The following is a 72,089-nucleotide window of genomic DNA, read 5'->3' as shown; positions in this document are numbered from 1 at the left end:
AACTTCTGACTGCGGTTATGCAATCTTTGAACATTGTTGGCCAGAAGTATCCTTCTCGTAAAAAAATTTGCACCCTAGCGTAACCAAATTGATGGCCCCCACATGCTCCTGAATGGCAATCATTCAGGACCTTGTCGGCTTCCTCATGGGTGAGGCACCTCCTCAGAACTGTATCGACACCACGACGGTAAAGCGTATCACCGACGATCATGTAGTCTTTTGATTGGTATCAAATACATTTTTGTTCGGAGCGGGAGGTATTAGGCCTATATTTTTGGGTTTGGAGATAGATGATTATATCTCCATACCACGGATTGCTTGAAGATATCAGAAACAAAGATTCATCCACGATTGTTTCATCTGATGTTTCATCGTTGGACGACGATGGGAGATCGCATAGTAATTCCGCGAAAACTAGGGCTTTCTTTGACTTGGATTTTACAAATTCCAGATCAAACTCTTGTAGAATTGCTATCCATTTTGAATATTTTCCCCCCAGCAACTGTCGCAACAATATATAAGTCATGGGGTTGCAATCTGACAAAATGGTAGTTTTTCGAAAGAGGAAATAATGTCGAAATCTCTGTATCGCTTGAACAGCTGTTGTGGGGAAAAGTATCCGATGCGGATGACCCTATCCCTACTCTAAAGGTGACAGTCTTTAGCAACAACTGAAAGTAAAGTTTTGATGATTTCCTTTATGAAAGTACAGAGAGAATGGAGAAAGATTAACCAACCTGGTGTCTTTCGCTTAGTCGATCCTTGTCCTCTCTCTTTGTCCCTTGTTCCCAGCTCCTTGCTTTCTTTACCGGTCCAGCTACACAAAGATCCTGCACAAAACAAGAGAGCAAACTACAAGATACATGTACTCATAACTGAAGCATGGATTAGGATGAATCAAATATACATGTAAATACAATACATCAATGCAATACAAGTATATAGGAGAACATGCAAAACTTTATTGATAGAAGTAACAGGGTTCTGAGAAGGTTACAACCAATGATGGCTCCAATCCAGCAGCACCTCCCCAGCAGCAAGAACTCTCCTCTTCACCTCTAGTAAAACAATCACCCAATAGCTCTAACTGTAAACCAACAGCACCTCCTTGCTTTACACAAAATTCCAGCCTCCTTAGACCTCATAGAAGAGCTCTATATATAGGAGAGAAGAAGAGAGGATGAGTCAGCTTGAGGCTGGCATAGAGCTGACTAGTGTCCTCTCCCTCTTCAGTTAATCTTCAGTTCTTAAGTCCACTTGGAGATCCTTGCTTACACATGGTGATCAAGTACCTCTTACTCATCACAGGGCGAATCTCATGAACCAAGTGTCAGTTTGGAAGCTTCCTGGGCAGTTGACACCTTGCAGAATGACTGTGCCACTTGGCCAATCTCGCCCAGCGCAGGTAGCCTTCATTAGATTTGACTTCCAGCGCAGGTACAAGGAGGAGCAGTTGCATTCCAGCGCAGATGCTCAGTGGAGCAGCTGACATGATCCAAAATTAGCCTGTTTTGAAGTGTTTTCAGGTGGAGAACTGATTGGAAGTGCTGTTGTTCGATGACCTTGTTCTTTTAGGGGTAAGAACAACATGTTTAGGGACTGAGGATCCCTGTAATTATTGACATTTCATGCTCCATGTTGCGAGGCACAAAAATGTCTATAACAGTTTCCCCCTAAAGTATGAGGCCGTTTATCGGGTGAAATGCTTTATCTAGAGGGTCCGAAGTTCATTCCAGTGCTGAGGATGCGCCCTGTAATACAATACAATACAATACATTATTTTTCATTCTATTTTCATGATCTAGCTGAGGCGGGCATTCCCATGCTCAGCTTTTATAAATACATTTTGGTACATATGACAGACGATCGTCTGAAGGTAGACTGATAATTTTCTGCTGAAATTATCATCCTTTGAATAGGATGATCATCTGTTGCAATGATGTACATGACAAATGCTTTTATATTTGCTGAATATATATCGCAGCCCGGATGGATGAAACTAGATCCGGGGTCTTCAAACTCGTTCGATCTTCACTCTAAGTACAAGTCGATCCATGTGAGAATTGCGCTGAAGTCGAACATGGAAAGACATCGCTTGATTACCGGTCAATAATGAAAACCGTTAACAAGCGCGAGAGGAATCACCAATAATGACGATGACCCTCAAGGTACTGCAGTACAATTCACGTGGCGTGAATAAAGGACTTGGCGTCGAACGCCACGCAAAATCTTCTGGTCGAAGGTCATTGATGTATACCTGTCGCCGGAAGTGAGAAACTTGCCATTGAGGCATGCAAGCTTCAAAGTACTGATGGGGGTGTTCCTAGATCAACTTCTTGGATAATGAGCTGAAGTCGACAAGAAGCGATCCGTCAAAGGAGGGCCTTAATGAATCCCACATCAATGACACGGAACGGAGCTAATGACTTTAGTGGAGGTGAAAACAAACTGTGACATATGATTCAGGGTGGCGATCATGAATGGATGAAGGATAATGTATGGCAGTGGATGGGACACGGTTGACACTTTCAGAATGACCCCTCTTGAACATATAACGACACTGATGCGATGGATTGGTAGCATTACCCCAAATGTGGATGGTTTGGCGAGGACCATGGTGATGAGACCGGTGAATGAGACAACCCAACCCGATGTGGTACGGAGGAAAAGTGTCATGTCCAAGAGTGACTTGCTACCATTAAACTTTGATGTTCTCCCAATTTTTCCCCAGTCATTTCTGACCAGTACCTCTTTATTTTTGTCAAGCTTGAGGAGGATAACATATGCTTGTTCTATAACCTGCCCTTCGGGCAAGCCCATCGCTATGATTTAACGAGCCTAGCGATAGGGAAACTCGTTCTCGTCTAAAGACAAGTTTGTCGCTATTTAATCATTTTAACGAGTCTAACGACAAGGAAAACTCGGTCCTTTTCATTTTTAGAGAGTCTGAAAAGGTACAGAAAGTCAACTCCATGATTCCTTTTTCGTCATCTAATCCCCTAAGTCCGAAAAAGTATAAAACAATACAGAAGGGATGGCTGTTCGGTACTTTTACGAGCCGAACAAGACAAGCGCTCGATCTTTTTGTGCAATAATCCCTCAGGTCCAAAAAGATTAAAATCTAGAGGAGGGATAGCTTTCGGTCGTTTAACGAGCTAGAAGGCCAAAAACTCGGCAAACTTTTCATATTTTACGAGTCAGTGAAAAGAGCTCAAAGAAGACTCGTCTTTTGAGGAACGAGTGATAAACAGGGATAGCAACTGATTCCAGGTACAAATTGGACTTTTCCAATCACGGTAGTGTCACAAGGATGGCTAGGTGAGATCACTTTTCGCAGCTGTTCCTCAAAATGGGTAAACAAACATATGGAGATGAACGATTGGCCAAATGAACGGATGGAGGTGAGACTGCAAGAACACGACCAAGGGCTTTAATATGGCTGTCAAAGGTTACATTTACCAAGGTTATTTACCGGTTCATTTTTTCTGGGTGAGCTTGAACTCTAAGGGAAGATTGCTCACAACTTATGTTTATTTTTTAACGAGCATGAACTATGCGCTAAAACTGCTCGGATCTTGCGTTTATTTTTTTTTAACGAGCATGAACTATGTGCTAAAACTGCTCGTTATGCCCCCAGCATAATAATGCAACTGAGGTGCATGCCCCCCAAGCTTCATTGCATTCAACTTTGTTGATTGGAATGAAGGTTTACCATTGAGATCTGGAAAGGGGATTGTTTCATTTTTTAATGAGGTTGACATAGTAAAAGAACTATCCTCATGGTTTTTCATTTTTTAACGAGGTTGACCTGAGATAGGAACTATCCTCGAAGCCGACCAAATATCTAGGAATCTTCCGAATCCAACCAGAAGATTGGATTAGATTTCATTTTGTAGGTTTCCACCGTGGCCACTCCCGCCAGATTAATTGGAGGCGGTAGGGCGAAAGTACCCATTAAGGCAGGGTCTTTTAGGAGACCTACTCCGATATTTTGAAACGAATGGTCGCTTCCATGGATCAGAGGAACGCTTCCTGTAACTTGTGAACCATTAGGGAGGAAATTTTGTTGGTCAATGATCGTAATCTCTCCTTGAAAGGGGAATGCGATTTTCCTAAAATAGGTCGACACAACAGCTTCCATGGCATAAATCCATGGTCTTCCCAGTAGGATGTTATAGTCAAGATTTCCATCGATGACTTCAACATCTATTTCTACTGTTTTGCCCCCTAGTTCAACTCTCAAGTTACTAAGGATACCGTAAGGGGTATATGTCCTTCCGTCGAATGCTTTTAATGTTGTTGATGATCGCGTCAAGGTTGGAGATCCTAAAGTTTTCCAGCAACTCATCGACATAATACATGTCGATGCCCCCTCATCAATAATTGTTCGATGAACAGTTTTGTTGAGGGCTTTCACTTGGATGAGGAAAGCTAGTTGAGCTGGTAACTGAGGATCATATCCTTTGTGATCAAAGGATACAAGATTGGAATCTTTAGGATCCACCCCACCAATTGCTGATAACAATGCCTGCCTTTGGGATGGGCAATGTTGTAGTACTTCAAGAGTCGACATAGCAGATGGCGATTGCGCCAAATCTTCCACTATATTATAATGTTGTGCCGCTCTGGCACGAGGATTAAATGTCGACTTGTGTACTACTCCCTTTGGCGGTTTTATTGTTAATTCATGTGTGATGGGGGGTACAACTTCTGCCGAAGTTGTTGTCGAACTGCTAGGTTGATCTTTACCTTTATTGTTCGACACCTGTGGATTCCCGTAATCTTTGTTCCTTGTCGAAATTAAAGCATCATCCTGTTGCTTCGATATCGATAACATAAGCACTTGCGACGGTGAAGCATTTCCACTACCAACCAGATTTTTTCCTCGATCGGGAAACGGATCAGTTAACACAGCTGGAGTTTGCGAACTCTTTAAGAATCTTTTTAGATCAGCTTTGTATGGACATTCTCTCGTCCAGTGATCCTCATCACATATCTGACACCCATAAGGTGGTTTCCTATCTCGAGGAGGGCTTGAAGAAGTTTTTCGAGGAGATGACTCTCCTTGTTTCTTCTTCTTCCCTTTGTTTTGATTCTTCTTGCTTCCTGGTTGATTGGAGTTTTTGCCTTTATCCGTAGATACAGCATTTACCTCCGAAGCAAGAATCTCTTGATTTGCTTTTTGATTCGAAGTCTTACAGGCTTTCTTATCTGAATCCCTTGTCGACTTAGCGTTTGCAGTTCCAATCACGCCATCACCGGCATGAGAGTCACTATTTGATCCGGGAGGAGGAGGGATTGAAAATTCCGGTCTGGGGGCGTCAGGTATCTTATCATAGAGCGTGCCCGACTGAGTATATACTAAGTCCAAATATTGAGCACGAGCAATAACCTGCTCCTCTGTTACGACACCTCCCTTGGCCACATCTTCTGTTATTGCCGGCAGAAGCGACTTTATAAACCACTCAGCTAATAGCTGATCTGGAACATAGGTTTTTACCATTCTGCGACGACGACGCCACTCATGTATATGATCAGATATATGTGTGGCTGTTGTCTGCTTGAAATTGGTCAAGATCTCTGTCCCAGTTTCGTACCTTATAGGTAACTGAAAGTGTGTTAAGAAAGTCGTGGCTAGGGAACTAAAATTGTCGAAAGAGGCTCTAGGTAATTCAATATACCATTTAGCCGCCGGACCAGTCAATGTCCTCTGGAAAAGACGAAGCCTTATCGAATCATCATTCAAGGTATTCGACGAACACCGCAGATGGAATGTCATCACATGATTCGACGGGTCTTCGCCCGGATTTCCATTGAATTTAGGAATGTCCGAAGGAAGTTTGTGAGGAATCGCTGGCCACCAATGGGCATAGGCGATTGGATCGTTCGTCAATCGATGTAAATCTGGTAATTCTAAGGTCGCCACGAATGGCAACTGCTGATTCAGGTTTGGCGAGGCGTACCCAGGATATGATGGAATCGCCTGAGCAGTAGGTCTTTGCACACCAGTATAATGCAACTGATGTTGATATGACTGATATGGTTGGTGGGCTTGGCCACTGTAAAGTGGTTGGTTTAACCCATTCTGAATATAGGGTTGCCCACTATTTGCAAAGATCTGTTGCTCAGACCCCTGGTACACCTGTTGAAACTGAGGTTGTTGGTATTGCACCATCCATGGTTGTGAAGCCATGTTTTGTTGTGCGACACTAACCGACGGACCAAGATGCGGGGTTATGGTTCCCGTTTGTATCTGTGTCGTCCCGGCAGTTGGCGATTGTGGTTGTGTTGCAGGGTCAATAGGCTGTTGCATTACAACTTGGGGTTGACATACAACAGGCATCGATTGAACTTGCGACACGGTTACAATTGCTGGCGTCGTCGGGATACTAGACATAGGTACACATTGTTGCATGGAATATACAACTCTTGGTTGTTGGGGTAACATAGGTACCCAACCACTCGTCGTTACTTCAGTCAAACCTGAATGTGGTTGAAAACTGCCGTATGGGTATCCCCGCGAAAGGGGAAGCGAAAGGGCATATTGCCCCCCATACGGTAACAATCCGGAGCTCAAGGGTATAGATGGCCTTTGAGGACTGGATGGCCCAAAATGATTCCCAAAGGGATCAATTTGTCTAGTTTCAACATAAGAATTACCGGGTATTATACCGGAAGAACAAACTGGAACAGACCAAGTTGTCATAATAGTCCCTGGGTGGACTCCTTCTAGCTGATGAGAGCTAGTCGGGACGGCTGGTATGCCGGCAAACATCGTTGGATTGGCAGCAGGAACTTCTGCTGTCGCTGTGTCGTTTGGCACAGTTCTAGATGTCGACGGTTGTTCAGACATTTTAAGTCTATCCAATAAACTTCCTAACGATTCTTCAGGAACTTCTGGTGGCGATAGACAAACTTCTGATGCAGAAGGAAAAAGAGGGGTACCTACTCCAAAATGAATTGGAGTATTTGCTTGCTGGTCCTCTACGATTTCCTCTATTGCAATCAGACCAGGAGGAAGAGGAAGACCGTCAGGTCCGTAAAAGATTTCTGGTGCCGAAGAAGGGGTTGCTTCGACAGCGACAGTCGTTTGAACAACAAGACTCTGTGGACCGGTTTCAGATGGAACTGGTTCAGTTATGCAAGTACTTGTCTTCAGACTAGGATCAGTACCACTGTCCTTCTGTTGCTGTTGAACTTCTTCAATAGAGGCAGGGATTCCAGAAATATTGGGAGTGACCAGAATCTCAGATGTTGTTGGAACTTCCGTTCTAACTTTAAAAGGAGATTTTGACCTGGTCAAGCGAGTTCGCTTCGTCCGTACTACTCTCGGTTCCGGAGACAAAGGCGGTTGACTCGCAAGCCTCCCTGAACGACGGGGTTTTAATTGACTTTCCTCCACGGTTGCGGATTACTTGATCAACTAAAATACAAAAAGGGGAATTATGTTTCCGTATTGAATGAATTTTATTAGACGCTTTTAGACACAACTTTGCTTTTTCATGTTTTAAGAGTCGAGAAAAAGCTAAAGATGACTCTAGTCGCCTTCGATGTATTAACGAGCCCGAAGTGACAAATGCTCGGTTGGACTTTTTCAGTTATAGAGTTTGAAAAAGGCCAAAAGAAACTGCTCTGGAGATCTAGGCAGAGGGTGTGCCAAACCTTTCGCGAAACCACAGAATACGTTTTACGGTACGGGTGGTCGATCTTCGTGAATGCTGTGTTCACTGCATCGCGATCAGTAGGGCGGTCGACACGGCTTCCTAAGGATAAAGGATAAAAGCCTATAGGGGTCTCCCAATATACGCGACGGTACGCGGGAGCTCAAGTCCGTATTAGTGCTATCGTCCCTCAGGAGGAATCACCCACCTTCGTAGAGATCGACAGTCACTACGTTTAACGACGCCGGAACACGTCTCTACCTAGACCTCTACTGTGAGCGTTATGTTACAATGCGTTTTTAGATTCATTCAATATATTTTAAGTTGATCTTGTTTATCAGTTTGTCTTTCAGGATCACCACGAGATGTATTGGTACAAATTCCTAAATGCAGCTAAAATGATAAGCAAGCTTTCACAATCTTTTTAGCTTTGAAAATCCTAACTACTGAGGGGAGAGAAAAACAATATCTTTCCACACAGAGCACAAAGCACAAACTAATGCACTTTCTCCTAGATCAGACACACAAACTTATCAAAAATGCAAATGCAAGATGCATGTATTTCTTTTCTTTTCCTTTAATGTTGATGTAGACAAAAGGAAAACTGTTGTATGACTTTCGAATTCAATTTGAAGCGTAAACAAACAAGCTTTGTCTAAATTAAAAGACGCTTTACAAGTACTTGTTTCAACACTCAAAATATATGAATTCAAACCATAAAGTGAAAAACAAACAAACTCAAACAGCCACGAACAGTAATAAAACTAGCTCATAAGATCACAAAGACACTTTTACAGTTCAGGATCTAAGAGGTCACAGCTATACTGGTTCGCTTTTCACAATGGAAACTGTAACTGAAACAAGAAATACTGAAAGAACATTCACAGTTTCATCACACAACTGAGGCGGAATAATGTCAAGGAGAAGCGGTCTACAGCAAGTACAATGACCAGCAAGCAATCAGCTAAAACTCAGTGAAAACAGGGCCAAGACACAAAGGGAAAGCTGAGCAAGACAATGGCTAACTGGACCAGCGCAGGTTCTAGTCTGCCAGTTTGACTCTCAGCGCAGTTCCCGAAGGGAGTACCTGCGCTGTAATGCAGACTGCCTGTGGACAGCCTGCACTGACTCACGAGAGTTTCGTCTACAAAGAATTCCGGGTCATAAAAAGCTCAAAAATGCACTGTTTTTGCTGAAATAAAAAGCTATAGGTCAAGTACAGGCTAAGGGATGATCAAGAGGATGAAGATCTATCACAAAGAGTAAAGAGTCTTTTGTAGATAGGCTCTTCAAATCTTGAATTTGCTCAACAAATGAGCAAGAGTAGCAGTCCCTCTACTTCGCTTTTGATATAGTCAAAAGCTTTTCGATTTGGTACTCTTTTCTTCAAGAAATGAATAGCAAAATACTACAAACACCAACAAGATACTAGGCTCCCCAGCGGAGTCGCCAGTTTGTTGTGGGGAAAAGTATCCGATGCGGATGACCCTATCCCTACTCTAAAGGTGACAGTCTTTAGCAACAACTGAAAGTAAAGTTTTGATGATTTCCTTTATGAAAGTACAGAGAGAATGGAGAAAGATTAACCAACCTGGTGTCTTTCGCTTAGTCGATCCTTGTCCTCTCTCTTTGTCCCTTGTTCCCAGCTCCTTGCTTTCTTTACCGGTCCAGCTACACACAGATCCTGCACAAAACAAGAGAGCAAACTACAAGATACATGTACTCATAACTGAAGCATGGATTAGGATGAATCAAATATACATGTAAATACAATACATCAATGCAATACAAGTATATAGGAGAACATGCAAAACTTTATTGATAGAAGTAACAGGGTTCTGAGAAGGTTACAACCAATGATGGCTCCAATCCAGCAGCACCTCCCCAGCAGCAAGAACTCTCCTCTTCACCTCTAGTAAAACAATCACCCAATAGCTCTAACTGTAAACCAACAGCACCTCCTTGCTTTACACAAAATTCCAGCCTCCTTAGACCTCATAGAAGAGCTCTATATATAGGAGAGAAGAAGAGAGGATGAGTCAGCTTGAGGCTGGCATAGAGCTGACTAGTGTCCTCTCCCTCTTCAGTTAATCTTCAGTTCTTAAGTCCACTTGGAGATCCTTGCTTACACATGGTGATCAAGTACCTCTTACTCATCACAGGGCGAATCTCATGAACCAAGTGTCAGTTTGGAAGCTTCCTGGGCAGTTGACACCTTGCAGAATGACTGTGCCACTTGGCCAATCTCGCCCAGCGCAGGTAGCCTTCATTAGATTTGACTTCCAGCGTAGGTACAAGGAGGAGCAGTTGCATTCCAGCGCAGATGCTCAGTGGAGCAGCTGACATGATCCAAAATTAGCCTGTTTTGAAGTGTTTTCAGGTGGAGAACTGATTGGAAGTGCTGTTGTTCGATGACCTTGTTCTTTTAGGGGTAAGAACAACATGTTTAGGGACTGAGGATCCCTGTAATTATTGACATTTCATGCTCCATGTTGCGAGGCACAAAAATGTCTATAACAACAGCTGTGAGCGCTAGCTTTTCAACATACGAATATTTGCTTTCTGTATCATTTAAGTTCCTACTTAAATAATATATAGGATGTTCAATTCGGTTGTCTTCTTGAACTAAAACCATTGCGATGGTTGTATCGGTTGCAGCCAGATACAGGTTAAAGTCCTTTTGATAATCAGGAGCGTACATTAATGATGCTTTCATTAGGGATTCTTTTAAAGCATCAAAGGAAGCTTGCGCAACCTGATCCCATACGAAGAGCACTTCCTTTTTCAATAGACGTGTATAACCTTTAGCAAGTTCGGCGTAATTTGGAATAAACCTCCTCAGAAAGTTTGCTTCCCTTGGAGTTTCTAAATTTGAAGCAAATTTGAAGGTGGAGGCAAATTTATGATTGCCTGAACCTTACATGGGTCAAGATGAATCCTGTCCTTTGAGACTACAAAGCCAAGTAAACGACCAGAACTGACACAGAACACACATTTGTGTGGATTGAGTCGTATCTTGTAGTGTCGGCAACGTAGAAATATCGCTCTCAAATGTTGCGGATGATCGGTCTGCTTTCGCGAATGATCCGGAAGTTCGTCGAGATATGGTTGAACGATGTTTTTGATGTCATGGAAGGCATAATTCATTGCCATCTGAAAAGTTGCCCTTGCGTTCTTTAAACCAAAGGGTAATTTGCGATATGCGAATGTGCCCCACGGAAAAATAAATGCAGTCTTTGACTGGTCCTGTGGGCGGATATTTATTTGATTATACCTGGAGAATCCATCCGTGAATGAAAAGATTTTGCATCCAGCGCATTCATCAATTATCTGGTCAATAAAGGGTGTAGGGTAGTTGTCTTTTGGACAAGCTTGATTTACATCCCTATAATCGATGCACACTCTAATCGTTCCTTGTTTTTTCATCACAACAACAATGTTCAATACCCAATCGGTTAGAGGAATTGGGTAAATGAAACCAGCATGGAGAAGCTTTTCAACTTCTGCCTTGATGGCAGCGCCTTTCTTGGGGTGCACCTGCCGTAGTCGTTGTTGTACTAGTTTGACATCAGGATACATCTTGATTTCGTGTTCCACTATACTCAAGTCAATGCCTGGCATTTCATCATATGAACAAGCAAAGACATCTCTGAATTCGCGAAAAAGAGCGTTATATATTTCCAGTTCTCAAGGAGAACAACATTTGCCAACATAAATATTCTCTACAACATTTGTTTTGGTCGAGATATTTATGGCGGTAGTCTCTTCAATATTGGACAAGTTTCGCTCAGAATCCACCATGTTTACAGTATTTGATAGGAAATCAAAAACTGAAGGATGATCAAGGTCATCAGGAGTATCTTCTTTAAAATCCGGAAGATGAGAACGATGGTGGTAATCTTCCCATGGCGCCCCTTCAATTACCATTGATTGAACAATTCCTTCGTCGGTGTAATGCACTTGTGACCAAGGATCTGAAGGGGTGTCATATTCCTTAGACCTATCTATCCAAACGCTTGATGAGCATTTATTCGGGTCTGCCTTTGATGCCGCAAACATTGATTGCTACAATATTTCTATTGGGCTTGGAGGCAATACCTGCGGATGATCCATGTTTATATCGTTTTCTGAGATCTTTTGAATCGAAGATATCATATTGCAGGTTCCTACCGTCGCCACTTCCACCAGATTGATTGGAGGCAGAAGGGCAAAAGTCCCCATTAATATAGGGTCTTTTAGTAGGCCTACTCCGATATTTTGAAGCGTATGGGGGCTTCCATGGATCATCGGAATGCTTCCCGTAACTTGGGAACTATTGGGGATAAATGTTTGTTGGTCGACGACTGTAATTCCTCCTTGAAAAGGAAATGCAATCTTCCTAAAGTAGGTCGACACAACCGCGGCCATAGCATATATCCATGGTCTTCCCAGTAGTATGTTGTAATCGAGGTTTCCGTCGATTACTTCGACATCTATTTCTACTGTTTTCCCCCCTAGTTCAACTTGCAAGTTACTTAGAATACCATATGGGGTATATGTTCGTTTGTCAAATGCTTTTAATGATGTCGATAATCGCGACAAGGTTGGCGATCCTAAAGTTTTCCAGCAACTCATCGACATAATACATGTAGATGCCCCCCCATCAATAATTGTTCGATGAACAGTTTTGTTGAGGGCTTTCACTTGAATGAGGAAAGCTAGTTGAGTTGGTAACTGAGGATCGTATCCTTTATGATTAAAGGATACAAGATTAGAATCCTTTGGGTCTATCCCACCTATAGCTGATAATAAAGCCTACTTTTGGGATGGACAATTTTGCAGTACCTCAAGTGTCGACATAGCGGATGGCGATTGGGCCAGATCTTCCACTATATTACAATGCTATGCTGCTCTGGCACGAGGATTAAATGTCGACTTGTGTACTACTCCCTTTGCTGGTTTTATTGTTAGCTCTGGAATGATGGGCAGCGCAACTTCTGTTGAAGTTGTTGTCGAACTACTAGGTTGATCTTTATCCTTGTTGTTCGATAGCTGTGGATTACCGTAATCTTTGTTCCTTGACGATATCAAAGCATCATTTTGATGTTTCGAAATCGACAACATCAGTACTTGGGACAGGGAAGCATTTTCACTAGCAACTAGATTTGTTCCTAGATTTGGAAACGGATCAGTCAATACTGCCAAGGTTTTTGAATTCTTGAAGAATATTTGAAGCTCAGCCTTATGTGGACAATTTTTTTCCAATGATCCTCATCACATATTAAGCATGGATTTTTTGGTTTCCTATCTTCAGGAGGGTTTGCAGAAGAATTTTCAGGTGATGATCCTTCCCGTTTCTTCTTCTTCCCTTTGTTTTTCTTCTTGCCTCCTCGTTGCTTGGTTTCTTTGCCTTTATCAGTCGAGACAGCATTTACTTCCGAGGCGAGAAGTTCTTCTTTTGCATTTTGACTGGAAATCTTACGGGCCTTTTTAGATGTAGCCTTTGTCGATCTCGTGTCTGTCGTACCAATCACACCATCACCGGCATGAGATTCATTGTTCGATTAGGAGGAGGAGGGACAGAAAATTATGGTCTGGCAGCGTCAGGGATTTTATTGTAGAGCGTGCCAGACTGAGTATAAATCAAGTCTAGATATTGTGCACGAGCAATAACTTGCTCTTCAGTGACGAACCCTCCTTTTGCCACATCTTCTGTAATGGAAGGTAATAATGACTTAATAAACCATTCAACTAAAAGTTGATCAGGAACATACGTTTTTACCATTCTACGACGACGTTGCCACTCATGAATATGATCGGATATGTGAGTGGTCGTTGTTTGCTTGAAATTGGTAAGAAATTCTGTTCCCGTTTCGTACCTTATCAGTAACTGAAAATGGGTTAAAAAGGTTGTGGCTAGGGTAATGAAGTTGTCAAACGAAGCTCTGGGTAACTTGATATACCATTTTGCTGCCGAACCAGTTAACGTCCTCTGGAAAAGGTGAAGCCTAATCGAATCATCGTTTAAGGTGTTTGATGAACACCACAGATGAAAAGTCATCACATGATTCGAAGGGTCTTCACCTGGATTTCCACTAAATTTAGGAATATCTGACGGAAGTTTATGCGGAATCGCTGGCCACCAAGGGGCGTAAGCGATTGGATCGTTTGTTAACCTATTTAGATTCGGTAACTCCAAAGTTGCCACAAAGGGTAACTGTTGATTCAGGTTTGGCGAAGCATACCCAGGATAAGATGGGATTGCCTGAGCAGTTGGTCTCTACATACCAGCATAATGCATTTGATGCTAGTAACTTTGGTAAGGTTGATGGGCATAACCATTGTAGAATGGTTGATTTTGACCGTTTTGAATATACGGCTGCCCACTATTTGCAAAGATTTGTTGCTCAGATCCTTGGTATACTTGCTGGAATTGCGGTTGTTTGTATTGCACCATCCATGGTTGCGAAGCCATGTGCTGTTGTCCAATACTGACTGTTTGACCAAGATGAGGGGTAATTGTACCCGTTTGGGCCTGTGTCATTCCACTAGTTGGCGATTGTGGTTGAATCGCAGGGACAAGAGGTTGTTGCATTACAACTTGAGAAACCTGAGGTTGGCATACAACAAGCAGCGCTTGTACTTCTGACACTGTCACAATAGCTGTCGTAGTTGGTATATTTGACATAGGTAAGCATTGTTGCATCGAATATAGAACTCTTGGTTGTTGAGGCAGTATCGGCACCCAACCGCTAGATGTAATTCCAGCATAACCTAAATTTTGTTGTGAACTCCTGTATGGTTGTCCTCCCGGAGGAGACAATGAAAGGGTATACTGCCCCCCATACGGCGGTAATCCTGTACTTAAAGGAATTGTTTGCCCTTGACGACCAGACTACCCAAATTGACACCCTGAAGGATCAATTTGCTGAGACTCAACATAAGAGTTCCCGGATACTATTACGGATGAAAAAACAGGAACAGACCATACTATCGAAATAGCCCCTGAGTGGGCCCCGTCCAGCGATTGAGAGCTAGTTGGGACAGATGGTATGCCGGCGAACATTGTTGGAGTGACAGCAGGAAGTTCTTCCATCGCTGTGTCGGATGACACAGTCCTGGATGTCGACGGTTGTTCAGACATTTCTAGTCTATCCAAAAGATTGCCTAGCGATTCTATAGGAGCTTCCGATGGCGATAGACTAATTTCTGATGAAGAAGGATATAGAGTGATCCCAACTCCAAATCGCGATGGAGTACTAGATGGAGGATCCTCCACAATCTCTTCTATAGCAATCAGACTAGGTGGAAGAGGTAGACCGTCAGGTCCGTAAAATATTTCTGGTGCCGAAGAAGGTATATAATCTGCAGCGACAGATGTTTGGGGAATAACACCTTCTGAATCAACTGTAGACGGAGCTGGCTCAGTAACACAAGTGCTTACCTTCACACTAGGATCAGTTCTACTGTCCTTTGGTGGCTGCTAAACTTCTTCTGTAAAGGCAAGAATACCAGAAATGTTTGGAGTAACCGGTGTCTCCGATGATGTTGGAACACTTGTTCTAACTTTACCAGGGGATTTGGAACCGGTTAAATGAGTTTGCTTTGTCCGTAACAGTTTCGACTTTGGAGACAAAGACGGTTGACTCGTAAGCCTCCGCGAACGAAGGGGTTTCAATTGACTTTCTTCCACGATTGCAGATTACTCGATCAACTAAAAATCAAGGGGAAGTATGTTTCCGAATTAGATGAATTTTAGATGCTTTGATACAACTTGTTTTTTCAATTTTTAAGAGTCGAGAAAAAACAAAATATGACTCTAGTCGCCTTCGATTTTTAATGAGCCTGAAGTGACAAGTGCTCAAATGGACCTTTTCCGTTAAGGATTCAGAAAAGGAACAAAAGGGACTGCTCTGGAAATCTAGATAGAGGGATTACCAAACCATTCGCAAAACTGCAGAATACTTTTTACGGTACAGCAGTCAATCTTCCCGAATGCTGTGTTCAGTGCATTGCGATCGATAGGGCGGCAGACACGGCTTCCTATGGATAAAGGATTAAGCCTATTGTGGTCTCCCAAAATATACTCGACGGTACGTGGGAGCACAAGTACGTACTGGCACTTGTCGTCTCAAAGTGGAGGAATCACCCAACCAACAATGAAAACAACAGTTACCAGGCTTTACGACGTCGGAATACGTCTCTAGCCTAGACTTCTAGATGTTGTGCGTTAGGTTCCAAAGCGTTTTTAGATTCATTAAATTTATTTTATAGTTTATCTTGCTTAAGAAGTTTGCTTTTCAGGTTCACCGCGTGATGTAGATGTACAATTCCTAAAATGCAATCTAAGATGATAAACAATCGTTTAATCTTCTTTTTGCAATGAAAATCCTAACTACTAAGGAAAGAGAGATGATTTTCTTTCAACAAAGAGCAGAGAGCACACACTATATGCACTGTCCTAAATCAAACCAACAAACAGTCTAAATGCAAATGCACATGCATGTATTTGTTTTCAGCCTTCTTAATGTGTGAATGATAAAAATAAAGCTAAGCGCAAATCTGAATTATTTTTCAAAGCGACAATTACTAACAAGTTTCTTTTCAAAACAAAATGAGGACAATGACGACACTTTGTTATTTGGAATTGAAAACTTGCTTTCGACACTTGAAAAACTACTAACTCAAATCAAATACAAGAGTAACAGTGTAATCGACTATCAAGAACAATCAGATTCTCTTCTATGACTGAAAACGACACTTTCAAATCAAGAAACGACAGTACAATTACGCTACTTCTTTGTAAAGGAGAACTGAAAATGACTCAAAAATACATAAAAACATTTACAGTTCTTTTCACAATGGAGGCGGAATAACAGCAAGGAAATGGGTTTCAAACATAAGTGTACTGACTACAGGCAGCAAAATTCTTGAATAGAGATGAAATGAGTGAACACAAAAACCAAAATTTAGGAACAAGGCCTTGTCTGATCAGCACATTTGTAGCACAGTGAAACTAAAATGCAACGCTCCTACTACACTCGAGAAGTGTGATGCATTTGAGTTCACAGAACAGAAAGTGCGTTGGACCAGGGACGAGACTTTGACTGGGTTCTGGATCACAGTTTGCAGTTCAGTTCAGGGATTTAGGCCGAGCAAGTGGTAATCAGTAAATCAATCACAGGGGTAGATCTAAGGAGGTTACTAGAGCCACCACAAGGGCAATTAGAGAACTTGTAAATCAATTGTTTAATTCATAAACAAAACCCGGAGATAGACTGAAGCAGCATTGATCTACTTTGCACTTACATAGAAAATGCAGTTCAAAGGCTAGTTGGCTTGACTTCAGGCTCTGTCTGTAAGTTTATAAAGTAAACAAATGTAGATAAAAAAAATCTATTCACTCCCCAGCGGAGTCGCCATTTTGTTATCGGGAAAACTAGTGTCTATGCAGAGCTGCTATTCCCACTAAGGCTGGTAGCTACCTTAGAAACAAACAAACTAAAAACTACTTTCATTTTCCTTTATGAGAAATAGATAAGAGAAGAATAAGGAGACCAACCTTTGTCTTGCGCTTGGTTCCTTGCTCGATTCCTCTCTCTTCTGGTAGGTCTTTGCCACGCGTTTCCTTGTCTAGCCAGCTTCAAAGAGTACCTATAGAATCAAAGCAGCATAACACTATCCAAGAACATAAATCTATTATCATAAACAATATAGGACCAGATGTATATTGACCACACAAATGCATAATTCATCAATCATACAAGAATGTGGAGGAAAAATTGAATAGCTTTATTGATAATCAAGAAAGAGCAAAGAGGATTACAACCAATTGTTCTGACCCAGCATCATCCTCTTAGCAAGAAAGCCCTTATTCAACTCATGAAAAGCTTAGATCACCCAACACTATGATATTGCACCAAGAAATCAACAGCACTTCCTTACAAGATACAAAATTCCAGCCTCTGGATCTCTGGGATGAGGGATCCATATATAGATGTTTGCAAGGGGAATGAGTCAACTTTTGAGATTTGATTAGTGTCCTCTCTCTAATAGTTCTTGATTCCACTTGGATATTGATGATCTCTTACTCATCCCTGGTCGAATGCAGAGAGGCAAGTGTCACAGGAGAAGTTTCTGGAAGATTCCATGCTTCTCCACCTTGCAGATTGACCCTGCCATTTGTCCACTCTCGCCCATCGCACCCCATAGAAGGGTTTTTCAACATGCATCGCACCTACTGTGTGTATTCAGGTGGGATGCAACGCACTTTGACCATGGAGCAAGTGAAATGGTCTAGTTTTGACCAGTTCTGAGTAGTTTTTCATGGAGAACTTCTGGGAGACGCTGTAATTAGTTGACCTTGTTCTTTTAGGGGTTGGAACAACACCTTTAGGGACTTAGGAGCCCTTAGTTTATGGACATTTATGATTGGGGTTGCAGTGCCCAAAAATGTCTATAACACATTACAAGAATCTCAACTTCAACTTGCAATGGAAGTTCAAATCTATTACTAAAGATCAGCTCAAAATAATGATAAAATTCCTCTTTGCATCCTATCCTCTTTCAATGTTGTGCAGATCTATTTATTTTATAACATCATAGAGTAGAGGAAGTGATGATCAAAGAGGATCATATTGACTTCCATGAAATCTAATGCCATACTAAAGTAAAATAACAAATATGATTTTAAATAAATTCGTTATGATTTAAGATCATATTGAATCTTTCATTGAAGATGCAAACGATGCCACTTGGAATTAGTTTTACTTTATTCTAAGTTTAAACATAACTACAAATCTTGGACATAAATTCCTATAGCTATTCATTCTTAGGTGAATATTAAGGTACCGAAATGTTGAACTAAGTATCGAACTACCAAATTGAATTGAACTGGTATCAAGCTAAGTACCAAATTACCAAACTGGACTGAACTGGTACCAAACTGATATAGAGATAAAAAATTTCATAATTGGACATCGTCCTTGGAAAAATAACCACATTAGTAACCCATGATTGATAAAACCATATTAAAGACATGTTTAATCATTAAAACAATAAGAAATTCATCATAATTAACGACATGTTAGAATAGGTTCATTTAGAGGAAGTTGATGGTATAATGGCTATGAAAAGTATCATATATGCGGGAATATGGGTCATGAATAGAGACTTTATATATTGAATAATATGACATATTTAGATCCCAACAAGCATCATCCCTAAATTTATCAGCACCAACTAAAAAGACGCATCAACTCCCTAGCGTGCAAGCTCCAACTTGCTTGAACTTCTTGACTTGATTTGTCTTTCATACAATTTTAAAAATCGAATCATGAAGGCCTCACTTTCACAAAAATAAATAAATCCCCGCTCATAAAATTACCATAAAACACCTTTATCATTGATACAATATACTTCTTTGATCCTTGGTTCATTGATAATCTTTTTGACACAATTATGCTTATAAGGAATATGAGTTGATATTTTTAGAATTAAAACTCTAGTTATCCTCAGCTCTTAATTTTCATTTAACTAATTGTTTGATATTGTTTTATTCTTGTTTTCCACTTCTATTAACTCATCTTGATGTGTATAATTTTTATTCAACCTCTATTCTTCTGTTTTGTGATAAAAAAATGAGTTTAATTGCTAATTTTGGAAATTTTGAAAAGTTACATGTTTTTGCAGAGGTTTTCTAACTTTAGTTAACTGCTAGTTTGGTGGGTTTGCCAAATATACTTCTAAATATAGTACAAGTTTTAGATAAAGTTTTCTAACTTTACTTAACTATTAGTTTAACAAATTTTCTAGATATACCGCCAAATATAATATAGGTTATAGTGAAGGTTTTCTAACTTTATTTGACTACTAGTTTGGTTGAATTGCCAAATATACCACCAAATTCAATTACATGCTCTGGAACACTAACATATTTTCAGACTAAAATTACACTTGATTCCCTTGACAATTTTCAGACTTCCATACACTGTTGGAAAGCATTTTTGGAGATATATCCATATGAGCAATTTTTAGGAACAATCGAGCTTATCTTCTATACCAAAAAATGCTCCAAAGATTATGTTTCTGAAACCACTTTATGATCGATTAAAACACCTTTGAAATCAATTACAACATTTTCTAACATATTATTCATAATTATTAATATGTAGGTCTAAATGTTTGTTTATAACGTTAGTGCATGAACATAAATCTTTTATCGAGTATCCTTTTTCTTTCTCTTGTAGATAGGGTAATGTAAATTATTATTATCCACCTTTAAATAACATTCCCATCACTTTCCAACTTGCCTTAAGATCGCTTTACATAAAAGGAAAGTACTAAGAAACTTATTTTAGTCATTTTTATTTGTCTATCAACCTAAATGAACTCATGTTATTCATTTATGTTAAAATAAATGATATATTTTATTTAATTTTCAATTTATTAAACGGAAGATACATCAATAAACTCATATTCCAATGATATGATAATTTTGTTTTCTATTTATTACCTTCATATTTTCCGATTAACAAAAAATACAAATGAATATCACTTTAAGAATGACAACGTGGAATGAAGAAAATTGAGGATACATAATTATCACTCATTAGCTTTGATTTTCAACATAAAATTTTTAAAAATACATTTAAGGGGATAAAGATGTATTTTTAAATAAGAAATTTTAAAAATAAATATTTATCTTTAATATTTTATTTTTGTAATATTATTTAAAATTAATAAATATTTTATTTATTCTTGGATTCAGGGTTATGTGAATCATATTTGAATAATTGAGAAATTTTTTTGGCAATAATCACATAAAATAAACGATCAACCACACTAGATGGTTTGAAACACATCAAAAAAACTTCTTCTATTTGATTATTGTTGAAAGTTTTTCTCAATTATTTTGTTTATTCAATTTTAATTTTTTTCTAAATAGGGTGACTAAGGTGGGAAAAGGACAGGGAGGAGGGGAGCATGTTTCCACCACCTTATTAGCCCATGTGTTAGTGAGATGTGGAGAAATGCCTCCCTCCTTAGAAAAACATTCAAGTAATGTATAACATGTCAATTATCGTTATAGGACACCATCGAGTGGGCTTGCCCTACATTCATGACCATAACTAGAAACCCATGTGAACAAAATTTTGGGAGATATAAAATAGTATGCAATTGGTTACTGTACAACTCCTATGAACTAGTTAGATCACGGTAGTCCTATTAACCCATCCACATTAAATGATGGTCCATCAATGGATGCCTCATTGGATTCTACATGTGACCTAACTTTTTTCTCAGCAAACACGGAGGAAAATTTCATTATCTTTGGGGAGACTCAGTGGTTCCTTTCCTTACCTCTTTCGTTGGGTCTCCACTTGCACTTAATCAACTACACTAAATTTTCGATGTTACTATCCATGATGGGCATATTGACAGTTTCCATTTCCTAGATTTGTTGCTAACTCTGCAACTAGGAAGGAAGGGTAGGAACAACCATATTTTCCCTCTTCCCAGATCAAGGAAGGTACCAACTTACATGGAGATATGAGTCTTTTAAGGTTCACTCCTATGTTGAGTCACAAAAGGATTCACTATGATAATTAGATTGTGTTAGTGGAGTAATGAAACCCTCCACACGAGCCCCCTTCAAAGCTCGATGGTGTATGCAATCTTATGTATGTCAATTGTTATGGAGTTTGTAGTTAAAACAATAATTTTTGGCTTGGTTTCACTCATTACTCTATAGATAGCTCTACCATTTCTTGAAATCTATCCTTAGGAAGCTCAGATAGAGGTTTAAGGTGAATTTTGGCCATCACTCTTGCTTCGTCCAATGTGTTTACTCTCCATATTTCACTCCACTTGCTAGCAACCATGCCTAGGATCTCATATAAGAGATCACTCAGTTCAAGCAAGAGATCTCTAGTGAGAGGCAAATCCTCATAGACATTGAGGTGCTTTCTAAGGTGGTAGATTGGGTTTTTTATTCTATTTATACAAGAGGCAGACACAATCAGTACATGTATGATGAGCCTCAGTATTGCAACAAGAACGTTGCAACTCGCAAGGGTACCAACTTAAATTATCAACATGGGGTTCATACAAATTTAAGAGGTATCGACACCATATGTGAAGCATACAATGTGTCCTTTTTTTTTGATATGATGTAATGGAGTGAATGTCATGACATCAAAGCCCAAACTAATTGCAAAAATGGAAATGTTACTCTATTTGCAAGAAATAGAAATGCTACTTGCTCAAAAGTAAACACTAGTCCTAATTGCAAGAAGGTAAAGGTTATGTTACTTGCAGGAATGAAACATACTTGTTTATATGCAGAATGTAAACCTTGTTCTACTTACAACAATGTGAATGTGAAAAGTTTCCTTAAAAGGAAACTAATCCTATGCGAGGACAAGAAGTTGTAATTGAAATCCTAAGAGCATAAATTCAAAGAAATAGGCCTAATCTACTTGGTAAATAGGCAAGTCGTAAGTGGTTTTTATTCTTCCGCAGTCATTTATTTAGATCCATGAGGTAATTATTCAAGCCTAAGAGAAAAAAACAAGCTTTTGGATTAGATATGGTCAAGTTTACACATGCTATAGGAGTGCTACAGGAGGTGCTAGAGGAGGCCCTGTTTTGCTACAGGAGGTGCTACAGGAGTCCCTGTTTTGCTACATGAGGAGATAACTTTCAGAATGACCAAGTAAATCAAATGAAAATGGGATGGAATTTTTTTATTTATTAATTAGGATATCTTAAGACTACATTCCAAGTGGAATCACTTCAAAATACCCCTATTAACATGTGCTAAAAAAGAGCAGAAAATTACTGCTCGAAAAAATGGAAATTCACTAGTGAGCTAGTTAACCTACCAAATGCCTAACCTAATCAAGTGAAAATGATATGGGGTAAAAAAATTTTATTAACTTAGATGTTTTTATGACACAATATAAGTTGAATCAACTCAAGTGGAGCTCATTAACATGTTCTAAAAAATAGTAGAAAATTACTAATATTTTTCTACAAGGGATTTCCATAAATTCTAGATTTGTGAACTGGTAGACCAATACAAGTAGCTCAATGATGAATTTAAATTTTAAAAGTTTTTATAAGGATGCATCATGCTTGTTAATTTTTAAATAACTTTCAAAACAACTCACTTCATTCATTTAAAAAATGTAACCTACAACAAAAGAAACATGAATAGTAAATATAGAAATAAGAGATGCGAGTGAAAAAGACATTCAAGGGATATAAATAAAATGTACAAGAGGGCTTTGAGGCTCCTGGGATGGCTAAGCCCAAGGAAAATCAGAGTTCTATGAAGGAAACCAAGCTTTAGAAGCTAAAAATGGCACCAAACTTCTTTATTTGAATCAATTCAAACACATTCGTGATAGATAACAAGTTTTCTCCACAAGAAGACTAATAACTACATGCCCCTAGAGGCCAATTTGAATTGGTACATATACAAAATGTTGAGGAAACATTATTCTTAAAAGGAGGAATATTTCACCTCCAAAATCCCTCAAATAGGGGATCTAGTTCTCAACATTAGGAATCTGTATTAAATGAGAGGGAGCACATTCCTAGATTTTCTCAGTCACTAGAGCCCCATAATCTGTGTAATAATTTCATAATATCTTGTTCATTTATTATCCAATATTGATCCTCCTATAGCAGGGAGAAAATAACCATAGTATCTCCTCCTCCAAATCTTCATAATCAGCCCAATATTCTCACAATATTCTACAAAATAAATAGTATTAGGTATAAATATATAATGATCCTTAAACCTTCCTAATAGATATATTAAAGTTAAAAATATGTCATCTAATGCAAAAACAGGGGTTTAATTTGCTAAAGGATGGTCAAATGGGCCTTAATTTATGTCTAATGTGGAGGGACATCAATGTATACAATGGATATCTAATGGCATATCAAATTCTCCCTAGGCAAAGTCTTGGTAGACTACAATGAGTTCAAGAATGTTATTCTGTCTCTAAATTAGATTCAAAGTTTCCTGAGAGCAATGGACTATAGGCTCACAAGAATTGAACGAAAATTGCGACCTCCTATTGATCCTAGAGCCTTCTTTGGCAGTAACAAGGATGTCATACATGTTGAGGCCATGCACTCTAGAAAATAGATATCCATGCGTAACTACCCTTTTAATTTTAATTTTCCTTTATGTCCTCTTGTTTTGGCACCATGCTAGAGAAAGGCTATGATGACCAACTAGACTATTGAACTATTTTTGTATTTTATAGTTAAAAACTTTCTTCTCGCTTTTACAAAATAAAAGTTTTATGTATGGTGTGGTTTCCCCAGTAACATACCAACACAACACATACTTCCTATGCTTAAAATGTAAATCTCCGTTAAAAAAAAAAATAAACCTTTACTTGAAAAACAATATTAAAAGTTATTATTTCCTTAAAATAAATATTTAAATTTAAATTTTTAATTGAAAAAATTAAATATAATTTAAATTCTTCTAACATTCAAATAATTTTAAATCCCTAATTTATTTAAAAACAAAATATTAGTTATCAAAATTAGGTATTACTCTTCCATGCCACAAAAATATTTACTACTAAATTCAAAAGTGATTGATGTAAGTAAACACAACATAATAAACACAATAGCATAAAACCATTAAAAGCATAACCTATAAAATTAAAATCACAATAACATAAAACCATCATCAGCATAAGCTTTACTTATGACTCCTAAGTTTTAACTACATGGTATTATTATTTACCTATTAAAATTAGGAATATAAAATATTGAATTTAAATATATATAAATTTATATGTGAATAAATATAATATATTATTTTTATTATATTTTTTTAGTTATATAGTTCTCATATTTTTAGTACTATTTTTATAAAACGAATAATACACATTATGTTTTAAAAACGAAAAATATTGACTTTAAAGGTATTAATTAACCATCACTACAAGCATTGCATAGCCACCGAGAATATAAGGGAAAATTGTGAGGATATTACCATGGCTACCCATATTGCATGGCCTCCAATAATATGAGGGAAAACAGTGAACGTCAAAAGGAATAACTCTAATAAAAACATTTTATAAATTAAAAAAAAAAAAGGTGAAAAAAGAGATTGATTTATGTAAAACCAGTGTTTGAGGCAGTTGCTCGAGTTAATGTTAAATTAATAATAATTAATACGAAAATCAAATCATATAGTTTTGTTTCGGGAAAAATTAATAAATTGAGATGTAAAGTAGATAAATTAATTATTTGCTTAGGCACAATGATTTGTATAAATGTTGGTAGGTAATATCCATTAGTAACTTTAGACATTTATAATTTTACTCTTGTATAAGTCTAAACATACATAATTATGGGAAGTAGCTCATGGTAAGTATATTCATTTACATCTTATTCCAATCTATTTTTTAGGCAAAGACTTTTTAAATTATAGTGGGAAGTAATTGAAAGGAAATATATTATTTGCCTAACTATGAGCTTGTAACACCCTTGAATCTATCAATTACCACAGTAATTTCTTCTTTTAATTACTTTTAAATATTTGAATTATGAACTATATTTATACTTGGACATAAGACTCGCGAAGGGTCTAGGAAAAATACATTACTGATATGTAAAAATTTAAAGAATAAAAGTTGTGTGAACAAACTAATCATATGAAGGATCGTGAAACAAATTCCAAGAACCTCCAAACATTTAGATATAGTTGGACAAAACAGTTATGGCTCCTTTTCCTTTTCCTGGGGAAAAGAGAGGACGGATTTAGTTTTTTTTCCTTTGTTGTTTTGATTTTCTGCTCTTGAGCAACAACGATCTCTACAGAAGGTAAAGTACTGTTGGGCACAAGGGAGTTATTGAGATGGATACAAGGCTAATGGAACCTTTTAAACTATTGAATTGAAAGATTGATCAGTCTTGAGGTTCGGAGGAGTTGTCTTGATATCATAAACTAAAGAGCTATTTGGAGCAAAGAGCTCTGGGGAGAGTCTGGACGTTATTGTCTGAATCATGGTTGGGAGGATAGTCTTTTGAGAAATTTATATCAAAAAAACAGATAAGTGACCTTGGATTTTATTTCGAGTTCTTATTTAAGTCTTGAAAAAATTTATAAATATTTTATGTAGGACAATTTGATTGATAGGTAATGATTAATTTAAATTGTTTATTCATATCTCTCTCTGGGTGAGATTGTAAAGTTTCTGTGAGGAAATGCTTACTGTGCTAAAGAACCAATCATGAAAATAAAAGTTAGGATTTATGTGCAAAAGGTCATAATACATGAACATACAAGATTACGTTTATTATATTAAAAATTTGGAGATTGTGAAGGGCCTGCTAAGGTGATTTCGTTTAAAAAAATAGAAAGTTACTTATTTGGTATAGGACTATGTACTAGCTGAGGGAATGTTGGTTAGTCTTGAGGCCAGGAGTCTATGACTCTACCTAAGACAGTCAAACATCCAGGCATTAGCTTAACCCTGAAGACTGATGGACTGGTCCCAGAGATACCAGGACCTGTTTCAATAGGGTATTGGTAATTATTGATTAATGGAAAAATTATTGAAATGAAGGAAAAACCACTTGAAAATCAAAATAAACACATACTTCTAGAGAGACAAATAATGCATGTTGCAAGTAATAAAAAATATTTATTTTCCATAAGCATAAATTAGAATGCCAATAATAATGCCAAGAGTAGTAGTTTAAATTAGCAGAAGACCTCGGCCAATATATTGTAGAAAAATAATAGTACTCTAGTCATAACTTACTAAAATATGACTGCCATGAAATGATTGAAACAGAGACCCATTACTTCATAAAATAACAGTAAACAAATGATTTAGCTTCTAGTGGTATTAGTAATGTTAATAGTCAATAGGGTTAGAACCCGAAAAACCTTTATAATATACTTGCAAGAACTGCATCCAATAAACCCAGAACTTAAAAATAAGTCAACAATATAAGGATGGGATTATCATGTGCTCAGAAATTCCAAATGCTAAACATTACTTCTTAAGTATATACATATATATAATCAAATTACTAGGACAAAATTACGAGTATAACAGAAGAAAAACTATCAAATATTGTATTCATTGAGAACCAAAAATTCCATTTGAATTGGAAGATTATTTCAAACTTCAGGTCATAAGGCTATCCTCCAATGGCCATCAATTCTGGGAAATATAACTCAAGTTTTATAAACATTACACACACCTTATCAAAATGTAAATAGAGTAATTGTTATGCAACCATCTCACAAGATAAAAGAAGAGATAGATCAACGACTTCAAAATTAGCCTTTTCGAGGGGGAAACCTCCTTTACATTACAAAAATGAACAATTCTTGGATGATACAAATGACAAGACCTCCTTTATATATATATCACTTTTTCCCTTTTTGTGGTAAAACTTCATAAAAATAAATGGAGTTGGAATGTTTACTCTTAAATTTACAAAATCATCAAAAACTAGGTGGTGGTAAAAGAAGACGAAACATGTCAATTTAAATTCAATTTCATGTCATATTTTTTCTAAAATTTAATATATAATTTTTATCTAATTTATTCATTTTCTTTAAAAGGTATCATTAATATTTTACATAAATTTTTAAGTAGTGACAAAACCGCGACCCCCCATTTCTCTATTGATTTATGTTTTTTAATTCCACTTTCTTTAAGAGATGTGTTGTAAACATTCTAAAGATTGCTAAACAAATTTAAAAATAAAAAGTAAGCATATTTTTTAATTATTATTAAAATACTAATAAAAATGATCATATTTTAGTATGTATAAAACCGCGACCCAAGAAACTACCCTTTCAAGTTTATAAAATCAATTTTTTTTAATAGAAATTTAAAAATAACATACAACAACATGTTAAAATTATTTTTTGAAAAATTTTAAAATATATTTTATATTTTTTATAATAAAATTTTTAATTATGATTATAATAACGTATTTTATATTATTCAAAATATAGTATATAAAATTATTTGTTTAGAAACTCTACTTTATTTCTATATATATTTTTAAAAAGTTTTAGCATTTCATTTAACTTTACATCAAGTTATTTATATTTTTTGAGTGATTAACCATAGTTTTTACCAATATTTACTATCAGTTGACTTATTTGCAAATTTAGTATTTATTTTTTATAACATTATTTATATTTTCTAAACCCATTAAATAGGTTCACTATAGCTTTTACAAAATTTATTGTGAGTTAGCTTTGTTACAAATTTAGCATTTATTTTTTATAATTAACAAGTATGAAACTCAACTCATTTAATTGATATTTTTATATTATTTTTTTTTATCTTTTTTTTTTTTATTTTAGTATTTTTTTGATTTTGCCATATAATGAGACACATTAACATGCTTTTATATAACAATAATATTTTAAGGGCACAACAATAACAATAGTGGGCTTCTATGGGGCACAATAATAACAATATGGGGACAACATGGGCACAACAATACAATAAGCGGGTTGCACTAATAACAATAAAGGGATACACTAGTAGTATAGGGACCTAACATGCCCCTTTCCTTAAAAATGTGTTGTCCTCAATTCTTGAGTAGTTCTAGATGCTTTTGCATAAAATTCTCATCCTCCCATGTGAAATATTTGGCGGGTAAGTTCTTCCACTTGATGAGATACTCTGAAATTGATCAATTTCGTAGCTGTCAGGTTCTTGTTTCTGTGACTGCTTCAAGTTCCACTATGATTTTTCCTTCCTCATCAAGTTTTGAAAATATTGTTTGAACTAGGAGCTTGTCACTTATAACCTTCTTTAAGCATGAAACATGGAAAACTGGGTCCACTTGGGAAGATGCAGGAAGCTCCCATTTGTATTCCACAGTACCAATCATTTGCAGGACCTTATAAGGACCATAATACTTTGGTGATAATTTATTATCTTTCTTAGCTTGCTTGAAGGACATTTGTTTGTATGGTTTTAGCCGTAAAAATACCCAATCGCCTACATAAAAAATTCTTTCGCTATGAAGTTGATCTGTCTGTTGTTTCATTTGATTCCGCGCCAAAGCGAGGTTATCGTTTAAGAGTTGGAGAACTTGTTGTTGATGCTTGATTTGATCTTCCATTGCTTGAACCTTAAAATTTTCTCTTAAAGATGATGTGATGGATGGTGTATGATATCCATAAAGTGCCATAAATGGGGTCATTTTTTATGAAGTGTTATACCACCATTCAACCAGAGGTAACCACTTGACCCAATGTGTTTGTTTATCAGATACAAAGAAATTAATATATCCTTCCAAACATTTGTTTACTATCTTCGTTTTTCCATCTATCTTAAGAGTTTGAGGAGTGGTAATTCCTGCCAATGCACTACAAGATATGGTCAAGTTCATTTCTTCTTTCTATGGGGTTGGTTCTTAGTGCATATCCTCTTCTTTTAACGTTTCTTGATCCTTTTCTTCCTCCTCTTCACAATCTATGTAAAATCATTTCTTCTCAGCACATTTATGACCTTTAGTGTATTTTCTATCACAACTATAACAAATCCCTTTTTCTCTTTTTTCTTCCAATTTTTGTGGTGTCAACCTTGTATGTTGTGTAAAGCTAGGAGAAACAACACTTCCATCTTTATAGTTGTGAGTGATAGGATTTCTTGTTGCCATAATTTTTCTTTCAATTTCTCTTGCCAACCTAGATGTCTTCTCCAATGAATCAAGTTCCCAAAGATGAACCTCATGTTGAATGTTATCCTTTAAAGTCCCTATGAAAACATCAATCTTCTGCTTCTCTGGAATATCATTTACCCTTATATTCAATTTTTGGTAGTCCTCAATGTTCTCTTCCATTGAACCCTTTTGTTTGAGATTTATAAATTGGTTGAAGAAGGTGTTTCTCTTTGTATCCTCATAATGTGTTATCATTTCCTCCTGAAAATTGACAACGTGACAAGTGGTTTACAAGAAAAAATCCCTTTATACCATAGAAACTAATTTGGTTTTAAATATAAAGATGCAATACGTAGCTTTTGTAACAGTTGCACATCAGATAGATCAAAATATTGCTCCATCTGTAGTATCCAAGTTACTAGATCCTTGCCATCAACCTTCCTCTTATCTCTTTTTCTTTCTTTAGGGTCTCGATTTTGAAATGACTGTAACTTTGTAATTTTGGATATCTAAGTTCTGAAATTTAGTCCTGTAGTAGCTTGTTGTGTCCTCTTTCCAACCCTATAGGTCTGATCGATATTCGATTCTTCAAGGAAGAGTTATTCCCAATCTCCAACGATGACCTGATTAGAGACTGGTTCAGTAGAGAGAACTTGTACGAAGAGCCACGTGTGAGTGTTTCAACCTTCGACCCTAAAAATGATACCCAACAAATTAAATTATGTCCTCTGTCTGTTACTTTTTACGAAATTTGAATTTGATGATCAGAGAGAAATTTATGATGCGTTTCCCAAGGTCACCTATTTGCAATGGAATTTGGGAACTTGTAAAAACCCTAACTTCCCTGGATCATATCTCCGAAAATATAGAGAGAAAATATCTGAAATTCAGACACGAGGTTCATATAGATTTCGGATCAAATAGGTTTTAGTTTCAGCTTCTGAAACTTCATAGAAAATATGTTATAGTGAAAATTCCATGATGACCTATTTGAAGTAGCGAAACCCTAGAATCCAATGCTCTGATACCAAATATTATGCAACCAGCTCACAAAATCAAATAAGAGATAGATCAACGACTTCAAAATTAGCCTCTTCGAGGGGGAAAGATCCTTTACATTACACAAATGAAAAATTCTTGGATGATACAAATGACAAGGTCTCCTTTCTATATAGGAGTCTAAGGGATCACAATATAATCAGAGATGACATAACACTAATATTGTAAGGGCACAAAAATCACAATAGTGGGCTACTATGGGGCATAATAATAACAATATGGGGACTACATGGGCACAACAATATAATAAGGAGGTTTCACTAATAATAATAAGGGGCTACACTAGTAGTATAGGTGTCTGCCCTTAAAACCAAATTCAAGTCTATAGTCGAGAAACCCTCAGAGGGTATTTAAATCAGAGAAAACCCTAACTATAAAATTGTTGTTGTTGAGTTTGTAGCACCAGATGACTTAAACAAGTAGGAGACAAAAGAATGGATAAGAATCTATGTAAAAGGAGCCTATTAGTGGTGTTGAAGTAATAAGCATGGGTAATGCAATGTTGGGGACACAATCGCCCGAATAGAAGTGCTTACCTACAAAAATGCACAAGGAGAGCATTGTAAGAAACCTTTCCTTAGAACTACAGAACTCGTAACCATGATATGATACTAACCCAGAAATTACTAAAAACAATAATTAACTACCTGTAGATGGCCTGTGTAGAGATGAGCCTGTGTTGGACTCTCACAAAACACAAATGTTTCAGGAGAGTGAGATATTTACCATTCGGGAATATAAACATAAGTAGGAAATTAACAATGAGATTAATTGAACCTGCCATGCTGGAGTAATCAACTAGGAGAACTAGAAGAACCCTATAAAAGAGGTTCCGTAAATCCCACATAACCCTACGGGGACGAGGATTTCTAAGGAGGAAAACAAAAATTAACCATGGGAAAAGAAAATTGTAAATACAAACATAGATTAGGAGGAATAGAACATCACTGTAAGGCAAGAAACAACTTACTAAGCAGGTTGTACGCCCAAAATAGAATATTTCCTAAGGATTCTGGAGCAGGGCTTGGGTCGTAGGAGGAGAAAAATGACGAACAATGCATCTGGAGAAAAGTGGCTTGTTGCTAAACCAATCAAAAATGAATTGGAACCGTTCGATCAAACCCTAAAAGATCAAGGGATAAATTGACTCCACTTGTCCCCTTGATAATACAATTCTAGATAGCTCGATGAAAAAGTCAGCATGCATGCATGAGTAATCAAACCTTAGCATTGACTTTGGTTATTGCAGTTAAAAAGAATCATATTAATTCCAACGTGCAGTTATATAGTACACTATGTGTGTGTGTGTGTTGTGTTATGATGATGATCCTTTGCTTGGTAAAAGAACCTTTCCAAAATTTCATTATTCGTTTTAAAGTTTTTTTTTATATATTGACATTATATGTCACCTAGGGTATGGATAAGTGTTGCAAGTGGCATCAAAGCCAAGTTTCGGTACTATGGCCAATCATGGGAAACTAAGTAAAACAAGGAGAAAGATGCAGAGACGAGTTGGACCCCTAACTTGGTTGGAGGCATCATATGGCGAGGCCAACCCGAAAATGTGGATATAGCTAGGAGAAGGGTCCTGTCAAGAAAATGTTGCACTACTAGAAATTGTTCAACAGCTGTGAGCTGAAATGAGTAATTTGAGGGTTGATAATGAAAAATTAAGATAGGAATAAGAAATAATTTTGAAAAGATTATTTGATAAACAAATCAAGGGAGCCCAACCCAAGTTCTAGTGATGGGAAGATAACTTTAGATAGAATTAAGGTCATGCAGAGCCTGAGGGAAGTTATGATAATGTTTCTGAAGGAAAGGAAAATAATAGGAATAAAATTGAACTTCAAGGGGAATTAAAAAACAAAAAACCTCCAAAATTTGATAGTAAGGATGAGGAAGTAGCTGAAGCCTAGTTTATTAATATGAATAAATGCTTCCAAATCTACAAGTACGGTGAAAATATTAAAGCTCGATTGACAATATACCAATTACAGGGTAAAGCCACCTTGTGGTGGGAAGAGATTAAAACTGTCTAGAAAATAGAGGAGCAAGAAGTGACTTGGATGGAATTCCAAAAACATTTTAAAGACAAGTATCTTACAGAACAATTCTATGATGAAAAGGCAAGGGAATTTCATGATTTAAGGTTGGGTCAGTTAACAATGGATGAGTTCATAACCCGATTCACCTCTCTTATGAGATATGTTCCATATATCCAGGAAGAGAAGGCGAAGGTGCAGTGTTTCACTAGTAGTTTACCTACTTTTATGAGAGAAAAGTTGGAGTTTGATAACCCAAAGACAATGGATGAGGCAATTTGAAAGGCTAGAATCTGTTATTAGCAAATGAAACGAAAAGGAGAAGGCACACAAACTGGGTCCTTTAAAAAGGACATAAAGGCCTTCCGAACAAAAGAAATGTGAAAACCATAGGTGGAAGGAATATACACCGGAGACCACAGACCAAGTTTGTTGGGAGGAACCCATAGAAAATTGGAATTCAAACTGAGAACATAAGAACATAGGTAGTAAGCAAACGAGAAAAAAACCAATAGAAGAAACCCCTTCTGCAATGCTGGGGATGTGGAGAGCCCCATTACTATAAAAATTGTCCTCATTGTACATGAGCTGAGAAGGTTGCTAACATGCAGGAATCCTCTACAGTGGGTGAAGTAGCTAGAAGCATACCTAGAATAAATGTAGCTTTGGATGATAATCAAGTGGAATATCGTCCCACCATGGTAGATCTGGAAGGTAATATTTTTAGCAATTATGTTTCTATTTTGGTAGATCCAGGTGCAAGTCTGAGTTACATTGGTCCAATATTTACAAGTGGTTAAGTTTAGAAATCCATGGTTGGTGCAATTATCTACAAGAGCTAAGCAAATAGTGAACATGAAGATTAAAGATTGTTCTATTAAAATAGGAGATCATCATATTCAAATGGACCTGAATATATCACCTTTAGGCTCATATGATGTACTGATCAGAATGGACTAGTTAGAAAAACATTGGCCTTTAGTGGATTGCAAAGAAAAAACTATTAACTTCCTTGATGAATAGGGAACTAGACGAGAAGTTCATGGAATAAAAAAAAGTTGTTAAACTATGACCAATTACAGCCAACCAGTTAGGAAAATGCATTTGGAAAGGTTGTCAAATTTATGTTGTTCAAGTGGGTTACACCAATCCTAATAATAAGACTCCTTCCTTGGAAAATATTCCAATAATAAAAGAATTGATTGATGTGTTTATAGAGGAAATACTTGGGCTGCCTCCTAAACGTGATATTGATTTTACCATTGAATTAGCTCCAAGAGTAGCCCCTATGTCCAAAACCCCTTATCATATGAGTATATCTCAATTAACAAAACTCAAGATGGACCTGTAAGAGATTCTAGATAAATGGTATATTCGACCCAGTGTGTCATTGTGGGGAGTGCCTATACTTTGTGTAAGGAAAAAGGATAGTATGTTGTGGTCATGTATTGATTATAGACAATTAAACAAGCTCACCATTAAGAACAAATACCCCCTACCCCGTATTGATGATCTATTTGATCAAGTCAAGGGAGTTAGTGTGTTCTAAAAAATAGATCTACATTTCGGATATCATCAGATTCATATTAAAGATGAAGACATCTTCAAAACAATGTTTCGAACTCACTATGGTCATTAAGAGTTTGTGGTATTGCCCGTTGGGCTTACCAACACCCCTACTACTTTCATGAGTCTCATGAATGGTATATTTCATCTATATTTAGACAAGTTTGTCTTGATTTTTATTGATGATATTCTGATTTACTCAAAGAACATGGAAGACCATAAGAAAAAATTGAGAATAGTATTACAAACCTTGTGTGACAACCAAATTTATGCTAAATAAAAAAAAATGTGCTTTTCACAAAGACCAAATTCAATATTTAGGACATATTATTTCGTCAGAAGGCATAGTAGTAGATCCTGAAAATATCTGAACCATCATGGAGTGGTATGTTCCTAAAAATGTTGTTGATATTCAGTCTTTGGTGGGGCTGGAAGGTTATTACCATCGTTTTATAGAAGGGTTCTCTAGGATTGTGTATCCTATAAATTCACTTCAAAAAAAGGGAAAATTTTTTAATTGGACAACCAAGTGCCAACAAAGCTTTGAGCAATTGAAGCATGTATTAACCACCGACCCCATATTAAAGGTAGTAGATCCGGAAAAAGAGTACACATTGTGCACTGATGCGAGTCTAGAAGGAGTTGGAGGAGTGTTGATGCATGAAGGAAAGGTGATAGCTTATGAATCTCATAAGTTAAAAGAACATGAACAACGATACTCTACTTATGACTTGGAATTAACTACAGTAGTTCACGCATTAAAGGTTTAGCGACATTACTTGCTGAGAAAGAAATTTCTTTTAATGAATGATCATAATAGTTTAACAAGTCTTTTTCACTAGCCTAATTTGAATGCTCGTCAAGCTAGGTGGACTTCTTTTCTGAGCGAATTTGAGTTTGATATTAGACACCTAAAATGTAAGGAAAATTGAGTGGTTGATGCGCTAAGTATAAAGACACATTTTATATACGATATTTCTTATAGTCAAATGAGAATTGATTTTGCTGCAAAAATTAAGTCACTCGGCGAGACTTTGAATATAAATTCCTTTGGTAGCAAGAAATTCAGGCACATAACTCTAATCAGTTGATTGATTATAGTATAAAGAATTAAACCATTTTAGTCTTTAAAGGTAGGATATATGTTCCTAACCAAACGGTTATCAAATAATTCATGTAAGATGAGTTTCATAAGAACCCATATGCAGCCCACCCAAGCTATCAAAAATTATTCTCTGCAATTAAGAAAGAATACTTCTAGCTAGGAATGAGAAAAGAAATTACATAATATTTGGCAAAATGTTTCGAATTACAATGATTAAAGGCGGAGCATCAACATCCTGTTGGACTACTCCATCCTCTACCCATACCTGAGTGGAAATGGGACACAATTACTTTGGACTTTGTTACCAGTTTACCAAAAACTAAGAAACAAAATGATTCTATCTTAGTAGTAGTATATAAAATGAGAAAAAAAACTCATTTTATACTGGTTAAATCCACATTTAAAGTTGTTGAAATTGCATATATATTCATGAAAGAATTATTCCCACTACATGGGATACCTTGGGTGGTGATCTCAGACAGAGATGTAAAATTTACATCAGCATTTTGGAAGGCCCTTTTCACAGGTTTGGGTACACAAATTCAATTCAATACTTCTTATCACCCTCAGACTGATGGAAATACTAAGCATGTTAATCAGGTAATGGAAGATATGTTGCGGATGTATGTAATGCAGCAACTAACCAAGTGGGAAGAATACCTCCACCTAGTTGAGTTTGCTTATAATAATAGCTACCATGAATCCTTGAAGATGAGTCCTTTTGAGGTATTATATGGAAGGAAATGTAGGGTGCCTATCAATTGGTATAACCCTGAGGATAAATTGGTATTGGGGCCTGACGTGTTAGCAGAAATGGAGTAGGAAGTAAGGAAGATTCGCAAGAATTTAAAGGTTACCTAAGAAAGGAAAAAAAACATACGTAGATAAAAAGAGGACTTATAAAGAGTATCAAGTGGGAAATCATGTCTACATGAGAGTTAAACCAAGAAGAAGTACTTTGCCAAGGGTTAGTTGTACTAAACTGACACCTAGATATTGTGGACCTTTCCAAATCTTGGAAAGAATTGGGCTATTTCCCTACCGGTTGGCATTACCTAGTCACCTCCAAGTTAATAATTTGTTCCATGTTCCTCTATTAAGACAATATATGTATGATCCTAGACATATGATTAGCTGGAAGGAAGTGTAGGTAATTAATAAAAAGAATTTCTTACTTCAGTATTCAATGCATACGATGGATATAATCTAATGCTAAATTATAAATGTGGTACAGGTGGAGCCGGACAATGAATTCCTGGTAGAGCCTCTACGTATCCTCGAGTGGAGAGAAATAATATTACAGAGGTGAGCTATCACCTAGGTTAAGGTGCTATGAAATAACTTTAGCCTGGAGGAAGCTACCTGGGAAGACAAAGACTTTATGCTTAAAGCTTATCCTAAACTATTCCAAAGGGCTGAAAACAACACCAAGGACAATGTTTTGTTAGAGAAAGGGAAGATGTAACACTCTTGAATGCATAAATTACAACTATAATTTCTTGTTTTACTTACTTTTAAATATTTGAACTATGAACTGTGTTTGTACTTGGACATAAAACTTAGGAAGGGTCTAGGAAAAATACATAATTGATATGTAAATATTTCAAGAATAAAAATTGTGTGAATAAACTAATCATATGAAGAACTATGAAACGAATCCCAAGAACCTCCAAACAATTATATACAGTTGGAAGAAACAGTTATAGCTCCCTTTCATTTTCCTGGGAGGAAAAGAGAGTGTTAGGCCCCTATACTACTACTGTAACCCCTTCTTGTTATTAGTACAACCCCCTTATTAGATTGATGTACCCATGTAGTGCCCATATTGTTACTATTGTGCCCCATAGAAGCCCATTATTGTTATTATTGTGCCCTTACATTATTATTGTTATGTCAGCTCTAATTATATTATGACCCCTTAGACTCCTATATATAGAGAGGAGGTCTTTTCATTTGTATCATCCAAGAATTTTTCATTTATGTAATCTAAAGGAGGTTGCTGCCTTGAAGGGGCTGAATTCTAAGGCATTGATCTATCTTTTCTATCTCTTTGTGAGCTGGTTTCATAACATTTGGTATCAAAGCTTTGGATTCTAGGGTTTCGCTGCTCCAAATAGGTCATTGTGGCATTTTCGCTATAGCTTTTTTTCTGCGACGTTTCAGAAGCTAAAAACAAAACCCATTTGATAGAAAATCGCACTGAACCTCAGATTCAAATTTCGAAGCTTTTCGTACTATATTTGTGGAGATATGATCTGAGGATGTTGGTATTTTTGCAGACCCTGAATTACATTCCAAACAGGTGACCTGGGGAAAATAGTCATAACTTTTTTTTTGAGCATCAGATTTAAATTTCATAAGAATTTACAGAAAGAGGATGGACTGTAGCTTCCTGTACATATATTTCAGATCCTAAGGTCGAAACAGTGACACATGGCACTTCCTACAAGTTCGCTCTTCTTAAAAGGTATATAATCAGGTCATCTTGGGAGATTGTGCATAACTCTTTCTTGGAGAATCTAAATTTGATGAGACTGGTGGCATTGGAAAGAGGACACAGAGGGCTACTATAGGTCACAATTTACCAGTATCCAATTTACCAATTTACAAAGGCGATATGAGGAAGTTTGATGGCAAGGATTTGGTAAATTGGATACTTCAAATGGAGCAATATTTTGATCTTCATGGTGTACCACTATTACAAAAGGTATGTATTACATCTTCATATTTAGAACCAGATCAATTTTTATGGTATAAAAGGGTTTTGTTCTCGTAAACAACTTGTTACGTGGTCAATTTTCATGAAGGAAATGATAGCACATTATGAGGATACAAAGAGAAACACCTTCATTAGAGCAACACCACAACAATTGGAAAGAATAAAAGAGCTTTGTTACATAGTGGAAAGTAAAATTATGGCAACAAGGAAGTCTACCCCTCACAACTATAAAAATGGAAGTGTTGTTTCTCCTAACCTTCCACAACCTACAAGGGTTACACCACAACAATTGGAAGAAAAAAGAGAAAAAGAGCTTTGTTAAAATTGTGATATCAAATGCACTAAAGGTCATAAGTGTGCTGAGAAGAAATTATTTTACATAGAGTATGAAGAGGAGGAAGAAAATGATCAAGAAACATCAAAAGAAGAGGATATACGCCAGGACCCAACCCCAGAGAAAGAAGAAATGAATCAGAGCATATCTTGTAAAGCATTGGCAAGAATTACCACTCCTCAAAATCTCAAGATAGAAGGACATATCAAAAAGAAAAAGGTGCAGGAAGTGAAAGATTACATCGAGAAAGAAGAAATGAATCCAACCATATATTGTAATTCATTGGTCAGAATTACCACTCCTCAAACTATCAAGATAGAAGGACATATCAAGAAGAAAAATGTTCAAGAATTGAAAGATCACATCGAGCATCAAGAAATGAATCTGACCATATCTTGTAAAGGATTGGAAGAAATTACCACTCCTCAAACTCTAAAGATAGAAGGACATATCAAAAAGAAAAAGGTTCAAGAAGTGAAAGATCACATCGAGCATCAACAACAAGTTGTCCAAATTTTAAAGGATAATACCACTTTGCTGTAAAATCGAATGAAACAACAGGTAGATCAACATCGTAGTGAAAAATGTTTTGATGTAGGTGATTGCATATTTTTACTGCTACATCTCAAGCAAGCTATTTATGAGAAGGAAATGTTGGCAATACTACATGCACTTAAGAAATGGAAACCTTATTGAATGGGAAGACACTTCAAGGTAAAAATGGATCATGATAGTCTTAAATACTTTTTAGAACAACTATTATCTTCAGAAGAACAGAAAAAATGTGTAACAAATATGTTGGGTTATGACTTTGACATCATCTATAGAAAATGGAAGCAAAATTTTGTTGCAAATGCACTCTCAAGAAAGGATGAGGATGTGGAAGCATTGTTTTGTGCTATTTCTATTATCCAACCAGATTGGATAAATGAAGCAAGGGATGAATGGAAGAATGATGAAGAAGTATGGCCACTTATTCAAAAGTTGCAAAAGATCCCAGTTCAAACAATATTGCCAGAAATTGAAGAGGAAGGAAAAATCATATTGGAACCTGAAGCAGTCACAGAAACAAGAACTTGACAGCTACGAAATCGATCAATTTTAGAGTATCTCATCAAGTGGAAGAACTTACCCGCTGAAGATTCCACATGGGAGGACAAGAATTTTATACAGAAGCATCAAGAACTACTCAAGCGTTGATGACAACACTTTTTGAAGGAGAGGGGCATGTTAGGCTCCTATACTACTAGTGTAACCCCTTATTGTTATTAGTACAACCCCCTTATTATATTGATGGACCCATGTAGTGCCCATATTGTTACTATTGTGCCCCACAGAAGCCCACTATCGTTATTATTATGCCCTTACATTATTATTGTTATGTTGGCTCTGATTATATTATGACCCCTTAGACTCCTATATATAGAAAGGAGGTCTTCTCATTTGTATCGTCCAAGAATTGTTCATTTATGTAATGTAAAGGAGGTTTCCCCCTCGAAGAGGTTGAATTCTAAGGCATTGATCTATCTTTTCTATCTCTTTGTGAGTTGGTTTCATAACAGAGAGGAGGGAGTTAGTTGTTTTTCCTTTGTTGCTTTGATTTTCTTCTATGGAGTAGCAGCAATATCTATAGACTACTATTGGGCAAAAGGGAGTTCTTGAGTTGGATACAAGGCCAGTGGAACCTCTTAAGTTGTTGAATTGAAAACATTAACCTTGAACTGAATCAATCAGTCTTGAGGTTCGGAGGAGTTATCTTGATATCATAAACTAAAGAATTGTTTAAAGTAAGGAGCTTGGGGGAGATTCTGGAAGTTATTTCCTGACTCGTGGTTGGGAGGATGGCCTTATGAGAAATTTATATCAGAAAAAATAGATAAGTGACTTGGTGTTTTATTTAAAGTTCTTATTTAAGTCTTGCAAAAATTTATGAATATTTTATGTAGGACAATTTGCTTGATAGACAATGGTTAATTTAAATTGTTGGTTTATATCTCTCTCTGGGTAAGATTGTAAAGTTTCTGTGAGGAAATGCTTAATGTGCTAAAGAGTCAGTCATGAAAATGAAAGATAGGATTTATGTGCAAAAGGTCGTAATACATGAACATATAAGATTAAACTTATTATATTAAGAATTTGGAGAATGTGAATGGTTTTCTGAGGTGATTTCTTTTTAAGAAAACAAAAAGTTACTTATTTTCTATAGGACTTATGTACTAGTTGAGGGAAAGTTGGTTAGTCTTGAGGCCAGGATTTTATGACTCTACCTAAGATAGTCCAACATCTAGGTAGTAGTTTAAACCTAAAGATCGATGGACTCGTCCTGAAGATACTGCGACGAATTTTGGCAAGATATTTGTAATTATTGATTAATGGAAAAATTATTGAAATGAAGGAAAAACTACTTGAAACTCAAAGTAAACATATACTTATAGAGAGACAAATAATGCATGTTGCAAGTAATAAAACATATTTATTTTCCAAAAGCATAAATTAGAATGCCAATAATGATGCCAAGAGCAGTACTTCAAATGAATCGAAGACCTTGGCCAATATATTGTAGAAAAATAATAGTACTCTAGTCATAACTTAATAAAAGATGACTACCATGAAAGGCTCGAAACAAAGACCCATTACTTCAGAAAATAACAATAAACAAATTATTTAGCTTCTGGTGGTATCAATAATGTTAACAGTCAATAGGGTTAGAACCCGGAAAACCTTCATAATATAATTGCAAGAAATACATGCAGTCAACCAAGAACTTAAAAGGAAGTCAACAATGTAAGGATGGGATTATCGCATTTTCAGAAATTTCAACTGCTAAACATTACTTCCCGAGTATATACATATATATAATCAAATTAATAGGAAAAAATTATGAGTATAATAGAAGCACAACTATGCAATATTGTATTCATTGAGAACTAGACATTGCATTTGAATTGGAAGGATAATTTAAACTTCGGGTCATAGCCTATCCTCTAGTGGTCAACAATTCTGGGACATATAACTCAAATTCTATAAACATTACATGCACACCTTGTCAAAATTAAAACTGAGTAACCCTCTTTTCTTAAAACCAAATTCAAGTCTACAACCGAGAAACCCTTAGAGGTATTTAAATCAGAGAAAACCCTAAGTATAAAACGATTGTTGTTGATTTCGTAACAATGGATGACTTAAACAAGCAAGAGACAGAAGAATGAAGAAGAACTTGTGTAACAAGGAGCCCATTAGTGGTGTCAAAGTAATAAACGTGGGTAATGCACTGTAGGGGACACAGCTACCTGAATAGAAGTGGTTACCTGCAAAAGCGCCCAGGGATAACACTGTAAGCAACCTTTCCTTAGGACTACAGAACTGTTAACCATGATATGATACTAACCCATAAATTACTAAAAACAATAATTAACTACCTGTAGATGGCCTGTGTAGAGATGAGCTTGTGTCGGACTCTCGCAAAACACAAATGTTGCAGGAGAATGGGATATTTACCCTTTGGGAATATAAACGTAAGTAGGAAATTAACAATGATATTAATTGAATCTGCCATGATGGAGTAATCAACTAGGAGAACGAGAGGAGCATTGCAGACGAGGTGCCAGAGAGACCACATAACCCTGTGGGGATGAGGGTTTCCAAGGAGGAAAAAAAAAATTAAACAAGGAAAAAGAAAATTGTAAATACAAATGGAGATTAGGAAGAATGGAACATCATTATAAGGCTAGAAAACAACTTGCCAAGCAGGCAGTATGCCCAAAAGAAAATATTTCCCGAGGAGTCTGGAGCAGATCTCGGGTCGTAGGATGAGAAAAATGACGAAGAATGCGCCAGGAGAAAAGTGGTTCGTTGCTAAACCAATCGAAAATGAAGCAGAACCGTCCAATCAAACCCTAGAATATCAAGGGATAGATTGAATCCACATGTCCTCTTGACAGTACAGTTCTAGATAGTTCGATGAAAGAGTTGGCATGCACGCAGGCGTAATCAAACCTTAGTGTTGAATTTGGTTATTGTGGTATGATGATGATCTTGTGCTTGATAAAAGAACCTTTCCCAAATTTCATTATTCATTTTAAAGTTGTTTGTTTGCTTTTTTTTTTCTTCTTCGTATATTCACATTATATGTTACCTAGGGTATGGATAATTGTTACAGAGTTGTTTCCAAGAATTTTGGGAAGAAATTGATGGTAAATATGTTATTTACCTAACTATGAGCTATTTTCAAGAATTTTGGGAGGTTTTAAAATCATAGCATGAATATTGCAACTATTTCCAAAGACTATGGGAGAAAACATGTGAGGCATCGTATTATGCAAATGCTACAATAAGATTTCAAGTTATGGTCCAATAGAAGTCTAAAAAAATATTTTCTTAATAATATAAAAAAATAAATATTTATATTTCAAAGTTAAACATTATAAGTTGCATTGGTCAATGCTAAACTAATAGTGGTCAACAAGCAAATTGATTGCTAGAGCCTTGCCTTGGCATGGAATAATAACTTTCTTGAGTATGTGAGAGAGAATTCACGGTGGTCTATCCAAAGTTACCTGATTTGTGTTTATATTCAAAATTCAATGACTTTAAAGTTTCATAAAAAAAAATGACAATTAAAATTGAAATTAAAATTAAGTATTAAATTCCAAATATTAAAAAAATTGAAAATAATATCTATATATGTATATAGCTATTAAATTGGACATTCTAAAAAAAATTGAAAATCATATATATTATGCTAAAATTGTTGTAATGCTAAGAATTGTTGTAACTCTCTCTTTATATATATATATATATATATATATATATATATATATATATATATATATATATACCAAAATATTACATTTTAACCATAATGGTTTATAAAAATATAAATTTATATAATTTAAGTGCATATTCTATAAATAAAAAATTAATACACACACATATATATATCCAAAAGTAATAAATATAATAAATAACAATAAAATTTAAAAATGATTAAAATATTTTTTTTAATTCATATATGTTTCTTTCATAAATTTAACTTTTATATTTTATTGAAATATTACATTTTTATTATAATATATTTAGAGTTGTTATGATTTAATATGCAACATAATCTCTGTCTCCACTGCTATTTAATTGACTAAAGGTTGTGTGGAGTACAGAAAAAACTCAACACAATGAAACTCTACACACGAAGCTCCCAACTCATTGAAACATAACTCATCTTTGTGTGGGAGTTCCATAACACAATATTTGTGAGGGAGTTCCATAATTCACCTCTGCACTCCACAAATGGGCTCCAGCGCACTCCGCACACAACATTTTGTGACATTTAATCTTGGAAAAACTAGTCCACTCATTTCATGAGGGACCTTCAAGCACAATGCCTTCAACTCTTCAGTTCTCCACTCAACCAATTTTCAAATGTTAAATTGCTGCGAAACCAAACCACAACCCTAGTAGAGCATTTCCCCGTGGCTAAAGTTGATATATTAAAATGATTTTTTATATTAATGTATGTTATTGAAAGAAATTTAAAATACTTCAACAAAATTAATAGATTAATCCATCATATCTGGCATGATTATCCATCGATCAATGGTGCAGATAGTTTTGTATTGTTTACTCTCTATTTAATTGTGCGGAGATTCCACACACCATTAATTTCATTATGATTAAAGATTATTTCCTAATGAAGCACATGCATTTGAGGCCATCGTGCTTGCAATTTCTGGCATACATTTATGACCATGTCTACAATGTTTATTTTTTGTACACATTTCTTATGCTATGAGACTATTAGTAACTCGACAAAGCTGACCATCCTCGACATATTTGTCAGCATCTTTATTTTGTTGATTGTCGATATATGAATACAAAACCACATGCATAAAACAACCTAAGTTATTTTTTGATACACATTTCTTATGGAAATCCCTCCAAGTGGAAATCAAATCATATACATATAAAACAACAATAAGAATCTTATTGTCATTCTCTTTGATGTATAGAGTAGGCTCACCATCACATTTGTCAAAGCAATTATCCAACAAGTATGCACCTATCCTATTGTACCATGTATGTGGTGGTTGCTTCAACCCATAAAGAGATTTCTTTAGAGTATACACTTTGTCTTCTTGGCATTGCATCTCATAACTCAAGGGATGCTCCACATATACTTCTTCTTTCAACACTCCATTCAAGAATGTTGACTTCACATCCATTTGGTACACCTTCCATCTATGTTGTGCAGTTATTGACAACACTATGTGCACTGTCTCCATTCTTGCAATTGGTGCAAATGTCTTTGCATAATTTGTTTCGTGTTGTTGCTTGTATTATTTGACAACCAATATTTCTTTATGTCTTTCTATCTTTCCTACAACATTTTTTTTGGTCTTATAGACCCACTTGATACCTATGACTTATTTTCATTTTGTAAGGTCCACTAACACCCATGTGTCATTCCTTTCTATTACTTCCATTTCTTTATTCATTTCTGCAACCCATTTTTTCTTCTGTAAAAACTTCTTCAAAATGAATTGGATCATCTACATGACAAAATAATGCAAATAAAGAATTCATGCCTTCACTACTTTCAACTTCATTTTTCTCATAAATTTCACCTAAATTTTTGAATTTTTTCTTCTCATGTTTGCAGAAGGACTTGACATGTTACTTGACGTTGCGCTTGGGGAAGATGATGTTGTGGGTCTTTGTTGTGCACTTGGTTTAGTATTCACTTGACTACCTGACACTGTCTTATTGCTTTTTGATGGTTTCATTTGATGACTATATTGATGTGCTTGAATAGGTGTAGGAGGAGTCACCAATGAGAAATTACTTGCTTCTATGAATTCCTCTTTTTCTTCTTGTGGAATGCTTGTTGTTACATTTATTGTCTTCTCCAAACTTCCATCCCATGCTTCCTCTTCTATGAACTGCACATATCTGTTGATTATGACCTTCTTGGTTAATGTATTATAGAACTTGTATTCTTTGGATTCATCACTATATCCAACCAATATGCATTTCTCCCATTTTCTGTCCAACTTCTTCCTTAGTTCATCTGGGACATGTGCATAAGCCACACATCCAAACACTCTCATGTGAGTGACAGTATGCTTTCTTCCACTCCATGCTTCTTCAAGAATCTTATTCTTGACACTTTTGGTTGGAGACCTATTTATAATATATGTTGCGCAAGTGACAACTTTAGCCCAATAGTTATTGGAAAATTCTTTGCCTTCAACATAGTCCTTTCCATTTCAATAATGGTCCTATTTTTCCTTTCTACAACACCATTCTATTGAGGTGTATACGTTGTAAATTTTTAATGAATGTCATGCTCCATGTAGAGACGAAGGAAGTCATTTGAGATGTATTCACCACCTATGTGAGTCCTCAAAACTTTTATGTATTTTCCACTTTGATTTTAAACAAGTGCTTTGTATTGACAGAAGTTCTCAAACACTTCACTTTTTTTCTTTAAGAAGTAGACCCATGTCTTCCTTTTATAATCATCTATGAATTTCAATAAATAAAAGTTTCCAGCAATTATGGTGTTCGCATTGGTCCACATAAATATGAATGAACAATATGCAAGGGCGTGTTTTCCTTTATCAACTTTCATGTTGTAAATTATTCTCTATGTTGTTTTCTCAAGATGCATCCTTCACATAAGTTGTCTCATTTTTCTATGAGTTCTAATCAACAAATTTAAGCCTCCAAAATTAAGATGACCAAATATTAGATGCCACAACCAGTTTTCATCCTTGACCTCTGCTTGAAAAATTCTTTGTGTAACAACAACTAACCTTATTTCATTTTGTGAATCCATTGAAAATTTTGTGTGTGCCCCTTCTTCATTCAAATATGGTGGTATCTTCAAGGGAAACATTATGTTGCTTGTTATTTGCACTTTTTCAATCAACTGCTTGCTTGGAATTTTATCCAAGATTGTGCATTTAGAATTTTTGAAGAAGACATTGTAGCCCTTTTGCGTGAGTTGTCCAATGCTTATGAGATTGTGCTTTAATCCTGGAACAAAATATACATCTAGAATATATTTCTTATCCCCTTTATTTGCTAGAATATTGAATCTTCCTTTGTCCATCATTGACACTTTATTATTAGTTCTTAATGTCACTTCAGATTTCACACTTTCATCTAGATTGGAAAACATTTCTATATTCCCTGTCATATGATTGTTGCACCCTGAATCTAAAAAGCATACATCATTTTGTTTCTCTTGTGCTTGTAAAAGGAAACCTCGTTATATAAAAATCTTAAAAGTGTGAAATGTAGAAGCTTGTGTTCCTTATTCCACACACATCCTCTTACACGCTACTATGACTTTTAGTCAACACGTGTTAGCTCCAATTCCTTTATCGATATGTGCACCACGCTTTGGAATCTATATTGTGTTACTTTTTGCAAACCAAATCTTATTATTGATACTATTATTTAACTGTGTGGAGATTTGGTAGAATTGTGCGGAGCTTTTACTTGCAGGGATTGAGTAGTTGGGTCCGAATAGAGGGGTTAGATTGACTCGTCATCGATGTCATAATCAAAATAGAAATTTGAATCCATATAAAGTAATGATTCTTTTGTTATGTCCACGTCTAACCTAGTAATCTGAAATGACAGAGATGCAGAGACTTTATTATGAATTGTGATGTTTTGGGTACCGTCTTGTAATGTAATGATCTCAAAAAAAACAATAAACCCCTTATTCAGACTTCATATATTTCATGCTTCACGTATTGTCAGATTCAGGCTTCCATATTATTAGGGAAGGAATGTTTTAACCTTTATTCATACTCCACATATTCCATGCTTCACTATTGTTAGATTTACGTCTTTATATTATTATACATGTTTAGGCATGGTATTACTTATTTAATTTTTTTTTATGGTTTAGTAATTTGTCTTTGACCAAAAACATAGGCTAACAATAAGAATTTATTTTTTTTGGTTATTTTTTATTATTATATAAATTTATTTATTTATAAAATGATTAGTTAAAGTCTTATTATATGTTGTTTAATAACTTCTATTTTTATTATTCTAACTTCTATTTCTATTAGTTACTAATTTTTTGTTTTTAATTTAATTTCCATTTAATTTAATTTTTTAACTTTTTTATCATTTCCATTTTCATAAATTCTAATTTTTTCTCCATATTTTCAATTTAAAAGACAAATTTTAAAGAGGAAAAAATAAAAAATAAAATAAAACTTTTTCCAATAATTTTTTTTAGTTTGATTACTTTTTAATTTGACTTATATTTTTTTCTTTTGTGGTTCATGTATTTTTTTTAAGATGAAAATTTGCAAGAGGAAAAAAAAATTAAAAAAATATTTTCCCAATATTTTTTTTTTAATTTTATTATTTTTAATTTGACTTTTTTTGTTTTTTGTTTTTTTTTTTTCTATTTTCAATTCTAATTACATTAACCATAATATTTTTTTCTTGTTTACACATAACTTTTATTATTAATAACTATTATGATAATTAGTTATTAGTTTTTAGAATTTTGTGAAAATTTCTTTCCAAATGAAAGTTTTATTGATGTATAGTTACTATTTTTTAGGATCTAGTGAGCATTTTTTCCCAACTTTGTTGAATTTGTTTTATTTAAGCATGGTTTTTATAATTTATGACTCCAAGTATATAAAAAATTCAAGAAATTGATGTTATAACAAGAAATTGAATTCAAGAAGAATTGAGGAAACTAATCTTCTTGAATTCATGAAGTTTTTTTTTTATTCCTTTCATGTGTCAATGATTAGTGTATGTTGTTCTACCAGGTCAAAGGATTTGAAACTCCAGCTAGAGAATTATCAAGATCCCACTTTGCAGTTCCATATTCTATTTCAATTAGTTGGAGATGGTTGGACATTTATTGGGAGGTTAGTCTTCATTTTCTCATATCTTTCATCTGGTTTGTTAAATTTGTTTTATCTTCTTTCCCCGAACCAAACATAAAATATTGGTCTCAGTTACCATGCAAAAAGTTAACGTGTGAATTTTGTTAAAGCCATCTAATCTATTGCAGCTTTATTCCTAGTTTTATTCAAAGTGACTGTGTCAAATTTAACCAATTTAATACTAAATCAAAAATCATAGACAAACTTATATTATTTAAATTTTTTTTCAAAAAGGCTAATGATATATTTTAATATTTAAAATTTTTAATGATTTTTTTTTATTTTCACCATACCAAATGTTTTATGAACTAAGTATTTTAATTAGGAACTAAGTGTTTTGATATCCATCTATATTTACTAGTGATTTAATTTATATAACTGTGCTAGTTATAATTTAGTTGTTAAATTAATAGTAAAACAATTCTTATTATGAATTATTCATAAATATTAATTAACTTATATTTACAATTTGATTTAAAAATCAATTTAACACTAAATCACAAATTATAGAGCATCCTAACTCAATTTTGGTCTTCTAAAGAAAGAGATGTCATTTGAGAGATAATAATAAAAGTTTTGTTTCATATTCCCATCTCTTCATTGCCATAAACACAATTGCATTCAACTTTATATCAATCATGTTCAATTCTCATGAACTTTGTAGGGGACAATTGGTTGTGCAAAACAAGTTTCATGGAATTGACATCTCATTGAGTTGAAACTAAGTGTCCCTATATCAATTTGAACCAAACATTGCCAAAAAACTAGAGTTATAAAGCTTCATTACAACCAAAGTTGAAACTAAGTGTCTCCATATCAATTTGAACCAAACATTAGCAAAAAACTAAAGTTATAAGGCTTCATTACAACCAATAAGATAGAGCACTTACCAGAAAAGAACATGACAACATTTTCACTTTCATTTCTAACTTTTTTTTAATGAAAACTTAATTAATCATCTCAGACATTGCGAATTATTCATACTTCAATTAACTATATTTAAAATAAAATATTTTATTTATATTCATTGCGAAAAGCTTTTCTATATTAGTACTCGTTTGGGATTTGTCGGTGCAAATAATTCTAAACAGAAAAGTTTTATATTCATTCTAGAAAGCTTTTCTATATTAGTATTTTCTTTTTCGGTCACAATGAGATTCTTTTCTATTTTTAGACTCCGCTTTAACGTCTAGGGGATTCTAAGTGCTATCTATATGTCTCACTCACCCCACAAGGATTCGTCTTACCCACCCAAGGATTCGAAGTGCGGTCTGAGATGGGGATTCAAAGTGCGATTTCCTCATCAAATGTTTTATATTTGTCATGTCGTCTGTGCCAACCAGGAGTTTCCAAGTGCGGTCTCACCCACGGATCCAGATCGCAATGGAATGGAATCGAGTTTGGATTTCGAAGTGTGTGTGAAATAAATCAAATGTTTTATATTTGTTCACGCTACATTCATATTTCCAAACCCTGTACAATAACGTTATTGATACCGCTAACAGCTAACATGTAACTGCTTGTCAGCCCTACTCGTTGACCTATTCACTCAAACAAACTCAATTAAATGGTCACGCGGTCTAACATCTAGCAGATGCACCTAATTAGTGAAGTATAACCAGTGCATGGTCCGGCTATAGCTGAATTATAGCGAAGAATGTGTTAGAATGTGTTATTGTAGGGGTTGACAGTAAGTTGTTTTTTTTTGTGATTTTTTGGAAGTTTTTATGTGGATTTTTTGGGTTTAATTTCTCTAAATTCAGGTGGAATGTTATTGAAATCACAAGTTTTATGGGTAATCCCTGCACAATAAAAGTGCTCTAGATTTTTCAGGATGTTGAATCCATATATACAGTCAAAAAAAACTAGTTTAAATAACACAAATCAAAATTTCACCTCAAATTTTTGCAGAAACTCTAAAAAAATCACACTAAAAACAACTCTTTTCTTTAATTGTGTAGTGTAAAAAATGGGTTAGGTGTTATTAATATAACGATGAAACCAAAGGAAGGTATAATGCATGTTGTGTGTCCCGCCTGCAGGGAGGTTGTTTTGCCACCCACAGATCGCAGTGAGTGAATACTGATGTTGCTGAACAAAGTGAAGGCATCTATCCGACCTTTATGAAAAAGAAAAGGCTCAACAAATATAGGTCTTTGAACCTGTACGCAAATATCAGATACTCAGTACACCCTCTTGGGTTTATTATGATGGTGAGAACTCTAATTAAAAGTGCAAATGAGACTACTGTGTAGTCCAATATCCCCATTCAACAATTGATTCAATCCCCTGAATTATAGGAGGTCTTTTGGAAGCCTACTCACCGTTAATTTGTCGTGTTTTTCTTTATATCCTCGAAGGGATGGGTGTCATGAAAGGAAATGAGCCCAGGCCCCATTGATCTCTGACTCGATATCACAAACCTTGACGACCTCGACTTCTGCATGGTCACGTGAATATCGAACCAGTGACTGCTTTTTACACACCCACGCTGCTAAGCTGGTTGTAAATGTCCCTCATATAACGAATTTCACAACTGAGCACTATTGAAAATATAGCCAGGAAATGAGAGGGAAGAGAAGGAATCAACGACGCTCAGTTAGCACCTACTTCATCAGTTAGATCGAGCGTGCCAGTTGCTTGTTGAGATTGTAGCGCCCGACACTGTCCAAGTCTCCGGGCTCCGTCGCCCGAACTTGTGCGGAGGATTTAGCCGATAGTTCTGTGGAAATTGGTTGAATTGTTCTTATTGTATATACTCGCTAACCGTCATGAGGCAATACAACATCCCATACAAACACCTCCTCCGCACAAATAACTCTTTGCGTAAAACATCCCATATAAACAACTTGTTCGCACAAGGGAATAGCTGCAATGCAAAATTAAGTAGCATGAACACGTTAAAACTCCACAATTTCTTTTTGATTTACTACATTATCTTGATTTATAGCGAACATTTTCGGATTAAAAAGAATTCCCCACTTACTCGCCCACATAACAACATAACAGACCTATACCTATAACACTAAGCAAAGCAGTAGTAGTGTCAAGCAGCGTTAGAGCACTGACCTCTCACAATTCTTTTTTTTGAATGAATTGTATTCACAAATACTAAAAATAAAATGCAGGCTACCAAGAGAATTATTTTCCTTTAGAGTTCTCTAAGTCAATCTAAAATTAGAAATAAGATTTTCAAGAAATTAGAAGATTAATTTGAAGAAATATGCACCATTTTCACGAAATTTTGGTTAAAATTATAAAAAAATAGTGAAATAATGCAGAGTCAACACATCTTGACTGGGAGGTGAATGCTATAGTCCCTAATGAGGTGGTGACAAATAATGACTTATAAATATATAAATTTATATGTAATTTAAATATGTATAGTATAAATAAAAAATTAGCACACACATAATAAAATTTAAAGATCTTAATACACATATTCTTTTATGTATTTAATTTTATATTTCATTGAAAAATTAAGCTTCTACTATTATTGGAGGTCAAACTCTACTTGGGTCAAGGGTTTTTAGGGTTTTACAGACTTAGCAGAACCACGAAAACAAGAGGTGGATTCAGGCACAGATTTGGCTGAGGCTGATGTGATAGGGGTCATGGGGCCAGTCATGGTGACCAAATCATGGAGGATATGAAGCTTCTTCTTGCATAGAAGTAGACAAGGGTCAAGCAGAGGACTTGATCCAAATCAAGCATTGTTGTGGTGGATGGCAATGACTACATAGGGGTTGGGGTCAGGAGCAACTAGGAGGTGGCCACAACCATCCTATCCATCCTCGAGGAAACGCAGGTGGATGGTTGCATGCTCTGTAAATGGAGAAGAGGAGTATCCAAAATTTAAGCCCTAGTCGATTTTGGAGATGGCGAAAATTTATTTAATGTAAATGTCAAGGATTTATCCCCTAAGATATCCCAACATGAAATTGTAGCTTTAGATCTCTTGCACTTTCTACATGTTAATATTTGGTGAAATGCTTTGTGTTGACATGAAAGTAGCAAATCTAGTATTCGCGTTTGCTTCCTAAATCCAAGAATGGACAAGAATCCTTGTCAAATTTATGTGGCTACTCCACGATAGATGAAAGCTTTAGGAGGGACATTTACTTAGGGGTTATGGTGGTACTAAGGATGCTCCAATCTCTCTTGTGGCTAGCTTAAATGGTGGCTCCATAAGTGGGGGAGGGGCAGAACTTTCTTCTAAGCCCATGTCCTTTAAGGATGCCCTCAAGCTAGGGTCTACTCCTCTAACACTTAAAGAAATCTTAGGACATGCATTCATTGCAGATCAGACAAAACATATCCTAACTATTAAAATAGATCACCTTATCTCCTATTAATCTAACATGGATTTTGGGTTGCATGTTGTTGTTTTTTTATTCAATGTGTTTTGGCCATCGACAACTACGCTTTGGAATTGGGTACATCAGACTTGGACACCGAATGTAGATATGTTCTTTTGCTCAAAAGTTTTCTGTATGGTGAAATTTAAGAATTTATATTATCATGATATGGTTTTAATGAAGGACCCTAGTTTTGGGGTTGAGATGGGCTTTGCATGAAACCATATTTTAACTATTTTTACCCTCTTTATATGACATCTTTGCCCATGCTCATTTGCGTTAGGATCCCAGATATGCCCATTGATTTACTTCGTTTATATATTTTAGCCAATGTGGGTAACTCAATGGACCACTTCATTAAGGCAAACACAAATAGGTTAGAGAAGGGCATTGTTACATTCACTCATGTATGTGTTAAATTAAATCTCACTAATTGCTAGATAAAATCCTTCTTCAGTGGAAGGACCTGACTTTTATGCGATCATTGGATTACGAAAATACGACTTTCCATTGTAGATTGTGTGAATAACTAGGTTATCTGTAGAATGTCTTCCCCATTTCTCAAGAGCACTACCATCCTTTGGACTCAAAGAATAAAGCTTGAGGATGGAATGACCCAAAATCTTCGTAGGATTCTAAGAAATCTTTAGTGAACCGGTCATATAACCCTCACCACCAAAAACCTCTATAGATAAATTGAGTCCTTTAATGTCATCTTAGCCACATAAAACACCATCACATCCTTTAAAAGAAGCCAGAAGAGACATAACTATGGGTTTAGCCTCGTTAATGAGAAAACACAAACGCTTGCATTAATCAAATCACTTAGATAGTGATAAGGAAGTAGCTACAAATGTCGACCCCCTAGAATTGGATTTGACTAAGGAGAACACAATTACTGTACCATATTCATTTGTTCTTGAAAGCTCCTTAGGGTGGATAGATGTCCACATGAAAAGAGGAAAAAATGATCCCTGGAGAGATCCATGATCATGAATTCACCATTTTATTAGACATTGATTCTTTTTTGAAATTTTTGGTAAGTATTATTGCAGGTGACCACATAGAAGAGAGAGTGGCAAAATAGAGAAGTATTCGACGCGTAGTAGTGAAGAATGACATAAAAGAGAGAGGCACAGTCTAGGGAGGTACGATGCGTAGGAGGTAATAACATCTAGTAGGCAGGAAACATGCAAATAAATCAGGTAGTTATGATTTTGTAGATGACGGCGAAGGAGAGGAAGGATATCGTGGTAGGAGAATCTAGAGATATTTCCAGAAGGGAGGAAGTTGGCAGAGTGGTGACATGTTGGTGGTAGACATTTTCAACAGGTCTAACCAAAATGATTAAGTGGTGTGAGATAGCTAGAGAGAAGGTTTTAGAAAATATCCCAAACAATTAGCTAGCATGGAGGATAAATCGACAAATGGGAAGCTAGCCAAAGAAGATCGAGAATATATGAGGAATTAGAGGGAGGATTCATTTGAGATGGTTCAAGGAATTTTGGATAGGATAAGGAGGAAGAGTGACTGAGTCTGTGTTCGTTTTTGGCTACAGTAATTCTAGATGTTATTTGTATGTCTTTGTAGTTATTGTGCAACATAGGTGACAAGGAAACAATGTATAGTGGAGTTTATTACGTCTCTATGTTGTAATGGTTAAAGTTGTGTTCCCTAAACAAATACTAAAGGTTGGTGAGCCAAGTTCTAAATGACCTCTACTGTAGCGCATTGTATATTTTTGTTTTACTATGGATTAATGAAAGGAGCTATGCATTTTCCCCTCTATATTGGTTCATAAATGTTCTAGGTAGTTTCTATTATTTTCTATTCACTTATTGTATGTGTAGTGATATCATATAGAATGGAATGTCTTTTAATGTCTCAAATGGCTAATAAGATTGATAGTTATGTGTGACAAGCCTCATCATTGGGTAACTATATGGACCTTAATACACCTCCTAGCTTATTCAAATCAACTCTTCTCATAATTTCTTACATATTTTGATTATATTTTTCTTAATGAGATGCATCAAAGTGAGATATTATGCCTAGTGGACTAATGTGCATTGATTGTAGGTTTTTGAGAGAAAATCATGGAAATTTTGGCTAATTGAGGGTTGAAACTCGAATTAGACAAAGAGGAGAGATTGTAGGAGATAGATCCTCCTCATTCACTCCTCACTCATTTGAATATTCCTCCATCAAATCACACTAGCTCGGAGTTACAAGTAGCCAAGTCATGAAGATCAAAAGGCAGTCGAGCCAGTGATAGTTAAAGAGCTAGTTCATCTTGAGTTTGAGAGCCGAGCCTCCCTAGATTTAAGAAAGTAATTCGAGACATCAGTTGTATAAATAAGGAGGCCTAGAGCCTCATTAGGATTCAATTTTTCGATGTAAAAACACTAGGCATTTTCGAGTTCAAGACTTGTGGAAGACATTGTTGTGTAATTTTTTGATTTGATAATGAGAATGAGCATTTTCTTGGTCCAACAATGAGTTGACTCAGAGGGCTAAAGCTCTTGGGTTGGGGTCCAAACCTAGCAACAAAGGCTCCTCTTCTTGTATTTGTATCCTTAGTTTATTTCATAGGTTAATGATTGAATTGTCTTTAGCATTATTCCATTGCAAGTAGTTGTGGATTTGATAAGTTTACTTCAATTTGTGCATTACTTTAGTAGTAACTTACGAAGATAAAGGAATATCAAACAATTGCCAGTAGGTGGATTTGGCCTCACTCCTCCCTTCAAGGATCATGGTTTGAGGAGATATGATCTGAGGAAGTTGGTATTTTTGCAGACTCTCGAATTACATTCCAAACAGGTGACCTGGGGAAAATAGTCATAACTTTTGTTTTGAGCATCAGATTGAAATTTCATAAGAAGTTATAGAAAGAAGATGGAATGTAGTTTCCTGTACATATTTTTCAGATCCTAAGGTCGAAACAGTGACACGTGGCACTTCCTACAAGTTTGCTCTTCTAAAAAGGTATATAATCAGGTCATCTTGAGAGATTGTGCATAACTCTTTCTTGGAGAATCTACATTCGATCAGACTGGTGGCATTGGAAAATGGACACAAAGCGCTATTGCATGTCACAATTTTAGAACTAGATAATCCGAAATTACAAAGATACATCAGATTCAACATCGAGCTCCTAAAATTAAGAAAAGGCAATATGAGGAAGTTTGATGGCAAGGATCGGGTAAATTGGATACTTCAAATGGAACAATATTTTGATCTACATGGTGTACCACTGTTACAAAAGGTATGTATTACATCTTCATATTTAGAACCAGATCAAATTTTATGGTATAAAGGGCTTTGTTCTCGTAAACAACTTGTTACGTGGTCAATTTTCATGGAGGAAATGATAGCACATTATGAGGATAAAAAGAAAAACACCTTCATTAGAGCAATACCACAACAATTGGAAAGAGTAAAAGGGCTTTGTTACATAGTGGAAAGTAAAATTATGGCAACCTACAAGGGTTACACCACAACAATTGGAAGAAAAAAGAGAAAAAGGGCTTTGTTAAAATTATGATATCAAATGCACTAAAGGTCATAAGTGTGCTGAGAAGAAATTATTTTACATAGAGTATGAAGAGGTGGAAGAAAATGATCAAGAAACATCAAAAGAAGAGGATATATGCCAGGACCCAACCCTAGAGAAAGAAGAAATGAATCAGACCATATCTTGTAAAGCATTGGCAAGAATTACCACTCCTCAAACTCTCAAGATAGAAAGACATATCAAAAAGAAAAAGGTGCAAGGAGTGAAAGATTACATCGATAAAGAAGAAATGAATCCAACCATATCTTGTAATTCATTGGTCGAAATTACCACTCCTCAAACTTTCAAGATAGAAGGACATATCAAGGAGAAAAATGTTCAAGAAGTGAAAGATCACATCGAGCATCAAGAAATGAATCCGACCAAATCTTGTAAAGGATTGGAAGAAATTACCACTCCTCAAACTCTAAAGATAGAAGGACATATCAAGAAGAAAAAGGTTCAAGCAGTGAAAGATCACATCGAGCATCAACAACAAGTTCTCCAACTTTTAAAGGATAATGCCACTTTGGTGCAAAATGAATGAAACAACAGGTAGATCAACATCGTAGTGAAAAATGTTTTGATGTAGGTGATTGGGTATTTTTACTGCTACATCTCAATCAAGCTATTTATGAGAAGGAAATGTTGGCAATACTACATGCACTTAAGAAATGGCGACCTTACCGAATGGGAAGACACTTCAAGGTAAAAATGGATCATGATAGTCTTAAATAATTTTTAGAACAACTATTATCATCAGAAGAACAGAAAAAATGTGTCACAAATATGTTGGGTTATGAATTTGACATCATCTATAGAAAATGGAAGCAAAATTTTGTTGCAGATGCACTCTCAAGAAAGGATGAGGATGTGGAAGCATTGTTTTGTGCTATTTCTATTATCCAACTAGATTGGATAAATGAAGCAAGGGATGAATGGAAGAAGGATGAAGAAGTATGGCCACTTATTCAAAAGTTGCAAAAGATCCCAATTCAAGCAATATTGCCAGAAATTGAAGACGAAGGAAAAATCATATTGGAACCTGGAGCAGTCACAGAAACAAGAACCCGACAGCTACAAAATCAATCAATTTCAGAGTATCTCATCAAGTGGAAGAACTTACCCGCTGAAGATTCCACATGGGAGGACAAGAATTTTATACAGAAGCATCAAGAACTACTCAAGCATTGAGGACAACACTTTTTGAAGGAGAGGGGCATGTTAGGCTCCTATACTACTAGTGTAACCCCTTATTGTTATTAGTACAACCCCCTTATTATATTGATGCACCCATGTAGTGCCCATATTGTTACTATTGTGCCCCATAGAAGCCCACTATTGTTCTTATTGTGCCCTTACATTATTATTGTTATGTCGACTTTGATTATATTACGACCCCTTAGACTCCTATATATAGAAAGGAGGTCTTCTCATTTGTATCGTCCAAGAATTGTTCATTTATGTAATGTAAAGGAGGTTGCCCCCTCGAAGAGGCTGAATTCTAAGGCATTGATCTATCTTTTCTATCTCTTTATGAGCTGGTTTCATAACAGAGAGGATGGAGTTAGTTGTTTTTCTTTTGTTGCTTTGATTTTCTTCTATGGAGTAGCAGCAATATCTATAGAGTACTATTGGACACAAGGGAGTTCTTGAGTTGGATACAAGGCCAGTGGAACCTCTTAAGTTGTTGAATTGAAAACATTAACCTTGAAATGAATCGATCACTCTTGAGGTTCGGAGGAGTTATCTTGATATCATAAACTAAAGAATTGTTTAAAGTAAGGAGCTTGGGGGAGATTCTGGAAGTTATTTCCTGACTCGTGGTTGGGAGGACAATCTTATGAGAAATTTATATCAGAAAAAATAGATAAGTGACTTGGTGTTTTATTTAAAGTTCTTATTTAAGTCTTGCAAAAATTTCTGAATATTTTATGTAGGACAATTTGCTTGATAGACTATGGTTAATTTAAATTGTTGGTTCATATCTCTCTCTAGGTGAGATTGTAAAGTTTCTGTGAGGAAATGCTTAGTGTGCTAAAGAGTCAGTCATGAAAATGAAAGATAGGATTTATGTGCAAAAGCTCGTAATACATGAACATATAAGATTAAATTTATTATATTAAGAATTTGGAGAATGTGAATGGTTTGCTGAGGCGATTTCTTTTTAAGAAAACAGAAAGTTACTTATTTTCTATAGGACTTATGTACTAGTTGAGGGAAAGTTGGTTAGTCTTGAGGCCAGGATTTTATGACTCTACCTAAGATAGTCCAACATCTAGGTAGTAGTTTAAACCTAAAGATCGATGGATTGGTCCCGAAGATACTGGGACGAATTTTGGCAAGGTATTTGTAATTATTGATTAATGGAAAAATTATTGAAATGAAGGAAAAACTACTTGAAACTCAAAGTAAACATATACTTCTAGAGAGACAAATAATGCCTGTTGCAAGTAATAAAACATATTTATTTTCCAAAAGCATAAATTAGAATGCCAATAATGATGCCAAGAGCAGTAGTTCCAATGAATCGAAGACCTTGGCAAATATATTGTAGAAAAATAATAGTACTCTAGTCATAACTTAATAAAAGATGACTACCATGAAAGGCTCGAAACAGAGACCCATTACTTCAGAAAATAACAATAAACAAATTATTTAGCTTCTGGTGGTATCAATAATGTTAACAGTCAATAGGGTTAGAACCTGGAAAACCTTCATAATATAATTGTAAGAAATACATGCAGTCAACCAAGAACTTAAAAGGAAGTCAACAATGTAAGGATGGGATTATCGCATTTTCAGAAATTCCAACTACTAAACATTACTTCCCGAATATATTTATATATATAATCAAATTACTAGGACAAAATTATGAGTATAATAGAAGCACAACTATGCAATATTGTATTCATTGAGAACTAGGCATTGCATTTGAACTGGAAGGATAATTTAAACTTCGGGTCATAGCCTATCCTCTGGTGGCCAACAATTCTGGGAAATATAACTCAAATTCTATAAACATTACATGCACACCTTGTCAAAATGAAAATTGAGTAACCCTCTTTTCTTAAAACCAAATTCAAGTCTACAACCGAGAAACCCTTAGAGGGTATTTAAATCAAAGAAAACTCTAAGTATAAAATGATTGTTGTTGATTTCGTAACAACGAATGACTTAAACAAGCAAGAGACAGAATAATGAAGAAGAACTTGTGTAATAAGGAGCCCATTAGTGGTGTCAAAGTAATAAACATGGGTAATGCAATGTAGGGGACACAGCTACCTAAATAGAAGTGGTTACCTGCAAAAGCGCCCAAGGATAACATTGTAAGCAACCTTTCCTTAGGACTACAGAACTGTTAACCATGATATGATACTAACCCATAAATTACTAGAAACAATAATTAACTACCTGTAGACGGCCTGTGTAGAGATGAGCCTGTGTCGGACTCTCGCAAAACACAAATGTTGCAGGAGAATGGGATATTTACCCTTTGGGAATATAAAGGTAAGTAGGAAATTAACAATGATATCAATTGAATCTGCCATGATGGAGTAATCAACTGGGAGAACGAGAGGAGAATTGCAGAAGAGGTGCCAGAGAGACCACATAACCCTGTGGGGATGAGGGTTTCCAAGGAGGAAAAAAAACTTAAACAAGGAAAACGAAGATTGTAAATACAAACGGAGATTAGGAAGAATGGAACATCATTATAAGGCTAGAAAACAACTTGCCAAGCAGGCAGTATGCCCAAAAGAAAATATTTCCCGAGGAGTCTGGAGTAGATCTCGGGTCGTAGGATGAGAAAAATGACGAAGAATGCACCAAGAGAAAAGTGGTTCGTTGCTAAACCAATAAAAAATGAAGCAGAACCGTCCAATCAAACCCTAGAATATCAAGGGATAGATTGAATCCGTATGTCCTCTTGACAGTACAATTCTAGATAGTTCGATGAAAGAGTTGGCATGCACGCATGCGTAATCAAACCTTAGTGGTGAATTTGGTTATTGTGGTATGATGATGATCTTGTGCTTGATAAAAGAACCTTTCCCAAATTTCATTATTCATTTTAAAGTTGTTTGTTTGTTTTTTTCTTTTCTCTTCTTCGTATATTCACATTATATGTTACCTAGGGTATGGATAATTGTTACAAAGTTGTTTCCAAGAATTTTGAGAAGAAATCGATGGTAAATATGTTATTTCCCTAACTATGAGCTATTTTCAAGAATTTTGGGAGGTTTTAAAATCATAGCATGAATATTGCAACTACTTCCAAAGATTATGGGAAAAAACATGTGAGGCATCGTATTATGCAAAGGCTACAATAATATTTCAAGTTATGGTCCAATAGAAGTCTAAAAAAATATTTTCTTAATAATATTAAAAAATAAATATTAATATTTCAAAGTTAAACATTATAAGTTGCATTGGTCAATGCTAAACTAATAGTGGTCAGCAAGCAAATTGATTGCTAGAGCCTTGCCTTGGCATGGAATAATAACTTTCTTGAGTATGTGAGAGAGAATTCACGGTGTTCTATCCAAAGTTACCTGATTTGTGTTTATATTCAAAGTTCAATGACTTTAAAGTTTCATAAAAAAAATGACAATTAAAATATTGAAATTAAAATTAAACTATTAAATTCCAAATGTTAAAAAAATTGAAAATAATATATATATATATATATATATATATATATATATATATATGCTATTAAATTCGACATTCTAAAAAAAATTGAAAATCATATATATTATGCTAAAATTGTTCTAATGCTAAGAATTGTTGTAACTCTCTCTCTCTCTCTCTCTCTCTCTCTCTCTCTCTCTCTCTCTCTCTCTCTATATATATATATATATATATATATATACATTTTAACCATAATGGTTTATAAAAATATAAATTTATATAATTTAAGTGCATATTCTATAAATAAAAAATTAATACACACACACACACACACATATATATATACAAAATTAATAAATATAATAAATAACAATAAAATTTAAAAATGATTAAAATAATTTTTTTAATTCATATATGTTTCTTTCATAAATTTAACTTTTATATTTTATTGAAATATTACATTTTTATTATAACAATATTTAGAGTTGTTATGATTTAATATGCAACATAATCTCTGTCTCCACTGCTATTTAATTGACTAAAGGTTGTGTGGAGTACAGAAAAACTCGACACAATGAAACTCTACACACAAAGCTCCCAGCTCATTGAAACATAACTCATCTTTGTGTGGGAGTTCCATAACACAATATTTGTGAGGGAGTTCCACAATTCACCTCTGCACTCCACAAATGGGCTCCTGCGCACTCCGCACACAACATTTTGTGACCTTTAATCTTGGAAAAACTAGTCCACTCATTTCATGAGGGACCTTCAAGCACAATGCCTTCAACTCTTCACTTCTCCACTCAACTAATTTTCAAATGTTAAATTGTTGTGAAACCAAACCACAACCCTAGTAGAGCATTTCCTCGTGGCTAAAGTTGATATATTAAAATGATTTTTTATATTAATGTATGTTATTGAAAGAAATTTAAAATACTTCAACAAAATTAATAGATTAATCCATCATATTTGGCATGATTATCCATCGATCAATGGTGAAGATAGCTTTGTATTGTTTACTCTCTAGTTAATTGTGCGGAGATTCCACACACCACTAATTTCATTATTATTAAAGATTATTTCCTAACGAAGCACATGCATTTGAGGCCATCGTGCTTGCAATTTCTGGCATACATTTATGACCATGTCTACAATGTTTATTTTTTGTACACATTTCTTATGCTATGAGACTATTAGTAACTCGACAAAGCTGACAATCCTCGACATATTTGTTGGCATCTTTATTTTGTTTATTGTCGATATATGAATACAAAACCACATGCATAAAAAAACCTAAGTTATTTTTTGGTACACATTTCTTATGGAAATCCCTCCAAGTGGAAATCAAATCATATACATATAAAACAACAATAAGAAGCTTATTGTCATTCTCTTTGATGTATAGAGTAGGCTCACCATCACATTTGTCAAAGCAATTATCCAACAAGTATGCACCTATCCTATTGTACCATGTATGTGGTGGTTGCTTCAAACCATAAAGAGATTTCTTTAGAGTATACACTTTGTCTTCTTGGCATTGCACCTCATAACTCAAGGGCTGCTCCACATATACTTCTTCTTTCAACACTCCATTCAAGAATGTTGACTTCACATCCATTTGGTACACCTTCCATCTATGTTGTGCAGTTATTGACAACACTATGTGCACTGTCTCCATTCTTGCAATTGGTGTAAATGTCTTTGCATAATTTGTTTCATGTTGTTGCTTGTATTATTTGACAACCAATATTTCTTTATGTCTTTCTATCTTTCCTACAACATTTTTTTTGGTCTTATAGACCCACTTGATACCTATGACTTATTTTCATTTTGTAAGGTCCACTAACACCCATGTGTCATTCCTTTCTATTACTTCCATTTCTTTATTCATTTCTGCAACCCATTTTTTCTTCTGTAAAAACTTCTTCAAAATGAATTGGATCATCTACATGAAAAAATAATGCAAATAAAGAATTCATGCCTTCACTACTTTCAACTTCATTTGTCTCATAAATTTCACCTAAATTTTTGAATTTTTGTCTTCTCATGTTTGCAGAAGAAGGACTTGACATGTTACTTGACGTTGCGCTTGGGGAAGATGATGTTGTGGGTCTTTGTTGTGCACTTGGATTAGTATTCACTTGACTACCTGACACTGTCTTATTGATTTTTTATGGTTTCATTTGATGACTATATTGATGTGCTTGAATAGGTGTAGGAGGAGTCACCAATGAGAAATTACTTGCTTCTATGAATTCCTCTTTTTCTTCTTGTGGAATGCTTGTTGTTACATTTATTGTCTTCTCCAAACTTCCATCCCATGCTTCCTCTTCTATGAACTGCACATATCTGTTGATTATGACCTTCTTGGTTAATGTATTATAGAACTTGTATTCTTTGGATTCATCACTATATCCAACCAATATGCATTTCTCCCATTTTTTGTCCAACTTCTTCCTTAGTTCATCTGGGACATGTATATAAGCCACACATCCAAACACTCTCATGTGAGTGACACTATGCTTTCTTCCACTCCATGCTTCTTCAAGAATCTTATTCTTGACACTTTTGGTTGGAGACCTATTTATAATATATGTTGCGCAAGTGACAACTTTAGCCCAATAGTTATTTGGAAAATTCTTTGCCTTCAACATAGTCCTTTCCATTTCAATAATGGTCCTATTTTTGCTTTCTACAACACCATACTATTGAGGTGTATACGTTGTAAATTTTTAATGAATGTCATGCTCCATGTAGAGACGAAGGAAGTCATTTGAGATGTATTCACCACCTATGTGAGTCCTCAAAACTTTTACGTATTTTCCACTTTTCTTTTAAACAAGTGCTTTGTATTGACAGAAGTTCTCAAACACTTCACTTTTTTTCTTTAAGAAGTAGACCCATGTCTTCCTTTTATAATCATCTATGAATGTCAATAAATAAAGGTTTCCACCAATTATGGTGTTTGCATTGGTCCACATAAATATGAATGAACAATATGCATCCTTCACATAAGTTGTGTCGTTTTTCTATGAGTTCCAATCAACAAATTTAAGCCTCTAAAATTAAGATGACCAAATATTAGATGCCACAACCAGTGTTCATCCTTGACCTCTGCTTGAAAAATTCTGTGTAACAACAACTAACTTTATTTCATTTTGTGAATCCATTAAAAATTCTGTGTGTGCACCTTCTTCATTCAAATATGGTGGTATCTTCAAGGGAAACATTATGTTGTTTGTTATTTGCTCTTTTTCAATCAACTGCTTGCTTGGAATTTTATCCAAGATTGTGGATTTAGAATTTTTGAAGAAGACATTGTAGCCATTTTGCATGAGTTGTCCAATGCTTATGAGATTGTGCTTTAATCCTGGAACAAAATATACATCTAGAATATATTTCTTATCCCCTTTATTTGCTAGAATATTGAATCTTCCTTTGTCCATCACTGACACTTTATTATTAGTTCTTAATGTCACTTCAGATTTCACACTTTCATCTAGATTGGAAAACATTTCTATGTTCCTTGTCATGTGGTTGTTGCACCCTGAATCTAAAAAGCATACATCATTTTGTTTCTCTTGTGCTACATTGCAAGCTAAAAACATTGTGTCTTGGTTATGATTTTATTGTGAAATTTTCATTTGGTTTGTTACTAAGATCATGTTGTTTCTTCCTACATTCATTTTCATAATGTCCATACTTCTTACATTAATGACCCTGAACTTGAGATTTATCGTACCTTTGACCTTGTGCTTGATTTTGGCTTGGACCTTGACTTGGATTTTGATTGATGTCTCTTCCGCTTGAGCTTCAAGGGCTACCTCTTCCACCCTTATGTGGAATTCTTCCTCTTCCTCTAGCATTTGATCTTCCTCTACCTCTACCTTGACCAATGGAAAATTGTGCCTTGAAGGCATGCTCCAATGAAGTATTTGATGCTTTGTTCAGCCTATGCTGATGAGAAATTAGTGATGCTTGAAGCTCACCCATTGAAAATTGTGAGAGATCCTTCGTCTATTCTATGGCCACAACAATAGGGTCAAATTTTGATGGAAAACTTCTTAAAATTGTCTCAACTATCCTCCTATAGTGTCTCCCCATGAGACTTGATTTGGTTAACTAATCCAATTACTTTTATGAGAATTGAGTCTATATTCTCATACTATTTCATACAAATTGTCTCAAAATATCTCCTTAGCATTTGTATCTTTGTTGTCTTCACTTTTGCCATGCCTTGATAGATTTCTAGGAGAATATACCATGCTTGTTTGGACTATTTTGCTCCTACAATCCTTGGAAAAATGCTCTTATGAACTATTCGAAAAATGTAGAAGAGGGATTTAGAGTCCTTCCTATTGTATCTCAATAAATCTCTTTTTGCTTGTGACAAAGCATTGTATGCCATTTCATCTGCTGGTTCTGGGAAACCATTCTCCACGAAATCCCAAATATCTTGTGAAAAAAAACAAAGCCTTCATTTTAATAGCCCAATAGTCATAATTTTTTCGGTTGAACTGGTGTATTTGTGGATTGGTCAACCTTGTGCTTGATATTACTATCATCTTTAAATGTTAAAAATAAAAAACTTCTTGAACTTGCTCTGATACCACTATTTGGTTTTGTGGCAGTGGCTAAAAAACCAAAAAAATTATGTGTGGTAACAACATATAGTAACAACACAAACAATAATAGTTGAGTAAAATAAAGTAACATCATGATCTAAAACATAGTAAAAACTCAGTATTGTGAAAACAAAATACTTTATATTAAAATCTGATGCAAAAACAATTACAAGGATAAAATTGATACTTCATCTCATTCACTCCTATAAAAGGAAAAAATTTTACACATTGTAATTGCTTTCTATTTTGGGTTGTAATAGATTGTATCAGAGTGTAAAATTGCTCTCTGCTAGTTTTCTCTTTTCATCTACAAAACTTTGATCCTCGTAGAAGACTTCACTACCCACAACTAAAACTCAAAATACTCATGTGATTATATTAATTCAAAAATCTAGAAACTTCACATGACTTGTGCGATTTGGTAGAATTGTGCGGAGGGTCCGAATACAGGGGGTAGATTGACTCGTCATCGATGTCATAATCAAATAGAAATTTGAATCCATATGAAGTAATGATTCTTTTGTTATGTCCACGTCTAACTTAGTAATCTGAAATGACAGAGATGTAGAGACTTTATTATGAATTGTGATGTTTTGGGTACCGTCTTGTATTGTAATGATCTCAAAAAAAACAATAAACCCCTTATTCAGACTTCATATATTTCATGCTTCACGTATTGTCAGCTTCAGGCTTCCATATTATTAGGGAAGGAATGTTTTAACCTTTATTCATACTTTACATATTTCATGCTTCCATATTATCATAGCTATGGTATTACTTATTCAATTTTTTTGATTGTTTAGTAATTTGTCTTTGACTAAAAACTAATATTTTTTATTTATAATTTAACAATAAGAATTCATTTTTTGTTATTTTTTATTATTATTTAAATTTATTTATTTATAAAGTGATTAGTTAAAGTCTTATTATATGTTGTTTAATAACTTCTATTTATATTGTTCTAACTTCCATTTCTATTAGTTACTAATTTTTTGTTTTTAATTTAATTCCCATTTTATTTAATTTTTTAATCTTTTTATCATTTCCATTTTCAAAAATTCTATTTTTTTCTCCATATTTTCAATTTAAAATGACAAATTTTAAAAAGGAAAATAAATAAATAAAACTTTTTCCAATAAATTTTTTTAGTTTGATTACTTTTTAATTTGACTTATATATATTTTTTTTGTGGTTCATGTATTTTTTTTAAGATGAAAATTTGTAAGAGAAAAAAAAAATTAAAAAAATATTTTCCTAATAATTTTTTTTTTTTAATTTTATTACTTTTTAATTTCACATTTTTTTGTTTTTGTTTTTGTTTTTTTTTTCTATTTTCAATTCCAATTACATTAACCATAATATTTTTTCTTGTTTACACATAACTTTTATAATTAATAACTATTATGATAATTAGTTATTAGTTTTTAGAATTTTGTGAGAATTTCTTTCCAAATGAAAGTTTTATTGATGTATGGTTAATATTTTTTAGGATCTAGTGAGCATTTTTTCCTAACTTTGTTGAATTTGTTATATTTAAGCATGGCTTTTATAATTTATGACTCCAAGTATCTAAAAAAATTCAAGAAATTGATGTTATAACAAGAAATTGAATTCAAGAATTGTAGAAACTAATCTTCTTGAATTCAAGAAGTTCTTTTTTTATTCCTTTCATGTGTCAATGATTAGTGTATGTTGTTCTAGTAGGTCAAAGGATTTGAAACTCTAGCTAGAGTATTATCAAGATCCCACTTTGAAGTTCCATATTCTATTTCAATTAGTTGGAGATTGTTGGACATTTATTGGGAGGTTAGTCTTCAATTTCTCATATGTTTCAATTGGTTTGTTAAAGTTGTTTTATCTTCTTTCCTCGAACCAAACATAAAAGATTGGTCTCAGTTACCATGCAAAAAGTTAATGTGTGAATTTTGTTAAAGCGATTTAATCTATTGCAACTTTATTCCTAGTTTTATTCAAAGTGACTGTGTCAAATTCAACCAATTTAATACTAAATAAAAAATCATAGACAAACTTATAATATTTAGAATTTTTTTCAAAAAGGCTAATGATATATTTTAATATTTAAAATTTTTTAATGACTTTTTTTTATTTTCACCATACCAAATGTTTTATGAACTAAGTATTTTAATTAGAAACTAAGTGTTTTGATATCCATCTATAGTTACTAGTGATTTAATTTATATAACTATGCTAGTTATAATTTAGTTGTTAAATTAATAGTAAAACAATTGTTATTATGAATTATTCATAAATAGTAATTAATTTATATTTACAATTTAATTTAAAATTAATTTAACACTAAATCACAAATTATAGAGCATCCTAACTCAATTTTGGTTTTCTAAAGAAAGAGATGCCATTTGAGATATAATAATAAAATTTTTGTTTCATATTCCCATCTCTTCACTGCCATAAACACAATTGCATTCAACTTTATATCAATCATGTTCAATTCTCATGAACTTTGTAGGAGACAATTTGTAAGGACCTGCGGTTCGAGGCACGCACACCCGATGTGCGACCGAGCTTGGTGTTGAACAAGCAAAGGTGGAAATGGAAAAGTGCGAGCTCTACGACTAAGTGCACGAGAGAACATGGTTATAATGCACATAAGAAGTGGAGGGCGAGCATGTTTATATGGTGGATAACGTGGGCATTCACTTATCAAGTCGACAATGGAAGGATAGTTGCGTTTGGGGTGTTGGCAATCGGCTGACCGAATGGTGAAGCAAACGAAGGGCGTTGGTTGGGAGAATAACACAGGTCGGCCATGGAGATGGCTCACTATGCGTGTAGTGTATATATTGGCATGTTGGAGATTCATTTGGACATCAACGAAATCGCTCAAGGCACTCAAGCGAGAAGGAGAAGTGCGTAGTTCTAAGGTGTAGCCGCAGCGAAGAAAGGTGAGGCGCAGTTCTATGCACCCAGCCTTGGGCAAGGCCGCACGGAGGTGAAAACGCACAGTCTTAAGTCTTGGGTGAGAGCGCGGGTAGGAGCGCCTGACGTTCAAATGAAGGAGCATGGGTGAAGGCACCAGAACACAGGTGAAGGCGCCAGGTGCCGGTTAACACGGGTTCTTGGGTGGCTCGGGTGAGCGCCCGCTCGTCGTGTAAAACATAACATGTTGGAGTTTGGTGAGACCGCCGTGCGAAGGATTCAAGTGTGTCTTGTTGAATTGGTGGAGTCGCCCGCCGGTCGACACAAGGTTCGATTGTGAAGTTTGGTTGGCAGCTCATGTGAGGACGCGCCAGCCCGACTTGGGCAAAGAATCTTGGTTATCACACGGAGGTGTGACAAGTTGTAATTTTGGCTAAGTATGAAACTTGGTATTTCCCAAGTATACTTGTAAGCTCTGTAACACTGAAAGATTGTATAATATATTATTCGGGCAAACTCATTGTTCAGGGAGTTTCCTCTCCTTTACACTATGCAATTGTGTTCTCTTGTATACTGCTGATGATAATGAATGTGTATGGGTGTTCATTGGTATAAAGGAAACATAATAATTACTTGGTTGAGAAACACAAACTAAGTATGACATATGGTTAGGCGTAGTCCATGAACATAAGTATTGGTGAAAAGAAAGTGTTCGGTGGTGTCGCACCTCGCCAAGAGTGGTTGGAAGACTACTGCCAGCCTAGCGCCGTGACAGTTGGTATCAGAGCAAGGTTGTTGGTGACGAAGTGCAGGTGACCAAGGAGCTAGTGAACAGGTTCAAGTGTTGAAGCATTGAAGCTGATACACATTGACAGGTGATATTGAAGCTCATGGTTGAAGCTTGGAAGTTGATGACAGTGGAAGCAGGTTCTTGCAGGTGAAGGAAGTTGTTTCACATACAAGTGGAACAAGGGCTGGTTCATGGTTGCAGGCAACTTGGTGAAGCTGTTGGATGGTTGAAACTAGATCGCAAAAGAAGAAGTTGTTAGCAATGGCAGGTGAATCTCAGGTTGGATCTAGTCATGGTGCGAAGGATGCTACTATGGCATTCATTGAAAAAGTGTTGGAAAGGATGGAGGACTTAGAGGCTTACTGGACTAAGAAGATGGACTTGGTCGAGAAGGATCAAGAGGCCAATTCAAAGATGAGAGAAGAGCTCGATGAAATCCGGACTCAACACGAGTACACTGATCTTATGTGTACACAACTTGAAGTAAAAGTCAATGAGATTGAAGAAGCAAGAGATCGAGGCTTGGCAGAGATCGTGAACTTGTAGAATTCCCTTGATGAAGCCAGAGATGAGATCGCGGTGTTGAAGAAGGCCGTGAGGCATAACTCAGGTGGAGGAGTGCCTCATGTGAAAGTCAAGGAACCAGAATCTTATGATGGTACAAGGAGTGCGAAGACTCTTGGCAACTTTCTCTGGGATATGGAGCAATACTTGGAACGCTTGGGTCTATCCGATGATGAGACAAAGGTGAAGGTGGCTGCTCAGTTCTTGACTTGGGATGCTAAGATGTGGTGGTGAAGAAGGATGGATCAGATTGCCAATGGCAGTACTGGTGACATAACTTTTTGGGATGATATGAAGAAGGCTTTGCATACCCATTTTAGTCCTCAGGGTGAAACATGGGAAGCAAGGATGAAGACTAAGTTCATAAAGCAGACAGGGAACCTACAGACATATCAGCGGGAGTTTGCAAGTGTGGTTCTGGAACTTCCTAACATGGTGGAGAGGGACAAGGTGTTCAACTTCATCATTGGATTGAAGCCTTGGGCACGCAATGAAGTGAAGCGGAAAAAGATAAAGACACTTGAGGAAGCTTTTGTTGTTGTGGACAGGTTGGTGGAGCATTATGATGAGACTTCTGATGATAGGAAGAAGAAGTCCAATAAACTGAAAGAGAAGAAGAAGGATGATGGTTCGAAATCGGATGATAAGTCGAAGATGAAGAAAGCCTTGAAGTGTTGGATATGTGCTGAACCACATAAGGTGAAGAATTGTCCTTCTAGACTGAAAGTGGCTACTATTGCACAGTCTAATGTGAGGAATGAATAAGCTTCTGTGGGGATGATGCAGATTCTTGGTGGTGGTGGTGCTGCTACAGAGGTGGTCTCTTGGAGGGATCCCGAGAAGAATAGTTTGGAGTATGTTCGGATGAAGATTGGGAGTGCTGATATACTCACTATGGTGTATAGTGGGGCTACTCACAACTTCATGAGTGAAGATACTGCAAGACGGATTGGGCTAAAGTTTGTATCGGTGAAGGCACAAATGAAGACAGTGAATTCTCCTCTTGATTGTGTTCTTGGTGTAGCTGAAAGAGTGGACACAACACTAGGTGAGTGGACTAGGAATGTTGACTTCACTATAGTGTGGATTGATGACTATGAAGCTGTGCTGGGGATGGAATTCTTGAAACAATTTGATGCTATGATTGTTCCATATTTGAAGAAGCTGTACATTTATGATGGAAGGGAAGATGTACCCATTGGTGTTCCAACCATTGGTGTGACAAAACCTGATTGTAAGTTGGCAGTGATGCAAAAGGAGGATGAAAAGCACATCGAAGATATGAGTAAGCGGTTGTCTATGGTTGAGACAAAGCTTACCGAGCAGTCATTGGTCATCAGGACACTATCTAATAGTATCTTGGATTTGTCAAGAAGGCTAGAAGTGGTTGAGGATGATGATGAGGAGGCTTATGTGAGGCCGAACGTCCGAGAGGAGGATCGGGTCACTTATCTACAGAGGATGGAGATAGAGAATCCTGATAGATGGATTGAGCTTATTAGTGAGGGTGAGCCTTCAAGCTCTACTCCCTCTACATCTTCTTAGATGACATAGAATATGGGGCTCATTATTAGCTGCTCATGGCAGTGAGTCCTTAAAACAGGTTGAGCAGGTATGACAGATGGTGCAGGGATGGTTTAGCATCAAGCATCATGACATGTTGCAGATGGGATGGAGTTTCCATGGACCTGAGCATGGGTGAGATTCTTGGTGAGTCTGGGATGTGGCAGAATCTGAGATAGACTGGTGAAGGCATAAGGATGTTCACTCTCATGGCTTAAGCATGATAGTTGGATTATCTACCCAACTATTTCAAACATGGGGTCCGGAAGTGTACAGAGGTATGTTGACATCAGGCTGATCTGAGGTGGTGTTCGACAAGGAGAGATGTTGGCATCAGGCAGGCAAGGAGGACAATTCAGAAGATGGGACAACACATGATGGAGATGGTAGTTCTACATATGTTGCAGGGATGTTTGCAGTATGTGGAGGAGTTGATATCATGGACCAAGGATGAGGCAGTTATTGATGTTGATCTTGGTGGATGGCTACGAGGATGGGATGTTGTCGAGGACAACAATGAATTTAGGTGGAGGAGGATGTAAGGACTTGCGGTCCGAGGCACGCCCACCCAATGTGCGACCGAGCTTGGTGTTGAATGAGTGAAGGTGGAAAAGGCAAAGTGCGAGCTCTATGACCAAGTGTGCGAGAGAACATGGTTATAATGCACATAAGAAGTGGAGGGCGAGCATGTTTATATGGTGGATAGCGTGGGCATTCACTTATCAAGCCAACGGTGGAAGGATAGTTGCATTTGGGGTGTTGGCAATGGGTCGACCGAATGGTGAAGCAAATGAAGGGTGTCGGTTGGGAGAATAACGCAGGTAAGCCGTGGAGATGGCTCACCATGTGTGCAGCGTATATATTGGTGCATTGGAGATTCATTTGGACATCAGCGAAATCACTCAAGGCACTCAAGCGAGAAGGAGAAATGCGCATTTCTAAGGTGTAGCCGCAACAAGGAAAGGTGAGGCGCAGTTCTATGCGCCCAACATTGGGTAAGGTCGTACGGAGGT

The sequence above is a fragment of the Pinus tabuliformis genome, chromosome 9 (genome assembly GCF_031772625.1).
Source record: "Pinus tabuliformis cultivar Carrire ecotype Pingquan chromosome 9, CPIR1, whole genome shotgun sequence".
Classification (NCBI taxonomy): domain Eukaryota; kingdom Viridiplantae; phylum Streptophyta; class Pinopsida; order Pinales; family Pinaceae; genus Pinus; species Pinus tabuliformis.
This window is presented reverse-complemented; position numbering follows the sequence as displayed.